The following is a 57,541-nucleotide window of genomic DNA, read 5'->3' on the forward strand; positions in this document are numbered from 1 at the left end:
CACTCTTTATTAATGACCTGCCTTCTGTCTTAACAAATTCTCGAATACTTATGTATGCGGATGATGTTAAGCTCTGTGTCCAGTATAAGGACATCTCATTTCACTCTCGCTTGCAATCTGATCTCAATAGCTTTCAGTCCTGGTGTTGCGCAAATATGTTACACCTTAATGCCTCGAAGTGCAAAGTAATGACTTTTCATCGCTCCAGCCCCTTACTGGCACCTTACACCCTCTGCGGTAGTTCTCTTGAGAGAATTACATTAGTTGATGATCTTGGTGTTAAACTAGACCCCAAGTTAAAGTTTTCTGAACACATTTCTACCATGGTAAATAAAGCCATGGGTGTGCTTGGGTTTTATAAAGAGGTGGTCAAAGGAATTTGATGACCCCTATATAACGAAGACTCTCTATATCTCGCTTGTTCGTCCGATTTTTAGAATACGGCTCATGTGTATGGTGCCCTCAGTACAACATACATCAGGACCGTATTGAATCAGTACAGAAAAACTTCTTATTATTTTCCCTACGGGGCCTCAACTGGGATGCAACTGTGAGACTGCCATCCTACCGTAGTAGACTTCTTTTTTAATAAATCTTCCATCCTTAGTTAGTCGTAGAAAAATGCTTTGTGTAATTTTTATGCACAACTTGATCAAGGGGGATGTAGACAGCCCTGACTTGTTGAGCCGCGTAAACTTTACGATTCCCATTAGACCCACTAGAAACTATATTCCTTTGTTCCTTCCAATGTGTAGATCGAATTATGCCTTGCACGAGCCCTTTAGAGTGTTATGCTCGGATTATAATTCTCTCTATCACATTATATCCTCGACTCACTCCCTTCCTCTTCTTAAATCTCTTATACTAGCCTACCTCTCCCGTAGTTAATTTAATTTTTGACTTTGATAATTTTGCTTGCTTAGCTATAGTTGCTCTAGTTTAGTTGTGTTTAGTTCTAATTTTCCTCGAATATTAGCCTAACATCTATCTTTCCTGCATGCTCGCGACCGGTTCGGTTAATCGCGCCGCGCGTCATGCGGCAGCGCCCCTCGGTCGGTTGGGCGGGAGGAGGGCTGCGGTCTGCTGGGTTCCGCGCGTAACAGGCTTTGGCTTGGTGTCGCACGGGCCACTTGATGGTGCAGTCATTGCATATCAACGTCCAGACAAGAAGACTATCCCAATTGTCTGTGCAGACCTTGGAGTGAGCCAGGGCGGTTAGAACCCCTTGAATGGTGCTCTGAAGGTCTTTCAAGGCACGACTGGTCTCGGAACCCACACGAGGCAGCAATAAAAGGATATTTATTTGGGTGGTCACCATGAGTCGATTATTTTCATATCGGCTACGGAGGGCTGACCATGCTGCCTCGAAACCGTCGTTGGTGAGTGGGGACTTTTCGACTGTGGCTTTCGGATCGCCACGGGTCTTAGTGGAGAGGTGGTACAGCTTCTCCACTGGAGATAGCCTCGGATTGTTGATATATATCGCAGTGAATAAGTCCCGGAACGTAGGCCAGCGGACGGAATCCCCTGTGAAAACTTCAATATCACAGGGGGACAGCCGCCGCACGGGAGGACGGACTTCTGGGCGGTCAATCTGGGCAATGAGGTCCGCTACGCACCGCTCGTAGCCCTCATAGCATTCGCCGTGCTTCCAAGGTAGTCAGCCTATTGACGGCTGCCACAAACTTGGCCCGTGCGGAGGTGACGGTCGACTGTGCCATTGGAAGTGTGGGACGAGAACTGATTTCCAACTTCGGGTGTTGAGGCGAAAGCACCTTTTGCGTGATCGGCGAAGGAAACAGCACCGATTTGGTCGTCCCCGCAGTAGCACTCGTGGAGGCCCTTGGAGTATCTGAGATCGGCGTTGATGGCACGGATGAGCTGGATGGCCTTGAACTACGAGGCGAAGACACCGACAAAAACTTTTTATCGTCTTCCCCACCTGTTGACATACTAGAACGCCAAATGAGGAATGTGCGGATGAGGCAGGTATGGACACCACACCAGAGGGAGAAAAGAAAACAAGGAATTGTTTTCCTGTAGCGCACGAGAAAACTATCGGACGATATTTCTCAAGAAAAAGGATATTTTCTTATTGGCAGTGGATGGGGACGATTTTTGAGCAAAAAGGAAGTGTTCGGGAGAACTATCGGATGATATGACGCAAGAAAAAAGGATATTTTTCTTATTCCCAGCGGTTTTGGCGCACAAAAAAATCACAATCGGGATCCGCACTAGACTACGATATGTTTAAATATCGATACTGGAATGGATTTAGACGTAGTGGGCGATGGACAAGGTGATTTGCGAAAAAATATTAACCACTCGGATGGATACGAGGCCCGTGAGCGATATTTTTATTTTTGCCACCACTAGGTCTTTTTGGTTTGTCACCTCTAGTTTTTGGCAATTTGGAATTTGGCTCGGGAAAATGCAAAAAATGCTGCGGAATTGAGCTGTGCCTCTTGTTGGATTAATTTATCCCGGATGTGGGGGACATTCTCTTGGCTGTGGGTCACTTCACGTGCGCCTGGAATGCTTAAAATCTCGGTAATTGCGAAATTTGCATAAGCAGCGGAGCGCTGGTACCGCGTATCGGACTAACGCGTTGGTGCCTACATATACCAAGTGTGGTATGTAGATGTGGAGTAATCGGTATTTTTCGGTATTTTTTCACCGGGATTAATGATGTTTATTATTTATGAGAAGTATTGAGTGAAAATAAGATTGTAAGAATATACAAAATTCTATTACTAGTGTTCGTTCGGCAAACAACTCGTTTTTGAGTTCAAAATTTTCAGTAACTTTTTTATAATATTCCACACAAAACTGAAGTACCTGGTGAATGCGGACTCATCTCTGCGACCAACCAATTTCGCAGTAGCGATGAAATATCAAAAAAAAAAATAAGAATACATAAAATAATAAATACAATAAACAACGCCAATAAATTACTTCGGATGAGTGTTTTATTGGGGGCGGGGTATGTGTGTGCGAATCAGGCACAACATATGCACATGCATATATACATACGTGTCGGACGCCGGTATTGTGGCTGTGTAGCGGATAATTGCTAATATCTAACGGAAAGTGTTAGTGAGGTCGGACAATATGTGCATATGGATAAGTGGACACTCGGACGTGAATAGTGCGGAACGCCAATCGCGGAAGGAATCGATTGGCGGCACAATATGAGCGTACTTATCTGCAGTTCTCTCTGGAATCCACCGATGCTTGCTGGGACAATCTCGATTCAGCAAGAATCCGGCTCGAAGGACCAATGTTTGTAGGAGGGCGGCTTCCTTCGCTGCAGATAAGCCCTCGGTCCCGAAATGAATAGGCGACACAGTAGGGGTGTATAATATACAGGCGGTTTATTGAGCGCACTCGATCGGCGCGGGCGTTGGATTGTTTGGTAGGAAATTGTATGTGTGTATGTAGAAAGGTAATGAACGTACATATGTATGTAGAATGCGTGTCGCGTGTACCGGAATGTACGGGGGTGGGTGGCTACCCGCCAGCTCGCGAGCGCCAGCAAAGAAGGAGAGGGCGAGAGCGTAGGGAGTGAGAGCGCGAGCGAAGTCCGGCTGTTAACAACAGCCCGCTGCTAACTCGCTGCTGCTATTTTTAACAAATATATCTTCCCAGTCTCTTGACTGGGTCGAGGTTTCCTGGCTCCCGACGAGTTGTCTTAAGTGGAGGGGTGCGATGACTTCTTGGAGTTGTTGTTTATCTAAAATACGCTGGAGCACGTATATACATATAATAATATAAATAAATTATACATACGTAGCCCCTTTTTCTATCTGTCTGAATTGCAGTCTTTACTTCTAGCAAAGATGCACAAGACTGAAGGAGACTTACAAGAAGGAGTTTCCAACGAAATCAAGATTAATATAATGGGATATAACTAAATAAATATACCTTAATAATTACAGGAGCCTCATTAGGCTGTATGTAATGACTTATCATTTAACATTTAAATTTTTTCTACATACGTCATTTACATATAATTCTACATCCACATCAATTCTCACGCCAACACGCACTTTTATATCGCCTCCCTCCCCTAGAGCCGCACACTGCTCGAAGCAGAGTGTGGAATGAGAGAATGTGCAAACAATTTAAAAAAAAGCTGCGGACGGGGTGGGCGCAGCCACTGCAAATTAATTTCTTCATTCTGGCCATAATAATGATCCAATCTGATCCATATTCTGTTATCTAAAAAAAATGTTGAAATACACTGGTATCAGTGTGAGCATACAGCAATCTGGAGGAAAAATTTTGGTGGGTCTAGCTTTATAGTCTCTGACAACTAGCCGACAAACAAGACGGACACACGAACAGACGCACAGACGGACAGACAGACATACAGATATATGTAGATAGACTTGGCTATTAATGGTGATGGAATTTATGGGTCGGAAACGTTCTGTGCACCACATACATCCACTTTTGTGCACAAATACAATAAACAATATAAATAGGGATTTACATACTCTTCGAGTACCGGGTATAATAAAAAATACAGAATTCGACAAAAATCACCAGGTGACATACATACAAAAATTCAGCTGGTGGTATTCAGCAACATTTCACAACGTTTCTAATGGTTTAAATTAGAATGATGCCAAGATTTGGAGGCTTCATAACGGATTTGAAGTTACGCGTTTTATAATAATTAATAATTATTAAAATATTAGTTGTCTGTTTTCAGGAAAACGGGAAAGTAAAACGCTTCCAGGAAACTGTATATTTTATTAATTGGACAGTAGCTTCTGCGCCGGGCCCCCCCAGCTGCCTTCAAACCTTATCATCAAATTAGTAACCACGAAAATAGGGATCCCAGAGTACAAAGTTTGAGAAACTAAACAATACTCCAAAATGAAAGTACACTACTTTTCTACCTTCCTTTCGACAAATGCTACTAGGGAAGCTGTCTGGTAGTAAGACATCAGCAGTTGCATTTTCAGCTGCAAAACGGAGACAATAAACCATAAAACTGGCCGAAAATGACAACAAGATAAAACAAATAGGATGGGACCGCCCCTGGCGAGCCATGACCTTTGGTCATGGGCCTCTAATTTGTAAAACTTGCCTACCCAACGGGCAGTCCAGAGTTAAGATGGAAGCAAAAGGGCATTCCATAAATTTTCCATGACATTTAAGATTTTGCAGTCGATGTTTTTTTATGCTGGACATTGTGTTAAAATTTCTAAAGAGCGTTGGTTGCTCTCAGTTTCTACATCTGGAAAACGCATGGAATGGATTCGAAATGTGCCCTGATCATTACACATTGTTCTCCTGCTTTGTCAATGTCTTGTGTTTCCGGAGATCGTTTTCTTTTAACATACTCATGTAGGGTAAAAATCTAAGGAATCCATCTGATATTATGATGATAGTTCTTGAAGAGTAAATACATACTATCTCGCTCTCACACTCTGCCTCGAACATGTGCAGCTCAGGTGGGCGAGCTAAAAGGGCGTGTTGGAGTGAGAAGTGATTTACATAGATTAGAGGTAAAAAAAATGTTAAATTCGAAAAAACATAAGGTAAATGCAATGCCTTGGTACTGGTACGAATCACTGTAATGCACGAGTACGTGAGCGGCAGCGCCGAGACAGACCCTTTTCCTATGAAAATTGATAAGACTGTGCCGAGCCCTGATGTCCATACTTTTGACTTTTGACATACTTTTTATACCCGGCACTCGAAGAGTCCGTCTGCCCGAGCGCCTTGATTTCATAGACTATTACGGCTAGAGCCACCAAATTTTTCCTCCAGACTGCCGTATGCTCACACTGATACAAGTGTATTTAAAAAATTGGTAGGGAATAAAAATATCTATCAGATCACTGAATTGGGCTTAGATTGCGTGCAGCAGCTGATTTTCTTTTTTGCACGTTCTCTCATTATGCGGGATCCATTCGAATCCAGTTAGTGTATGCTTATTGATGTTTTGTTGTTGTGGAGCTGCTATGGTATTATTTCACTAGCGTTTCCTCTTTTAGCTTTGTTTACTTTTACCCTTTGGACTGCCCTACACACCAAGTCCGCAGACCTCCTCATTGATTAAATAGACTGAACAAACCGCACTATGTTCGGGTAGTTGTATTTCTTGTTTTAATATTTCGGTTTCTTTTAGCTTTTCGCCTGACGCCTGTAAATCCCTTCACGATGCAATAAATTACGCGAAAATATAATTTTAGCAGCACCATCCCCAGTAGCCACAACGCGGAAAGTTTTCTCTGGCGTTCACGAAATATGTCCAGTTCTTCAGCTCTACGCCCCTCATGACCAGGTCGCCGAAATCAAGTGCTAAGCTCCCCACAACGCAATCAATTGATTTCTTAAATGTTGCACCGCATCCCAACCCAAGACTTCTCCTGGTTCTGCTCCCATTCAATATTTCAGAACTACCTTTCCTTTTTTGTACCTTGGGTTCATTTTGTCTCTCTTTGTCCTCTTTCCTGTGGCATTTTAAGAAATTGAGTTGTTGTTGTGGTCTTTATTGAAATGTTTGTGGTTACTTTTCTGATAGTTGCTTTTATTTCGAAATAAAAGTTCCACATAACACTAACTGTCAATTATGATGTTGTGTGGATTCTACTTGTTCGGAGCAGCAGCAAATACATAATTATTAAGATCAGCTCGCCTTGCTTATATTTGTCCTCTCTTTAAAAATCTCTTATACTAGTTTGCTATTGTCGCGCTCATCGCTCCCTCTTACAGTGCATAGAAGCGCACGCATATGTGTGCACCCTTCGTACTGCTTATATTGCAGTGCTTTGACCTTTTCTTTGTCCCAGTCTGAAATATTGTCGATCGCCGCGCATCGCCGAAGCAGTCCTAATTATTTTCTATGTCCAACGCGAACCCATTATATTAATCGAGCTCTAAATTATTGTAGAGTAAAGTGTATTGTAAACACACCGAATCGCAGTTCACGGCCACGCCCCCTTCCAATTGTATAAAATCGTCGAATAATAAACAGAAATATTAAAAACTAAATACGGAGAATAATTGTCGTAAATGTGGAGTCAGAGTTGCCGAAAAAGCTCGAAAAAGCTTCCAACACTACTTTTGGTTTAAATATCCACTAGTAACAAACGTAACAATCTATTTCCAATTGAATCGGCATTTATTCGTTACACTGAGAGACTGAGAAAAGCGTGTGAGAGAGCTCACATGTCGTGTTGAAAAATTAGCCGTAGTGGAAACAAAAAAGAAGCGAAAGTAACAAAATAAAATCAAGCCAACAGAGATAGAGAGAAATCTAAAAATTTGAGGTAAAAAACCAGCCAACTATACTGACAACTAAAAAATCGTTATATTCTCCGAGGTTTCAGAACATGAAAGACATGAAGCAAAATTACCAAAATTAGAAACAAGACAAAAGTAAAACGAGATGTGACGTGTGAGACGCTTCTTACGAGTCACAACTTTTATACCCGGTACTCAGTACTACATCTGTACCTTAGCGGTTTTTTGTCAAATTTTACATTTTTTCTTCATCAGTCATCTACAACACTTCTCACGCCAACACGCTCCTTTAGCTCGCCCCCCTTTCCTAGAGCCACACACTGCAGAGTCCCGGCAGAGGCAGAGGATCGCGAGAGGAAGAGGCCACACACTGCAGAAGCAGAGTATGAATGAGAGAATGTGATAAAAACAACTAAAGCTACTGGATGGGGCGGGTTTAGCCACTGCAAATTAATTTCTTCATTCTGGCTATAATAATAATCCAATCTAAGCGCAATTCCGTGATCTGTCTGTCCATCCATCTTGATGAGCGCCTAGATCTCAGTGACTAAAAGAGCTAGAGAAACCAAATTTTGTGTAAAGACTGCTGTGATATCGTATCGAAAACGAACAAAAGTCAAATTTATACCCTAACTCTTTGAATAATATCTGGTTTTTTTTTTACCTCACAAAACCCAAATATGTAATTAAATTGTACAAAAAATATAAATTTGTAGTTAAAATTGGACAAAGAATAAATTTATTCTTTTCATGCTTTTTGAAAAGAAATTACCGCAGAAACAGACGGCCAGACAGAAAACAAACCGCTTTTATGAAGTATTAATGAAAATGTTTTTATACTTCCGGCACCCAGAACAATAAGAGGAGGAAGAAGAAACTACTTGAGACAAATTTGTGCCATGACATCCTTGGTTTCCCTTAGACCTGCTCTCTTCCAATATCGAGTTCACTAAGGACAGGACGCTGAAAGAAAAAGCATTAAGAGACGGTTGATATCCTTAGATGATAGACATGGCCATTCCCTACGGAACTGCGTTTTTAGTTTTATCTTATTTTCAAAATTGTGGATACAACAGAATTTGGAATTTGGAAACAAGCTTGATTCAGTGTGATATCACATGAGTCTTCACATAAAATTTGGTGGCCCAGCTCTTAAAGTATCTTAGAACGAGGCATCAAACAAGAGCCAAGTTAAGGTTACATGAACCAAGGTGCTGCCAAACAACTCTATTTAATGATTAGGATAACCAAGCCAGAGATAAATCCTTCACTGTGGTTAACACCCACTAAACAAAGTTGAGTTCGCCTATTAGCCATCTACTTTGGAGCTGTAAAAGAGTTAAAAGGCCCCGGAGCTAAAAGGGAGAATATAAACGAGAAGGGAAGTGTGAGACGCTTCTTACGCGTCACAACTTTTATACCCGGCACTCAGTACTACATCTGCAACTTAGCGGTTATTTGTCAAATTTTAAATTTTTTCTTCATCTATCATCTACATCAACAACACTACTCACGCCAACACGCTCCTTTATCTCGCCACCCTCCCCTAGAGACACACTTTGCATAGTCAGGGCAGAGTCACGGCCATAAACTGCACGAAGCAGAGTGTGCTGCTATAAGCTGCGGGACGGGGTGGGTTTGGCCACTGAAAATTTCTTCATTGTTTTCTGTTATCTTCAAAATTGTAGACTTGGGAGGTTTTCGCCCTTTTGCGGGGCTCATTTTTGAAATACACTGGTTTCAGTGTGAGCATACAGCAGTCTGGTGCCAAAATTTGGTGGCTCTAGCTCTTATAGTCTCTGAGAACTAGCCGACAAACAAGACGGACGGACAGACGGACAGACGGACAGACAGACAGACAGACATAGACTCGGCTATTGATGCTGATCAAGAATATATATACTTTATGGGGTCGGAAACGTTTCCTTCTGTGCGTTACATACAACCATTATTCGCACAAATACAATATACCCTATTAACTCTTCGAGTACCGGGTATAAAAACATGATTGGTTGTTTAATAGGTAAGTGGCACGGCTTCCTTTATCGGGAATTTCGCCAACTAATGTTTTCGAGGCTTGAAATGTTTCCAGTACGAAACTTGCAAAATTTCAATAGAATCATATTTAGAAAGAATAAGAAAGAAAAGATATGATTTTCAAAAAAAATTCTAGAATAGGTCTTTCATGGATGAGGCTACTAAAACCATAATAAATAGTTTTATACCTCTCAGTTAATTTCTTTTTAGCTGTAATATTTACCATTCGCCAAAAGAATGCCAAAAGAATTTTTGCTCTGTGGTTTCACTGCAACAGTAAAACTGTACTTGCCTCTAATTAAAACGCATGACGCTTCCATCTCTTACAAACGCATAGCTAATGAGAGCTTAAAATGTGTAGCTCTATCATATATTAAAGGTATACAAAAAACAGAGTTTTCATCGGAAGCTTCCCAATTAAAATTTGAAAAAACCACTAAGGTACAGATGTCCTACTGAGTACCGGGCATAAAAGTTTTGTCGCGTCCCTTCTCGTTTTTCTAAGGTTCTAAGGTTTCTACGATTTAATTTTTCTTCGACTTTTCCTGAGTTTTTAAAGTTAAAGTTTCGTAAAAAATACCCCACAAAAATCAACATTTTTGCATTTCAAAGCTTAATATTTTTTAAACGGTAAGCTAAAACCATAAACAGTTTGGGTGTACATTATAGATGCATTTAACGGCTTTATAGAATGGCTAAGATCACCACAACCAGATGTAAGATACTTAAGTTATGTATGTGAAAAAAAGGAGCGCTACCTCACAAAAAACCATTACAAAATATTAAAACTTTAAAAGTTCTTAAAAAAAAAAGTTCTGCCATAGAAAATAAAACCATAACTCTTTACAGTTTGTCTGTTTGGTTCGAACTCCGCAAAAAAAGTACTTTTTTACTTTGTTGAGTTCTTGCTTGGTTCATATTTTTCATATGAGTTTCAAGGCGTATTTCATATTTCAGGAATCCATGTATATGTACATAAATATGCAGCCTCTTTCAAACCAACGTGTACACATCTCTGGGAGAGCTCAAAACGGAGAATCATTCACAGCCAGCGGAGCACACAATTTCTTACAACTTCCACTTCATATAATCTAATAAACACAAATTCATTTTCGCAATTTTTTTTTAAACGAAAACAGTGGTCTTTTTGTGTGGTTGGGATAGGAATAGGGAGGGTCTCAGGATATAATTACGACTTTTGCTGATTTCTTACAGTACAAATTTCGTAAGAAATGTCACAAATAAATAATAATCATTTTTGAATTTGAAAGCTTCCAGTCGGTATACTAAAACCACAAAGTATTTGGGGATACATACATTATCGATACTTTATAGATGTAATATTTCAGTTATCTGAAAAAAAGAAGCCCTACTTCTGAAAAAAGCGTTCAGAAAATACCAGATTTGAAAATTTCTTTAAAGAAAAGAAAAAACGAGAAGAGAAGTGTGAGACGCTTCAAAATTTTTATACCCGATACTCAGTACATCTGTGCCATGTAGTGGTTTTTTTCAAATTTTATATTTTGAGTTTTAAATTTTTTCCACATGTCATCTACATCTAACTCTAGATCTACATCACTTGTCACACCAATACGCTCTTTTAGCTAGAGAGCTAAAGCTTAGCTCCCCTACAGCAAAACACTGCAGAGCCAGGGCAGAGGCAGAGACTTGTCAAAGGCAGAGGCCACAAACTGCGCGAAGCAGAATGAGAGAATGTGTAAAAAACAAATATAAGCTGCGGGACGGGGTGGGTTTAGCCACTGCAAATTAATTTCTTCATTGTGGCCATAATAATACTCCAATGGCGTTTTTAGTTTTCTTTTATCTTCAAAAATGTAGATTTGGGAGATTTTCGCCCTTTTGCGGGTGAGGAAGGGGGCGTGGCTCATTTTTGAAATACATTTGTAACAGTGTGAGCATACAGAAGTCTGGATTCAAAATTTGGTGGCTCTAGCTTTTATAGTCTCCGAGATCCAGGCGCTCAACAAGACGGACGGACAGAGGGACGGACGGACAGACAGACATGGCTCAATCGACTCGGCTATTGATGCTGATCAAGAATATATATCCTTTATGGGGTCGGAAACGTTTCCTTCTGTGCGTTACATACATTCACTTTGTGCACAAATACAATATACCCTATTTAGTCTTCGAGTACCGGGTATAATAAAAATAATAATCCAATCTAATCCCGATTCTTCTATCTGATAGGTATGGTCACTCCATACGAAATTGCATTTTTAGAATTCTCTTATCTTAAAAATTTTGGATACCGCAGATTCTCGCTCTTTGTGGTGGCGGATCAGTTTGATATCACAGCAGTCTGGAGGACAAATTTGGTGGCTCTAGCTTTATATTCTCTGACAACTAGCCGACACACAAGACGGAGAGACGGACGGACGCACAGTCGAACAGACGGACAGACAGGCAGACAGATATAGATAGACTCCGGCTACTGATGCTGATCCAGAATATATATACTTTATGGGGTCGGAAACGTTTCCTTCTATGTGTTACATACATTCACTTTTGTGCACATATGTATACAATATCAGTTTACTCTTCGAGTACCGGGTATAAAAAAATTATCATCAAACCATATCTTATTGCGATTTCTTTCAGAAAAAGTTAGTCTGGATCGAAGCGGCAAAATCGTGTCGAGTAGTGTTATTTTGTAACCTCTCTTACTCCATTTAGATGGTTTCTGTTTGTAGCTGATACATTTGGTAGATCCTAAAAAAATAAAAACGAAGAGAAGATGCAGAACATGGAGACCCCAAGTGTGTCGGTTTGCTTGTCCTTGTTTGTGGAGCTCCCTGCTGCCTAGATAAATATGTCAAGCTAAATCATGTGCGTATTCGTTCTCCCTCAGTGCACTAGAAAATCAGTGTGCAGCATCCACAGCAACCGTTATTCAGCGAAAAACTAAGACCGCAACACTTTTATATGAATTGGCTAGAAGTTAAATCTTACTTCAATATTCTCTGGTATTTATTGCGAACATCAATTCCGTGAATTCTGTGCAGATAAAATGAATTCGGCTTAGAGTGACATACTCAAAAAATGCTTTCAAGGTCACGTCTTCTGGAATGATCAATTCTCAAAACAAAGTCCACGACAAAAACTGTCAGCCGACAATTGGCTATTCCGCTGCTATCCTTGAGTCTATCACAAATAAAAACCAAATCCATGCAAATCCCAGGCCAGCAGATAAAATATGATATGCCGACGGGAAAATTTAATGGCCTTCCTTAGTAAGCTTTAATTATCAAGTGAAGAAGGTGGGTATCAAAAGGTCGGCGAAAAATGGTCGTGAATCGTAATAGACTTGTTCTCCCTCCTTCTCATTCTTCTTTCCTACACTTATTTTTAAATAAAAAGCTGCAAGTTTTGGACGTCGAAGAAGTGTGAGACGCTTCTTACGCGTCACAACTTTTATAATAATTAAAATAAATTTAATTAATTTCTTCATTCTGGCTATAATAATGATCCTATCTGATTCCAATTCGGTGATCTGATAGATACGGAAAAGCGTTTTTAGTTTGCTTTTATCTTCAAAATTGTAGCTTTGGGACGTTTTCGCCCTTTTTCGGGGTCGGGGCTAATTATTACAATACACTGGTTTCAGTGTGCGAAAACAGCAGGAGGCATTTGGTGGCTCTAGCTTTTATAGTCTCTGAAAAGTAGCCGACAAACAAGACGGACAGACGGACAGACAAACATGGCTCTATCGACTCGGCTATTGATGCTGATCAAGAATGTGTATACTTTATGGGAGTGGTGTCCCCGACCACGCAACCTTTCATATCATTTCATATGTAGCTTCCATGTTTTATTTACCACGTTGTAGTCGAATTGTGTGTTGCGTGCTTGGGGATCTTTCCCCATGCATGTTCTGTTTTTGAATATGAGGACGAAAAATTGTTTGTTTGTGTTTTTATGGCTTCTTTGGGATTTACTCAATTCTCAATTGTTCAATGTAGAACAGATGTCAGAGTAAGGCACAAATGTTAAATTTCGTGATTTAAACTGTTTTAAAACTGTGATTTATCAGCATTGTGAATCTAACATGTTAGAATTCTAGGAATTGAAGACTCAAACTAATACATTCTGATAGAGAATGCCCTATCGTAAAGTTTTGTTTGTTAGTTTATCCTTTTGGGAATCGGATTATTTAGTCGTTGCTGGAAGCAGAGTTTCAGGAGACATTCTGGTGCATATATACTAAGGCAGTAAGAATTTTGTATTGAGCGGACTACGCCTTAAATATTTGCGTGAGACCAGCTGTGGACAGAGTATCATGTATCAAGGGCCCAGGCATCATGATCGATATCCTTTTGGTTTTGTGTTACACGAGTCGCTCAATCCGAATCGGAGCCTCTTCCTCTCAATGTGCAGTTCCTTCTGCGCTGGCTCATCACTAATGAGGCTATCAAATGGCCGCTGTCACATGTGTAACAATTTCCAGTAAAACATTTAAAATTTTTATTTTTGCCAACTTACGCTTTGCGCTCCTTGTACCTGGAATTCGCATTCACTTGTGCTTCACACATTTATGGATTATGAATATGCCTTTGAAAAATCTTACAGTTTGTGCTCTTACAGCACATTTAAAGGTGTTGAGAGATTTAAGGTAGTTTATATTGTGGTAATAGTCTTAGCTGCGCCGTTCAAAAAAAAAATCAAAAAATCGAATAGCAAAGCGAACCCTCGCGGTAAATGTTTCATTTTAAGACCATTTAAGAAATGTACTCAGGAAATAATTGAATTGGATTGGACAATTGTTACGAAAAAAAGGAATCCATTTAGCACACCAATTCATTAATTTAAATCTAACAATTTACGAATAATTTGATTGAATTTGAATTTTGACTGTTTGACGTTAGCAGGTTAGACATATCGGCCATTGGACAAACATCAAGAATACGAACCCAAAAGAACAACTGGGAACATTGTTGGGCGCCTATATTTTAATGCCCTGCACTCAGTCACTACATACATACATATGTATGTGACCTAATGGTTTTTTTGTTTTTGTCGAATCTGACATTTATTGGATATATTTACATTTTTTGCTACTTTCATCTACTCATCTAACAGAGCACAAACATTAACAAATAGCCGGCATATCTGAGGTTGCATTAATTCCACTCAATAATTTGAGAGAGTGAGAAATGAGCAGGTAGTGAATGCGAAACCGAGATACTTGAATAAAGACACTAAAGGTACTTGAAAGAAAACACCATTATAAGGAAAATAGGATTTCTAATTTGAACTGTTGTTGCAGTGTGTTATTTTTGAGATTTTTAAACATCCAAAGAGTGAATGATATTTCGAAATTTCTTTGCACTTACATGCATTTGGCATATGTTGAAATATTGGGATGCGTATATTGTAGGAGTGCTCAGTCTAGAGTGTTGGTTATGTTTCTGTATTCTGTAATTTCTGTCTCTTAGAGATTTCGTTAAAGAAGGAGGTAAATTTGACTCTGAAAAGGGAAAAGCAAATTTGGATGTGCTTATACTAGCTGTCATATCTGCCAGAGTCCTCAATGTTCAAGCAGCTAATTCCAAAGCCAATTTGAAGAAATCAAACAATTTTGACTTGACAGCACTCCCAAAGGACTCCGACCTGGAGCTAAAGTGGATGAGCCATCTCTTGTGTGAATTTGATGCATGAAATAACAAACTAAAAGGGGGTAGAAAATAGAAAGTTTATAAATAAAAGATATATAAGCTGATTTTGGTTAAACTCTTACATATTTATGTACATACATACATATGTACATACATATACATACATATGTACATGAGAAGCTCTTACAGGTTATGTCGTAGGATGCAGTAGGATTTTTCATGCGACATAACCATACCCCTTTCATCACCCCAATTCAAATTGCATCCGACTTTGGAATATCTCTAATACTGCTGGATGGGGTGTGGGTAACTACTGCAAATTAATCTCTTTATTCTGGCTATAATAATGATCCAATCCAATTCAGTTATCTGATAGATATGATCATTCCCCACGGAATTGCGTTTTTAGTTTTCTCATTTCTTAAAAAATGTAAATACAGCAGATTTTTTCCTGATCAAGAATATAAATACTTTATGGGGTCGGAAACGTTTCCTTCTGTGCGTTGCATTTACTTTTGTGAACAAACACAATATACTTACCCTATTTACTCTTCGAGTACCGGGTATAAAAAGTTGACCAACAAACAAGCCAAAAAAATTGCTTTATTCTTTAGTAATCTATGATGCTAAATTATTGGCCCATATGAAAAGCAGGAGAAAAGTTTGAACAAAGGGAATCGGCCTTACCTCGCATCTCAGAGAGAGGATAAATGGTAGGGATGCTGTACGTGGATGAGCGATATGTGGGTGCGACTCCGAATCCCGACAATGACTCGGTAAATGTTGTACAGCTAAGCAGCGTCCAAGCTGCTTAAGAGGTCCAACACCAACAACAACGACAACTTATGTCCGCTGACATGCAAAATAGGGTGAGTGAGTGACAGGACAAAGCGAGTCGGGTGTTGTACCAAGTGGGGTTATCATTTCCTTCCTCTTTGCACCCTTCATCCTTTTTTTCCTTTTCACGTTGCTTCCGTGCGGACAAACAAGCAAACGACTGTTTTTGCCGCCTCTTTTGTTCTTATGCCTTGTCCACCCTCTAAACAGTCTTGTTAAATGCCATGACAATTGCCATAATTGTCCGCTGTCAAATGGCATTAACCTTTTTCGCTGCAGTTGGTCTTTGCCTTTGCTTTCACGCTCAATTTTCTGGGCGTAGGTGTGAACATTTCTGTACTGGAAAATGGAAAAAAAAAATCAGTTTAGGCTTAGTGGTACCATCGATTTTTGCTGTTAAACTAGGCTATACGAAGGAAAAAAAGATACAGGAAATATAGAAATGACTGTTGCAGATACAAAATTAAGAGAAACTCAGGTTAAAAATATGAAATGCTGACCAAAAAAAAGGTGTTACGTTAATTTCCATCTACCTTAAACTAAATTAGACACCCCAGTCAGTGCCGTTCATTTATCAACAGCTAGCATATCTCCTAAACAAATCTTCTCCCATCTCGTTTCGAATTCGTGTACGTGGCCATCTTGTTTGCACTTCGTGCTTTTGCATTTAAATTGCGTTTATTCAAATAGAACCAAAGTCTCCATACATATTTATACCCGGTAATCGAAGAGTAAAAGGGTATATTGTATTTGTGGAGAATAACGGATGTTTGTAACCCACAGAATGAAACGTTTCCGACCCCATAAAGCATATACATACATATATTCTTGATCAGCATCAATAGCCGAATTGATTGAGCCATGTCTGTCTGTCCCTCCGGCTAGTGCTCAGAGACTATAAGAGCTAGAGGCACCAAATTTTGCATCCAGACTTCTGTATGCGCACACTGTTACAAGTGTATTTAAAAAATGAGCCACGCCCCCTTCCGCCTCCACAAAAGGCGAACATCTCCCACAGCCACAATTTTGAAGATAAAAGAAAACTAAAAACGCCATTCCGTAGGGAAGGACTACATCTATCAGATCGCCGAATTCCGGGGGGATCCGATTGGATTATTATTATAGCCAGAATGAAGAAATTAATTTGCAGTGACTGCGCCCTCCCCGTCCCGCAGCATTTTGTTTTGTTTTTTTGCACATTCTCTTATCTACAATCTGCTTCGCGCAGTGTGCGGCTTTAGGGGAGGAGTGCGAGCTAATAGAGCGTGTTGGCGTGAGAAGTAATGTAGATTTAGAAGACAGATGCAGAAAAAAATGGAGAATTTGAAGAAAATAACAGTATAGTTGTCCTACTGAGTATCGGGTATAAAAGTTGTGACGCGTAAGAAGAGTCTCACACGTCCCTTCTCGTTTCAATTATTTTATGCTGATTTGCATAAGCAAATCCATTGTGTAGGTGGACAAGGGAACTTTCACAAAATGTGATTATGCAAAAATTCAGTCTTTCCATTGACTTATTGAGTTCGCAGGGATCCAAAACTTTTAGCTGCCCATACTCATAAAAATGCAGGGCAGTGGTTTCTCTTATGACGACTCTTGAATGTCACACGTGAGAAAGGACGTTACGACTGATCTGTTTTTCTCGGTCTCGCAGACATGTCACAACATTTACAAAGACCTCTGTGCTTAAATTGACAATGATTGTTCGGAGTTAAAAAAGCGTGTTGGCGTGAGAAGTTTAAAATTTGAAAAAACTACTGCTGAGTACCGGGTATAACCGGGTACCGGGTAGTTGTGATCGTACGAAGAGTCTCACTCGTTAATGTAAGAAGACGCACATCTTTAATAATAAATAGTTTTTTATCCATAAACTGAATAAAGATGGAATATTAATGGGTTCCATCAATGGTTTCTAAACGAATATTTAGCTTATGTTTTCTCAGACCTGTATTCAGTATCAATGTCTATCCAGCATTAATGTTACTTAAATTGCTATAATAAACCTTCGCTTTACCTAGTTTATATGAAAAATTTGGTTTCAGGACATTGAACTAAGAGTGTAATATATTGTTTCATTGGGTATTGGTAAAATAATTGTGCACCAAAATATTTTTATCCCCCTGCTCTTTAATATTATGGAACCACACACATATACATATGTACATATGTTCACCTATGTTTACGGGTTTGATGGGTTTAAAAGTTTACTTATACGAATAGACAATGTCGCACCCATTTTTAAAGAAAACTAGAATAGCACTAAAGCCTTTTCAGATAATAAAATAATTTAGTTAACGAAAAACTGAAACATGCCCATTCCATGTGATTGGTATTTCCTTAGGCTGCACAACTCAAGACGTCGCGATGCGTCGGCATTGTGTCTTTTCTTTGTGGATATTTCTTGTACCCACGTTTTGAAAGGGAATCTCCCTTTTGTTATGTCACTTGAGAGAAAAGGTGAACGTGAGCATAGCCACAGGTGTATACGTGACAATTTTTCTCAAATATATGAGTGTTTTAAAATTTGTACGGTCTTTGTATAATTTTGTGTATTTTGCGTCTGTTTTTTGTGGTTGGTCAAAACGAGGTCACGAGGCAGAGACTATACCAGATAATTGCACTGCCGTCTGGACTTATGTAAATTATAGCTTAAATTAAAAGAAAGTTCGTTTTAAATATATTTGACGCTTTTACCCATTTTTCCAACCGTCTGACTTCTCATGAATTTTTAAGCACATTTTTTAGATTTATCCAAAAAAGTACCACAGAAACAGCAAGAAGCAGGGGCAAGAAGTTCTGGAATCATAATAAAGGCTAGTTTGTGTGTTTCATTTTTATACCCTGAAAGAAAGCTATATGAGCTTATACAAAGTCCAGTATGTTCGTATATGGCCTTCAATTCTCAAAAATACGTTAATGGCAAAAATAACTTAATTTTTTTCTTTAGCTGTTTTAAGAACAAAAGTACCAGTAACTTAAGATTCTTCTTTCGTTAGACAAACTAGCCTTTCTTATGATTCCAGAATGATTCAGCTCCTGCTCCTTTCTGTTTCTAAGGTACTATTTTGTATAAATCTGAAAAGTGGTCTTTAAAATATATGAGAAGTCAGGCTGCTGGAAAAATGGGTAAAAGCGTCAGCTACTTTTAAACAAACTTTATTAATTACACATTAAGTACATATTTACACACAAGGCAAACACGAAGCAAATCATTTAGCATATCATATAGACTGAACGATCTTTAGGGTATTAAGTGTTTTGCAACCCGACACATTGTTTTCTTTTCTTGCTGCTAGGTAACTCCTTCAAATATTAATATTTTTATACATATGTACATATGTAAGCACCCAGCAAGCAACGATTAAGTAGTAGAGGCGTTTTTTCGGAAAATTGAAATGGGAAAAGCTGCGCAAATTCCCATATGAAAAATTTAAAAATGAAATTGAATTTTCTTGTTGGAGTGGAGTACGTCAAAGTCGAGTCAGCTCAGACGAGGCTATGCTCAAAAATAAATAAGTGACTAAGACTAAGACAAAAAGCGAAAAGGGTATATCTCAAAACTCTTAACCTGAGCTTATCCAAATATATTTGAGTAATAGGTAAGAGGTAGGTGCAGTCTTTGTCGAGTCGATATAGCCATGCCTGTCTGTCCGTCCGTCTTGTTTGACGGCCGTTTTCAAATACCATAAGAGCCAGGCTCACCAAATTTGGTGTAAACACTCATGTGATATGTGATATAACCAAGTTAGTTTCAAAAATTGTCCATGCCTCTTCCGCCCCCACAAAGGACGAAAATCTGGTACAGATCTGGTAAGGTACAGATGTAGTACTGAGTACCGGGTATAAAAGCTGTGACGCGTACGAAGCTTTACACACATTCCTACTCGTTTAATGTAAATATATTGAAATAAACATGAGAACTAAAAAAATAATAAGCAAAACCATTTGAGATAGCCCATTCAGTTAGAAACTCGAATTGTGTACATCGAATTTGTAGGTGTATATGGACAATATATTATATAGTATGTACATACATATGTATGTACATATGTGAGGATGACTTAAATACCGAGAAAATACTAGTTCTTTAATCAGAATTTGGGATGGAGTGCAATGAAACGGGGAGGTTCATGCCGAAACGTAGCACAGTGGGGCCTAGTGTGAAGGAATTTCATAAATTTAATTCAATTAATCGGACTTTCTCAAGGTTTCCTTTTTTAAAGATCTGGAAAATTCCATATCAGAGGCGAGGTCCTAGTGTGCGTCGGCACACTTTTGGCTCGCCTCTAATGGACTTTGATACGGTGGTAAAAGGGAAAACCTGCACCATTAGGCTAAGGGTATGCCAATCCGGCTTTGACCTAAATTAGCACTAACATTTTTAATATTTGGGCCTTTTCATTTCCTCTCTTGAAACCACCCAAAAAACGTACAACCAAAACTTTTTCCCATTAGTAGTCAAATTTCGAGCGGCGATAAGAAACCCATAACAATTGCATGTCCTTGCTGTCGCTTGCATGTTGAGAACACGTAACGTAGCCGGGTGCTATTCTAGTTTAACTCTTAGAGCAACTTCCGTTTTCTGATTCGGATTTGTAGTCAATGCAGACGGTATGCAAGTTGGCAAGCTAGAATATATGATGATAGCCTCCACCAGCAGATCGTGTAAAATCATTGCAATGTGGTACTTTTTCACTTGGACGACGATGATTTATGATAATTACATTGTATGTCTTAATAATAGACAGATAACAAACCGTCAAGGAAACCGTTCTGCTCGACAAAACCGAACTTTTTATACCCGGTACTCGAAGAGTAAATAGGGTATATTGTATTTTTGCGAATAACGGTTGTATGTAACGCACAGAAGGAAACGTTTCCGACCCCATAAAGTATATATATTCTTGATCAGCATCAATAGCCGAGTCTATGTCTGTCTGTCTGTCCGTCTGTCCGTCCGTCTTGTTGAGCGCCTGGATCTCAGAGACCATAAAAGCTAGAGCCACCAAATTTTGCATCCATACTTCTGTGTGCTCACACTGTTACAAGTGTATTTCAAAAAAGAGCCACGCCCCCTTCCGCCTCCGCAAAAGGGCGAAAACCTCCCAAATCTACAATTTTGAAGATAAAAGAAAAATAAAAACGCCATTCCGTAGGGAATGACCATATCTAAGATCACCAAATTGGGATTCGATTGTATCATTATTATAGCCACAATGAAGAAATTAATTTTCAGTGGCCAAACCCACCCCGTCCCGCAGCATTCACACTCTGCTTAAGCGCTGTTTATGGCCTCTGCCCCTGACACAGCTCTGCCTCTGCCTCTGCCGTGACTCTGCAGTGTGTGTCTATAGGGGAGGGTGGCGAGCTAAAGGAGCGTGTTGGCGTGAGCAGTGTTGTTGATGTAGATGACAGATGAAGAAAAAATGTAAAATTTGACAAATAACCGCTAAAGTGCAGATGTAGGACTGAGTGCCGGGTATAAAAGTTGTGACGCGTAAGAAGCGTCTCACACGTCCCTTCTCGTTTTCATCTAGATATAACACCTCATTAGCTTTTACTCGCGGTTTTAGAGTTTTTCATCAAGGTGGCTCTACCGATTAGCTCTCCCTACAATTTTTGTTTGCATATTAAGAGGGTTTGCGAATTGGATGTAAACTATTTCTTATTTCCATGTAACCACTCATTAGCTATTTAATAGCGGTTTTAGTGGTTTTTATCGAGTTTCCTTTACGTGAGATATCCGTTTTTGACATAATATAATATTCGTCTTTGTGTACAAGTATTTTGTATTAATTTTTATTTAAATTGTTAAATTGGTTTATTGTTGTGGGAAAACTTCCAGCAAGGTGCTGGAATGGATGCTTTAAACGGAATGTCGAAGAAGATAACTAAAATGTGCATATGGACATGTTAATTTTTCGTTAACATCTGTTAAATGAGCAAATATAATTCGGCGCAGGCTCAAATATAACCATGAGTCAAATGGTATGTGTTGTGACTCAGGAAAGTGCAACTAACTAGAACCCAATGGGTGGACCAGCTTGAAAGGTATCCTTAAGTCGCAGTGGGAGACGGAATCACGAGGAACTTATGTATGCTGAAAATTGCACGAGACACGTGCCAGCGGCTAAATGGGAGGTTGGAGTGGAGTAGAAGGCCAAACGTGTTTACAGCCATTTTTCGGGGAAGTGGTGGACGTGGCCTTTCTATTGTTTCGTACACTTCGGAGTTATCTATATATATAAAAGAAAGTCGTATTTGTTACAACACTTATAACTCGAGAACGGCTGGACCGATTGCCATGGTTTTTGATTTGTTGGATTTGTTTCCGTCCCGAGTACCAGAATACATCTTAAAAACGAGAAGGGATGTGTGAGACGCTGTGAGTCATATATAGTTAGATGTCATGATAGTACTTTCGTTAAATTATATTATTATCATTAAATAACTATCCATGCATCATAACCTTATTTTTGGTATGGAAAAATCACATAGACGCAAAGGAAAAATTTTGCTTTCCTAAACCTGACTATTATCTTTCGTTAGATCCCTCTTCAGATGCGAATTGCTTATGCACTAATATAATACCAATTTATTTATAGTTTCATCTGAATCTGTCCTGGCATACTCCACTATCGGTCATTATTAAGCAACAGTTTTTGTTTGAAGCGTTTATCGATTTATTTAAGTGTTAACCAGCTAGACGGCAAGTTGTTGATATTCCTCGACTAGATTTACATAGATATATTACCATCAAACCCACACTGCCCAGACACAGACGTGTCAACATATACACAAGCCTAGGCTCTTGCTACCCACCCAAGCCCTGCATACTCGTATTTATTGATTGACATCACATGGTTATTTTTTTGTTGCACCACCCACTTCAGCCTTGGTAGGTCCAGGGGATAAAAACCCATTCCCGCTAACAACACGCTTCAACGCGCTCTACATTGATTTTGCTTCGCGTGCATGTTATTTATTACTGTTTATCCAGCTGTTTTACTAAAAGAAAAATCAGCACAGCCCACTTTATGCATGGGAAACTAATTATGTGAAATCCATTTTCACGAATAATTCGTCTTAATTTACGAATATTAAATAGTTATTATATTTTAAATCAGCGTTTGTGTGAAAGAATTAATTACCTTATTAACTAATATGTATAACTCAGAAGAGGACCATAAGCGCTTTCTTTGATGGTTAATTCGTAGAGTAACTAGGCTAGGCCTATAAAAACCTATTTCGAACATTAAGTTTACAAAGAGAAAATTAATTGAAATTTATAATGACATTTCCCTTGACATTAATTAAGAAAACAAAACCAGCACCCAACCCTGTTTTACAAGAGACCATTAGGTCTGAGGCATTCTAAGCTCTCAATTAAAATAATTCCAACACACCTGCGCCGTCCCTCGACGCAATGCTGTATTTAGCGGCGACAAAACAACGAAAAAGTTCTATACAAAAGAGAACAAAGTTCCAGCACTAACCGTAGTACTTTACACATACTGTATCTGTATGGCGGGAAAATGCAGAGCTCGACTGGTATTTCACATACAGTCCTCATACATAAACGAGGATTGACGTGTGAGAAGCTTCTTACTCGTCAACACGTCACCACCACCCGGTACTCAGTAGTACATCTGTACCTTGGTGTTTTTTTCACGTTTTACATATTTTCTACACCTACCATATATGTACATCTACATCACTTCTCAAGCCAACATGATCTTTTATCTCGCCCCTAGAGCCGCACACTGCACGAAGCAGAGTATGAAATGAGAGCTGCAAATTTATTTCTTCGTTCAGGCTATAATAATAATTCAATCTGATCCCAATCCGGTAATCTAAAAGATGTGGTCCTTCCCTACAGAATAATATTTTTAGTTATCTTTTATCATCGAAATTTTGGACACAGCAGAATTTCGCACTTCGCTGTGTCGAAAGGGGGCGGACCGAAATTTTGAAATACACTTGTGACAGTGTAAGCATACATCAATCTGGATGCAAAATGTTGTGCCTCTAGCTGTTATAGTCTCTAAGATAGTCTCCAGGCGCTCAAAAAGACGGACGTACAGACATGGCTATATCGACTCGGCTATTGATGCTGATCAAGAATATATATACTTAATGGGGTCGGAAACGTTTCCTTCCCTGCGTTAATTAAATCCACGTTTCCCCACAAACAGATACATATGTATGTACATACATACATATGAAAACCTATTTTCGAATTGACTTCAGGAAGACGTTTGAATCTGGGTGTACCATGTATAAAAGCAGTGACGAGTTTGAACGTTCACAACGTTTATCCTCGTTTTTTAATTGCATTGTATTATTTCTTACTATTCCCGAGCCGTTCAATCAAACACAATGTACCTATTTACGCTCGAGTACCTGGTATAAAAAGTTAATTTAAATTTAAATATCAAAAACGTTTATTAAAGGCCTTGGCTTAGAAGTACTGCATTATATCTTTACCCGGTACTCGACTTGTTGCTGAAACCGGAGAAAATGACTTTAGTTGAAAATAAAATGTTTGAGAGAATCGAAAACAACACTGGCGTTTGACAGCCCAGTAAAATCCCACTTCCTTGTACAACAATACCTAATTCGAGATTTTCCGAGCTTCGGTCGCTTGTATTGACATAAAGGGTGGATTAAAATAAAGCTCAAATCTGACTCAATTGTGTGTTTAAATTTGGGCTTAAAAGACTCAGTACTTTTCGAATGCATATACATATGTATAAGTTAACACTCCCCACCAACGGCAGGGTATCGGCAATGTTCTTACTTTGTAAGAATGCTGATACAGCGCTGGAGTGGACGAGCATCGAGTTGAACTGGCATCATATTTCGTCCGTTGCATAAACATCCGCCGAGAACGTCTGCACGTGGAGCTGACGCAGCGGTATCGGAGAACGCTGGCGTACCAATTTATAATTCATACTTTTGTATTTTAGTTTTACACTCATATTCAACTGAGCCTGCAGTGCCGGCAATAAAATATCTGAACATTAAATTCGTCTCTCACTTCCGTTGGCCGAAACCTCGGTATCTTAGAGAAACTTTATAATTGGCGCCCAACGGGGTTAAAAATTAAAAACCAAAACTAAAACAGTTCGTTGAAGTGCATTCGTCGCTGTCGCGCTGTTTCGATTCATTAAAAAAAAAAGTTGAGGAAATTCTGTCTCAAAGAATTCGAATTTTTTTACATGTGCCGGAGAACGTGACACGAAAGAGATAAAAAGTTAAACATTCAATAAATCAAAAAAAAGAGGAAAAGAAGCTGAAGGGCACCCCTCGCTGCCACCAACAAGATGTATAAGGAAAGAATAGGCTGGAGGGCCACCATCGCCTCAAAAGAAAACAATTTAAATACAACAAACCGACGCTTACCGTGGACCAGCGCTCAACCGGTTGAAAATATTAATTAATTTTATTTAAACAACGCAGCAGCCAGAAGAAAAACGAGAAGGGACGTATGAGACGCTTCTTACGCGTCACAACTTTTATACCCGGCACTCAGTGCTACATCTGCAACTTAGCGGTTATTTGTCAAATTTTACATTTTTTCTTCATCTATCATCTACATTAACAACACTACTCACGCCAACACGCTCCTTTAGCTCGCCACCCTCCCCTAGAGACACACTTTGCAGAGTCAGGGCAGAGTCGCGGCAGAGGCAGTGGCAGAGACGTGTCAGGGGCAGAGGCCATAAACTGCGCGAAGCAGAGTGTGAATGAGAGAATGTGCAAAAAACGAATATAAGCTGCGGGACGGGGTGGGTTTGGCCTCTGCAAATTAATTTCTTCATTGTGGCTATAATAATGATCCAATCGTATCCCAATTGGGTGATCTGATAGATATGGTCATTCCCTACGGAATGGCGTTTTTAGTTTTCTTTTATCTTCCAAATTTGGGAGTTTTTCGCCATTTTGCGGGGGCGGAAGGGGGCGGGGCTCATTTTTGAAATACACTGGCTTCAGTGTGAGCAGACAGTAGTCTGTTGCCAAAATTTGGTGGCTCTAGCTCTTATAGTCTCTGAGAACTAGCCGACAAACAAGACGGACAGACGGACAGACAGACATGGCTCTATCGACTCGTCTGTTGATGCTGATCAAGAATATATATACTTTATGGGGTCGGAAACGTTTCCTTCTGTACGTTACATACAACCGTTATTCGCCCCAATACAATATACCCTATTTACTCTTCGAGTACCGGGTATAATAAAAAAATATATAAGATACAAATTGCGGAGCCGCTAAATAGTTCCTTTCCCACAAAATCCCAAACAGTAAGAAGTTAAAAAACAAATAAAAAAACAAAAAAGACACAAAAGTGCATTTGCTTTCCTTTTTAAACATTATTATGAGAGCCACTCAGTTCTCTCTTGGCCCACTATATTTGTGTTAGGGACTGCAGTGTTGTTGTTTCATAGGGCGGTGCTAAACGTAGCAGTTCGCATCTTACGAATAACGAAGAAAGAGATTACGATAGTGACAAAGCTTAAGTCCTTGAGGTCTGCGCTCATCCAGCCTATGCGATTTCTCTTCCAAAGCCCTGGAATAGTTTGGTTCTAGCCAACGCAAAGCGCAGAGCCCGGCACCTGAACCCATGGACGTGGACCCTTCCTCGTCAAAGTTCAGACAGCCAACGGCCTACCAAAATCCGAAATAACAATTTCGCATAAAAAAAAACGCGTCAATGCGCACCGCTGGGAATTGGAGGCAAAGATTGGAACATATTGCCACGGGTAACCAACAAGACCAGGGTAGCTACAGTGAGGCCGCTGCAGAGGCAGTCGCCGAAATAGATGCGAGGAGATCGATTACGAGAGTGACTCGATCAATTTTTTAGGGGAAGGTCCCTACTGACATTCCTTTGGCGGAAAGTAGCGTTAACATGAAGTTATTAATTGACACGGGAGCGTCGAGGAATTACATCAAGCCACTCGCAAGCCTTCGGGGCGTCATTCCGGTTGAAACACCGTTCCCGGTGCATTCGGTCAACGGAACGAAAAAAATCACCAAAAAGTGTCTTCTTTCGATATTCGGCACAAAAACCCCCGTTTTTATACCCGGTACTCGAAGAGTAAATAGGGTATATTGTATTTGTGGGGAATAACGGTTGTATGTAACGTACAGAAGGAAACGTTTCCGACCCCATAAAGTATATATATTCTTGATCAGCATCAATGGACGAGTGGAAAGAGCCATGTTTTCTGTCTGTCCGTCCGTCCGTCCGTCTGTCCGTCCGTCCGTCTTGTTGAGCGCCTGGATCTCAGAGACCATAAAAGCTAGAGCCACCAAATTTTGCATCCAGACTTCTGTATTCTCACACTGTTACAAGTGTATTTCAAAAATGAGCCCCGCCCCCGCAAAAGGTCGAAAACCTCCCAAATCTACGATCTAAAATTCCGTAGGGAATGGCCATATCTATCAGATCACCAAATTGGGATCCGATTGGACCATTATTATGGTCACAATGAAGAAATTAATTAGCAGAGGCAAAACCCACCCCGTCCCGCACCTTATATTTGTTTTTTGCTTATTCTCTCATTCACACTCTGCTTCTGACACGTCTCTGCCTCTGCCTCTGCCTCTGCCGCGTCTCTGCCGCGTCTCTGCCCTGACTCTGCAGTGTGTGGCTCTAGGGGAGGGTGGCGAGCTAAAGGAGCGTGGTGTTGGCGTGAGAAGTGTTGTAGATGTATATGACTGATGAAGACAAAATTTGGAAAATAACCGCTTAGGTGCAGATGTAGTACTGAGTGCCGGGTATAAAAGTTGTGACGCGTAAGAAGCGTCTCACACGCCCCTTCTCGTTCGTACTAAAATCCTTATCAACCTTCGACGTCATAATCGGTCTCGACCTGATAGGGGCAACATTGTGCTTGAAAGATGGAACACTCAGATTCGGTAACACGACTGAGGCCATCAAATTCCACAGGTGCCGTCAACCATAAAAGCGTAGTAGACGTCTACGCACCACCAGAAATAAAAGAGAAAATTATGCAGATGTTGAATAGAAGGAGTGCGGCTTTTGCCGACCCTAACGGGACACTACCTTACAACACTTCGGTCGTTGCCATCATTCGCACGGTGGTCAACGAACCCATATACTCCAAGCTATACCCTTACCCTATGGGGGTAGCCAATTTTGTTGAATCCGAGGTCAGGAACCTCCTGGGTGGTGGACAATAAAGGCACTGATGAGCAGGGCAACAGGAAGAAACGTCTAGTAATGGACTTTCGGAAACTGAACGAGAAGACAGTGGCCGATAAATACCCCATGCCGAGCATCTCAATGATCTTAGCCAACCTGGGTCGCCCAAATATTTCACCACACTCGACCTAAAATATGGTTACCATCAAATAACTTTGGCGGAGTGAGACCTAGAAAAAACCTCCGTGCAAGGGGGAAAGTACGAATTTTGCCGACTGCCCTTAGGTCTTCGGAATGCGGGAAGCATTTTACAGAGGGCAATCGATGATGTTTTGCGCGAACAAATCGGCAAAACATGCTACGTCTACGTCGATGACGTAATTGTTTTTTCCAAAACCCAAGACGACCATGTGAGACATGTTGTTTGGGTACTTAAAAGCCTATACGAGGCAAACATGAGAATAGCTCAAGAGAAGTCGCAATTTTTTAAAGAAAGCGTCGAGTACCTCTGATTTTTTGTGACAAGTAATGGCACAAAGACAGACCCAGAGAAGGTAAAGGCTATCCAGCATTACGCGGAGCCAAATACAGTTTTTGCACTTAGGTCATTTTTGGGCCTTGCAAGCTACTACCGCTGCTTCATAAAAGACTTTGCTGCTATTGCAAAGCCTCTCTCAGATATTCTGAAAGGTGAAAACGGTTCGGTAAGCAAATACAGATCAAAGAAAATCTTGATTGACCTTAACGAGGCTCAGCGCCATTCGTTCCAAAAGCTCAAGAACATCCTTGCATCAGAAGATGTCATGTTGATGTATCCTGACTTTAAAAAACCCGTTGACTTAACTACGGACGCTTCAGCCTATGGCAGAGGAGCAGTCCTTTCCCAAAATGGGAAACCAATCACGATGATATCCCAAGCTCTAAAAGACATGGAAGTAAACTACTCGACTAACGAGTGTGGGCCCTAGCCATACTTCGGCACTACCTCTATGGGGTAAGGGACATAAACATTTTTACAGACCACCAGCCGCTTACATTTGCGGTGTCTGAAAGCAATCCCAACGCTAAAAGGGGCCAAGCTTTTCTATAAGCCAGGGAAAGAAAATCACGTTGCTGACGCACTGTCTCGACAAAATGTCAATGCCTTGGAAAGCGCCCCACAGTCGGACGCAGCGACGGTTCATAGCGAGGTATCGCTTTCCTATACTATACAAACGACGGATAAACCCGTCAATTGTTTTAGAAACCAGATAGTTCTAGAGGAAGCCCAATTCCCTCTAAAGCAAGTCTTTATTCTCTTCGGGGAAAAGACTCGGCATATCGTCCACTTTACAGACAAAGCCGCCGATAGTAAAGCCGCAGGTCGTAAATGCGATCCATTGCGATTTCCCAACGCTAGCATGCGTTCAGCATGAGTTGGTAAGAGCCTTTCCGTCGACAAGATTTTGGCATTGCAAGAATCTTGTCGCAGACGTATTTGATGATAATGAAAGAAAAGAAATCATCATAGAGCCGCTCAGGAAAATGTAATACAGGTTTTGACCGTTTACTATTTTTCCAAAATGACTAAACTGGCAAGAGAGGTAGTCATGAACTGTAAGATTTGCTCCCGAGCAAAGTATGACAGACACCCTTGGAAACAGGAACTAGGCACGACGCCAATTCCGTCATGTACGGGAGAAATGCTGCATGTTGATATATTCTCAACCGATAGGAAGTACTTCCTGACATGCGTGGACAAGTTCTCGAAATTTTCCATCACGCAGCCAATAGCCTCCCGCACCATTGCGGACATAAAAGCTCCGCTGTCACAGCTTATGAATGTATTCCCTAATACAAAGCAGATCTATTGTGACAATGAGCCCTCTCTTAATTCTGAGACGATTAGGTCTCTTTTACAAAATAACTTCGGAGTCTACATCGCTAACGCGCCACCACTCCACAGTACATCGAACGGCCAGGTGGAAAGGTTCCACAGTACTTTGGTGGAAATTGCCAGGTGGCTCAAAATGGCTAAGGGCATCACCGACACCGTCGATCTATTCCTGCAGGCAACTGTAGAGTACAACAGGTCAATACATTCGGTCACCAATAAAAGGCCAGTAGACAGTTTTCACTCTGCTGTAGCAGGTGCCTACAGGGAAATACAGAATAAGGTTCAAAAAGCTCAGATTATTCAAAATAACCGAGTTAACCAGACACGACAAAACAGAGTTTTTAGGGTTGGATAAAAGGTGTTTTGGTAAAATCTAACAGACGCCTCGGGAACAAGTTGACTCCGCTATACGTGGAAGAAGCTGTAGAGGCGGACTTGGGGACAGCAGTCCTGATTAGAGGGAGGGTGGTCCATAAGGAGAACCTTAGATAGTTTTACCGGTTAGATTTAAGAAAGATAATGGTGGTGGTACTTATAAAATTCCTTAAGTTCCATATATTTTATATTACAAATTACAATAGTTGCGGCACGCATCACTGACTACTCGCACTACCACTATATTCCCATCACAGATGGGACTGTACTGGTGTGGGAGGAACTAAATTACATTAGGCACATCACAAACCTGACAGAATACGGACGCATTGCTGACGAGACCGCTAAAATGACAGACCTTTTCCCAAGATCACACATGAGGCTACTTTTAGAAGTTGACTCAAACCATGTCAAAGACATGCTAACGAACATTGGGATCCACCATAGGATAGCAAGAAGTCTAGACTTCCTAGGGACGGCCCTCAAGGTAGTGGCCGGTGCACCGGACGCCTCAGACTTGGAGAATATTAGGATTACGGAAGCGCAGCTAGTCCAATCGAATAATAGACAGATTACCATAAACACGAAGATCCAGGGCCAACTAAACACTCTTACAGATACTGTGAATAAGATTCTCAGCAAAGAAAAAAGGGAACACATCAACACTGCCCACTTGTACGAAACACTATTGGCCAGAAATATAATTCTTATCACAGAATTAGGTAATTTAATGCTCACAATCACCTTGGCCAAAGCCAACTTGGTAAGCCTTTCTCTACTTGACCATGCTGACATAGAAACCATCCTTACTAAACAATTCACAGGAGTCATAATTTCAAACCTATTAGAAGGTCTGACAATCAAATAATATTATCCATTTTATTATTGGGTACCCTAGAGTAATTTTAGCTTGTAAGAAAGTCACGCTATTCCCGGTTGAGCACAACGGTACCATACTTCAACTTAAGGACAACGTCGTGGCTTAGTGCGGAAGCCAGGTGTGGGCTGTTACGGGCGGCACCATCACTACTATCACCACGTTCTGCAGGAGGGAATCGGAGGGCTCCTGCGCGCAAGGGCTACACTCCGGAGGCACTGCGCATTGTCACTCTCAACCCAGCCACCTGGAGCCCATCACCCTCGTGGACGATAGGGTCATCATCATCAACAACAGACCTGCCTTGATCAGTTGTGACTCCGATACGTTGGTTGAAACCTCCGGAACGCAACCTCGGCATCATCCTCTATCTCAGATCCCCACTCAAGAGGAAAAGGGAGTTGGTACAGGTCAACGCGATGATAGAGAACTTGAGCGGTTCGAGGGCGACCACTCTTGTAGAGGGGGAGTAGTTAACACTCCCCACCAACGGCAGGGTATCGGCAATGTTCTTACTTTGTAAGAATGCTGATACAGCGCTGGTGTGGACGGGCATCGAGTTGAACTGGCATCATATTTCGTCCGTTGTATAAACATCCGCCGAGAACGTCTGCACGTGGAGCTGACGCGGCGGAATCGGAGAACGCCGGCGGGCAGCGCTGCTTCATACTTTTGTATTTTAGTTTTACACTCATATTCAACCGAGCCTGTAGTGCCGGCAATAAAATATCTGAACATTAAATTTGTCTCTCACTTCCGTTGGCCGAAGCCAAGTTATCTTAGAGAAACTTTATAATTTATATATGATGAAGAAACAACCACAACATTTTTATAAATGATTGAAAAATGCATTTTCTGAAGTTCAGCTCTTTTGCCCTTAGTTCAGCGCTTCTCGCTTGGTCCATGTGAGAAATATGCCACTTTAATGATCCTACGTTGCGCTTTGAGTGGTCTCTATGCAAAGCATTTCTCTGCACTTCACTCTCTTATCTAGTTGTTGAAGGTGCAGTGGTGTGGATTAAATAAGACCCGCCGAAGGGCCGACAAGAGCTGGGTAGCTGTTGCAGGGAACGAGTGTGTTGCAATACAGCGCCAGAGAGCCTGATTCTTGCTATGTATGTCCTTGCAATTCAACACACTCACCAATTGTAAGAAGTTCTAGGCAAAAGCATAAGTGCGAACGTGCCGCCAAACTCATTTAAAGGATTACATTCAGCACACTGCTAGGTGTGGATGAAAATGTGCATAATAAACAAGATTAAATCCAGTGGAAAGCATTGCGACAAGGAGCAAAAAAGAGAGTAGGCATGGTAAGCATTTTGTACATATACCCTTGAATTATACCAAAATGTATCAGTAATAATATTCTTTGATAATGAATATTTCTTTCGACCGAAAATATTTGTCGTTTTTATACCCGGTACTCGAAGAGTAAATAGGGTCGCCCCCTTCCGCCTCCGCAAAAGGGCGAAAACATCCCAAATCTTGAAGATAGCAGAAAAATAAAACAGCCATTCCGTAGGGAATGACCATATCTATCAGATCACCAAATTGGGAAACGATTGGATCATTATTATAGCCACAATGATGAAATTAATTAGCAGTGGCTAAACCCACCCCGTCCCGCAGCTTATATTTGTTTTTTGCACATTCTCTCGTTCACACTCTGCTTCGCGCAGTGGCCGCCGGCCGCTGGCTCTGCCTCTGCCGTGAGTCTGCAGTGTGTGGGTCTAGGGAAGGGGGGCGAGCTAAAGGAGCGTGCTGGTGTGAGAAGTGTTGTAGATGTAGATGACAGATGAAGAAAATATATAAATTTTGACAAATAACCGCTAATGTACAGATGTAGTACTGCGTGCCGGGTATAAAAGTTGTGACGCGTAAGAAGCGTCTCACACGTCCCTTCTCGTTAAGCATGAAATTAATTATCGAATTGACTTCAGGAAGACGTTTGAATCTGGGTGTGCCATGTATGAAATCAACGACGAGTTTGAATGCGTCTCACAGCGTTTATCCTCGTTTCTGAGTTGCATTGTATTATTTCTTCCTATTCCCGAGCCGTTCAATCAACGGATATCCAATATCCAACTGGTGACCAGCTGGGCACTGTTAATTTCCTTGAAAACTATCTAAGCGCCATTTTTATCATTTTAATGAAACAAATCAACTACAAGATGAGAACAAATTTTTGAAATTAATATTAAAAAGTAAGCAAGTGATTCGCACTGCACTTATCGAAAAAAGATGTGTGTGTTTGCCTAGGACAGTTATTTCGTTAGCATTAACCGTAAATTATAATTTTATATTTGATGGGCTGACAATTTTTAATAAAAACCTTAGTCAAAACCACAATAAACCCACCTCTCTGGTTTTCTTAGAAGATCTGGGGCTTATCATAAGAATTTATATGCTAATAACATAATTATCAACTGTTCACCCTCTTAGGAGGGAACTTGTTCTGTATACGCCGTTGCTTCTTCATTTTTGCTTCTAACGCCTTTTTAGCCCTCGACGTTGGCTGTTTTTCTGTTCTTCTCAGCCTTTTGGGTTTTGCTTTTCGCGTGGCATGCCGTCTCATTTTAATTTTTGCTTGCTCAGCAGAGGCAGAATCGGTCAAATTTATTCAAAGCCACGAACTAGGTACTAGCCATTTTCGCTATTGTTGAGGGTTGTGGTCTTAAGCAGTGAAATTATATTTTATGTTTTTAGGTTTGTACTGGAACGTCTGTCAACTACTGCTGCAACTTGTAACCGCCATAGTCGTTATGGAGTTCATATTCTGTATATGATATAATTTTCCACCTTATAATGATAGTCTAACTGTAACATTTTAGTTCTTTTTTTTATTATTCGAGTGGACACATAATTTAATCAATAAAAACTGTTTCTGATCCGCTTAGACATAACATATACTAAACAGTACAAATACAATAGTCTTTGGTAATTGTGTTTCTGATTACACAAATACAAATTAAATTATTTGAATGATCTTTTCAAAAATTCATTTTTACCCTCCCAAAACAAAGGTGTCATAGAGATTTCTTATGCGATTAGTAAACATTATAGTAAACATTATATTGGCATGCGCCGCCTTTTTTTGGTGGCAGTTGTCCACTCAAAGTAATTAGGCGAGTTATTTCATAAGTTGCCAAGTATTCTAATTATGTATTTTTTAATAGCAATAACAATTTTTTATTTTTTTGTTTGGACAAGGAAAATTAGAGCTAAACACAACTAAACTAGAGCAACTGGAGCTAAGCAAGCAAAATTACCAAAATCAGAAACAAGACAAAACTAAAATGAAACTAACTACGGGAGAGGTTGGCTAGTATAAGAGATTTAAGAAGAGGAAGGGAGTTAGTCGAGGATTTAATGTGATAGAGGGAATGATAATCCGAGCATAAAACCCTAAAGGGTTCGTGTAAGGCATAATTCGATCTACATAGTGCAAGGAACAAAGGAATACAATTTCTAGTAGGTCTAATGGGAATCTTAAAGTTTATGCGGCTCGACAAGTCAGGGCTGTCTACATCCCCCTTGATCAAGTTATGCATAAAAATTACACCAAGCATTTTTCTACGACTAAATAAGTATGGACGGTTTATTAGAAGTAGTCTACTACGGTATGATGGCAGTCTCACAGTTGCATCCCAGTTGAGGCCACGCAGGGCCAAAAGTAAAAAGTTGTTCTGCACTGATTCAATACGGTCCTGATATATGTTGTACTGAGGGCACCATACACATGAGCCATATTCTAAAATCAGACGAACATGAGAGACATAGAGAGTCTTCGTTATATGTATAAGGGTCATCAAATTCATTTGACCACCTCTTTATAAACCCAAGCATGGCTTTATTTTCCATTGTAGAAATGTGTTCAGAAAACCTTAACTTGGGGTCTGGTTTAACAACAAGATCATCAACCAAGATCATCTCTCAAGAGAACTACCGCAGAGGGTGTAAGGAGCCACTAATGGGGTGGAGTGATGAAAAGTCATTACTTTGCATTTCGAGACATTAAGGTGTAACATATTTGCACAACACCATGACTGAAAGTTATTGAGATCTGATTGCAAGCGAGAGTGAAATGAAATGTCCTTATACTGGACGCCGAGCTTAACATCATCCGTACTCAAGAATTTGTTAATACAGAAGGCAGTTCATTAATAAAGAGTGTGAAAAGTAAGGGGACTAAATGGCTACCCTGTGGTACTCCAGAAGTAACCATAACAGGTAAAGATAAGGAGTTTTGGAAAAGGACTCTTTGAGACCTAGAACACAGCTGAGCTGGAGATATAAGTGATTTGCAGAGATGTTGGAAGTGCGGAGTTACAATTTTCTAGAACATTTTAGGAATAGCGGCTAACTTAGATTTACCTCCATAGTTTTTAGCGTCAGACTTGCATCCTTTCTAATGGAGAGGAATTATTAAGGATTCCTTCCAGATGGGGGGAAAGCTAGAAGAATGGATGGATAGAGTGAATAGTTTAAGCAAAGGTCCGCACAGATTCTCGGCACAGTACCTGAGTACACAGCCGGAAACTCCGTCAGGGCCCGGTGAATATACCGGCTTAACTAATTGTAGTTCATGAAGTAAGGAGCTTTTATTAAAGAAAGGGCAGAAAATGCCATTCGACCTTGGTAAACTACATGGATACACATGACCTGGGTATCTTTCCTGGGAATAAGTTGTTTGAAAAAATTGTGCAAAAAGATCAGCCTGATCATTGTTTGCCGACGTATTGAAAAATGATAGCGAGGATGGATGTGCGGACGTTCTACGCTGACGCTGAGGCAAAATTTTGCGCAAATACCATTGCCGGCAAAGAATGACATAAACCAAGGAGATTAGGGCGTGAGAGGGAGATAGACACGTAAACGGATACGTGCTGCGTGAGGCAGGAACTGCCACGAAGGGCGAAGGTTCTTTTCAAGTGTTCACTCCCACCACCTCCTAACCATTCTGAAAAAGTTTCGCTACTGTAAGAAGTTGTTGTGAATAAGTTGGGGAAAATGGGGCGATGCATTTGCTGCTAACGCTACTCAGCTCATTAATTTGAAGGCAGAAAAGCGGAAGCGCATCCGGTTTTCGGGATTCCACGAACGGAGACAGCGTCACGGCCATGTCGCGGATTTTATTTTCGTTTCATAATTTATTTATATTATTATACCCGTTACTCGAAGAGTAAATAGGGTATATTGTTTTTGTGGCGAAAAACGGATGTATGTAACGCACAGAAGGAAACGTTTCCGACCCCATAAAGTATATGTATATATTCTTGATCAGCATCAATAGCCGAGTGGATAGAGCCATGTCTGTCTGTCCGTCTGTCCGTCCGTCTTGTTGCGCGCCTGGATCTCAGAGACTATAAAAGCTAGAGCCGCAAAATGTTGCATCCAGACTTCTGTATGCTCACACTATTACAAGTGTATTCTATTGACAAATAACCGCTAAAGCGCAGATGTAGTACTGAGTGCCGGGTATAAAAGTTGTGACGCGTAAGAAGCGTCTCACACGTCCCTTCTCTTTTTTTATATTTTGTACATTTCCACATTCACTCTTTGCTTTGTGTGGTGTGGGGCTCTAGGGGAGGGGGGCGAGACTATAAGAGCTAGAGCCACCAAATTTTGAATCCAGACTGCTGTATGCTCACACTGAAACCAGTGTATTTAAAAAATTAGCCACGCCCCCTTCCGCCCCCGCAAAAGGGCGAAAACCTCCCAAATCTACAATTTGGCTCTGCCAATCTGCCTCTGACACGTGTCTGCCTCGGCCGCGTCTCTGCCCTTACTCTTTAGTGTGTGGCTCTAGGGGAGGGTGGCGAGCTAAAGGAGCGTGTTGGCGTGAGTAGTGTTGTTAAGGTGGATGACAGATGAAGAAAAAATGTGAAATTTGACAAATAACCGATAAAGTGCAGATGTAGTACTGAGTGCCGGGTATAAAAGTTGTGACGCGTAAGAAGCGTCTCACACGTCCCTTCTCGTTTTTTTTAAATTCGCTCCCATAGAAGGGAGACGAAACGATTTTTTAAGGATAAACCGAGGAAATCCCAAAAATGTTGTTGATTAGATTCCACTCAATCCCACCTTAACGAGAAGGGACGTGTGAGACGCTTCTTACGCGTCACAACTTTTATACCCGGCACTCAGTACTACATCCGCAACTTAGCGGTTATTTGTCAAATTTTACATGTTTTCTTCATCTGTCATCTCGATCAACAACACTACTCACGCCAACACGCTCCTTTAGCTCGCCACCCTCCCCTATAGAAACACACTGCAGAGTCGCGGCAGAGGCAGAGGCAGAGACGTGTCAGGGACAGAGGCCATAAACTGCGCGAAGCAGAGTGTGCTGTTATAAGCTGCGGGACGGGGTGGGTTTGGCCACTGAAAAGTATTTTCTTCATTGTGGCTATAATAATGATCCAATTGGATCCCAATTTGGTGATCTGATAGATATGGTCATTCCCTACGGAATAGTTTTCTGCTATCTTCAAAATTGTAGATTTGGGAGGTTTTCGCCCTTTTGCGGAGGCGGAAGGGGGCGTGGCTAATTTTTGAAATACACTGGTTTCAGTGTAAGCATACATCAGTCTGGTGCCAAAATTTGGTGGCTGTAGCTCTTATAGTCTCTGAGAACTAGCCGACAAACAAGACGGACAGACAGACATGGCTCAATCGACTCGGCTATTGATGCTGATCAAGAATATATATACTTTATGGGGTCGGAAACGTTTCCTTCTGTGCGTTACATACAACCGTTATTCGCACAAATACAATATACCCTATTTACTCTTCGAGTACCGGGTATAAAAACATTCATAAAAGCCCATTCTGCGTCATCAAATAGCCAGAAGGCGCATCTGTTATGCGGGTTTTTTTCGTCTAAACTGCAAACTAAAGTAAAGTAACTTCTTCCATGAACCAACCCCGATATACTACGCACATACAAAGTTATACCACATACAAATAAACAAACACGGCTGACATGTTGACATGTTAAAGAGCATGTATGTACATATGTAAGTGAAGTGTGCAAGAAGCTCGAATAAACGAGTAAGATGGTCGAGGAAGAAGAGTCTACTTTAGATGAAGTCTATTTTCTTTGCCTTCCATATATAGCATGATTAATGGTTTACTTTCAGCTAGTTGGTAAAATAGTTTGAAGTTTTATATTTTTTTCAAGCTTGTTGAACTAGTTGAGGTGTCAGTTATTTTTACTATATGGGCTTTAATGTTGGTGTCTTATGTTGGTGTAGTTGAAATGTATCAAATTATATGTATAGATAGTTATACCTACATACATATATTGACAACCTCACGGACTCAAATAGTTGTCTTCGAGCTGCCGACACAATATAAGTGTTTAAAACTTGACAACGAGCTGTGTATTTATTGACAAAAGTGTCAGGGTAAAGCGGTTTGGTGGGGATGAAATTCATCTATGCAATTTTTACAGCTCGTTTACGTACATTTGTATAACCAAGAGTCACACTTTTTTTTTTTGTTATTTAATCGCTACCGCGAAATTGGAGTGAGTCTGCATTGACCAGGTACTTCAGTTTATGTTGGGGAAATATTAGAAAAAAAAGGTCATTTCAATTTTTAACTCAAAAAGAGTTGTTTGCCGAACGAACACCAAAAATATTATGCTGCACAACTTTTCATGATACATAATGTATGTACATGCTTTTGCAAAACGGGGCTGACAATTTTTTCAAAAAGTTTTTATGATTCAGTCAATTTGATTCGACCTTTATCGGAATCCCTTGTTACAAATTTAAGTCGTGGTGGCTTACTATTGTTCTTTAAATAAATGAAGTGTTTGTGAAACTATGTCGAGTGATCCGGGCCGTGCTAAAGGATGGGGGTGTGTTCTTCAATCAATCATATTAGATAGGACAAGTCATGTAATGTATTGGAAATGTTCATGGAGATTCAAATGGGAATATGCATTTAGTAACGGACTCAAAAATCACGTTTACCATTTAAATTATGGGCGGTCTCTATACTTATACCGCACACACTCTCTTAAACATACAGTTTAGAGCAACTTAAACTTACATATGTTTAATCACAAAGTAAGTCAAAAGTTAATTGACGATATGTGACTCCACCTGGGGCTCTACTCAAAGTGCACTGTACTTCTTCGCAGAAGTTTACGCAGAGGCCTCGCGAGGCTCGGAAAGTTCTTAATGCGTTTATCTAGTGACTTTGGTGCAAAAGTCCTTATTATCATTATCGGGCCTCTATTGCACTTTCCTAAAGCAATTACAAGTTTGCCGAAACTAGTTGCTTGAAAACTACGTACGTATGTTTTCCTGATGTTTTATAAAATACCTATCGGAGGTGGAACACACATTCTTCATAATTCGACCTTTGAAAAATAAGGGACTTCTATCGAATGCTCATTTGCAGCAGGTGCGGAAATCGAAGAGACTGTAAGTATACTCTTTTAAAGATAAAAGAGAGTTTAAGTATACTCTTTTAAAAATAAAAGAGAGTGCAAGTATACTCTTTTAATGATAAAATGTAGTTTAAGTATGCTATTTTAAAGATAAAAGAGAGTTAACTATTCTCTTTGAAAGAGACATTTTGCGATTGCGCATTAGATGTTTTGACCTACTCAAGGGGAAGAGAAAATGGTGAGGGAGATAAATTATTCAACAACTGCCCTATAAATTTAAATAATATGATATATCATTATTTTGAAAGCGTTGTATTCAAGATATGACTAGTTGAACGGAAGATTTGAACGATTGAGCTAGTAAAATCGAATATTTAGTATATTTATATACTGTATAACATTACGGAAACTATTTTTACTTAGAAACTGTAGTGGATAAATGTAAATCATTAAAAAAACTAATCTAACAGCAGATTTCCCAGTATATCTATGTATTTATTAATTTATCCTAGACCTACGCTATACCATGCTTTCAAAACCTCTCTCTCTCGATTCTGTATCAAGAGGGCAGGCTATTGCTCTCTCGCATTTCAGAGAGAATGTAGCCGAGAGAGACTTCACCCTCAACACATGAATCTCCCTCAAAACCAGAAAAGTAGGAAAAATGTGGATGAAAACACTTTTGAGTGTGGATTTTTGTTCAATCGTTCTCGGGCCGAGGAAAAGGAAAGAACAGAATTCTGAGTTCAGAAAATTTCGTTGATTTCCCACAAAATGTTTACGAGCGGTAATTTCGCATCAAAGAAAACATTATTAAACTGCATTTAAACCAATGCCCACCACTTATAAGTGTATTATTAGACAACGAACCACATTCGCGAGCGGAAGCCCAGAACTTTGAAATATCCATGTCTAAACATATATAGTCAAACGATTTATTTAAGTGCCGTGTCGTGTGTGAACTGTGTACGTGTGCCTAACCCAAAACCAAAGCGAAACTTCTCGAACACCCAACACAGAAACCAAAATGAAAAGCACAACGGATTACCCTAGTTTAGACCCAACAACAGCGGCAGGAGCCAGCGAGGAGCTGTACGCGAGGTTTATCTCCGCCCCGGCGAGCAGCATGAGTACCGAAGCTATTGCTGAGCACATGCAACAGAATCAAATCACCTTCGAGATACCCAGCGCCCACGATATGCGGCACATCGACGCCCTCAACTCGTTCAACGCCTTGCTCCAGCGGATTGGCAATGCCGCCGTCTCGTACGACGCCGCACCACCGTTTGGATGGACGCATAAAGGCAGCATCAGCACCGAACAGCTCTCCAAGTCGGTGGTGCTGGACTTGGCCGATCTTCGGGACCGGGGCGAGGATAGCGGCGATCTGGCGGGTTGGTGGAATCACATCTTCGGCGACGCCGATATGCTCGTGCTTATCAACTATCTGTGGATCGGAGTGATCAGCTCCCTGGTGGTGCTATCCATTGTTTTAATCCTTTTCAGCTGCTACTTCTATCGAAAGTTTCGCACATGGAAGAAATGCAGTAAGTTCAGAAGCTATACACCACATATTCCACTGTCCCATCAGTCTCTCTTTACACGACGCCATGGTCTTTTTTCAAAAAGTTTCACAAAACGTTAGTTTATGCCAATTATTCAGCGCGCTAAACAATATAAAATGCAGAGAATGGTCCTAGTCACAGGACCAACCAGATGGACTCCTCCGCTGCCCGACCCCTTATTACATGTGCTTTCAGTCAGGGTTCTGTTATAATTTTAGATACACACGTTTATTATTCCACAAAATTGATGTGGTGCATATTTATAACGAGAGCAAGCCACCAATAAAATTGTATGCCCAAGATAAGTTGTTGTCTTGTCATATGCCTATAAAAGAGGAATAATGAGCGTTGAAGATGCAAAAGCAATATTTTATTGAAAGGAAGAGGGAACATCAGTTCTTTATCAAAAAAGCGAATACTAACACATGAAACATAGTGATTATTTCGGTGTAGTTAGAGGTGCGACTCGAAGTTGGAACAAAAGAATACTAACACATAAAGCATAATGATTATTTCGGTGTAGTTATAGAATAGAATTTGGAATAAAACAAAAAATAAAAAACAAGAGTGGTAAAAAAAAACCCAAATAACAAATTTTATCTATTGAGTAAGACTTTCCTGAATGTGTCACACTAATACCATACTAATACCAACATCAATCAACTAAGGCCACTAAAGCTAGATTACTACAGGTTTATAAGAGTGTACATATGTACATACATATGTAAGTACAAATGCTTAGGCACTCTACACATCATTACTTAGACATACCCGTATCTACCTACCAAACAACATCAACATCTACCAAGCAACAGAACCAAACCTAACCGAACTCAGCTAACAAGTTTCCAACTGAAGTGTCAAACTTTTTGCAGACCAATTTAGCCCAATGATTTATTTATGCGAGGAAAAAAGAGAAGAGCTAGGGGGACTTTGACTGTCCAGAGCTATCTTCATTTCTAATTCTATTTCTGGCCTGGTTCCGCCTCTTGGCGGACATGGACCTGTATTGGTCATGTCTCTTGGCATTAAAGCATGGCCAACTCACTGTCAAACTGTCAATTTTGTGCTAACGAGCCTTAAAAAGTTGTAATTCCGGTTACGACACGCGACTGAGCGTTGGAGGTGCGTTGGATGGGGATACGTAAAATATCAATTTGAGCGATATTTGTTTTAGCGCTGTTGGGCGCCAAAAACTGCCATTTTGTTTCATTATTTTATTTTTTTTTATCCCCTTCCATTAGGCACTGGGGCACTAAAAACAATATCCATACATATTTGAATGTACATTAACATATACATGTATGCCTGTATATAGAGTAGCCTAGTATATTCAGGTAGTACTTGTCATTTATAATTAAGCGACTGTTCCTAAGCTTATCTCCTTTCAGACTTGTGTACGCTTAAAGCGCACTAAGTTTCGTCTCACAGTGTTTACCTTATAAATAATTAACGAACCCTGAGCTTAAGAGTAGCTCTGGCCCAGTTACGAAGTGTAAGTCTTAAACTTTATTTATTAAACTGTCACCCACTGACGAGGATCCAGGTATCCAGACTGCTAAAATGTAACAAGCATTTGTGGCACACACACAAATAGGACACATTTTCCGGTCACCCAGCATATAATTTCATCAGCTGCGGCTTGATACGATGGATTTCAATTCATGCAAACATTTTTTTGCATCGAAAATGACAAGAACTGGATACTGTGCAAAATGCAAAAAGCGGAGTTAAACCTAAATCCAACAGACGTGCTAATTTGTTAATGCCGCGGCAAACACTGCAAAGTTTCGCCTCTTCTCTCCTTCTCTCACCATTCAGGTTTCTTTAGGTTTCTTTCTGGCCAACTGCAATGCTTAAAAGAGCACGAGACGCGCGGGATGGTGTATACACTTGCATAAAACATGAAGCCTGCAGAATTTGGATGTGTGTTCCACGCCTCTTGTCCAACCCTGTGTGTCCATCATTGTAAAATATGCAAAAAGAAATAACGTCAGGAGAGTGTCCCCATACAGTTGGTCCATGAGGTTGGTCCGAAATCCAGTTCAGGACAAAAACTCATATATGTATGCTATACAGTTTCAACAATGAATCAACAACTGCTGCCACTGCTACTGTAACTACTCACTGGTAATTCTCCAGAGCTGCCTTTAATGGTGTAATGCGCAAATTTTATCAGCAGGCTTAAACCTAGTAACTACAGACCCTGAGACATTTTGAGACATTCAGACAACCAAAAAAAGAGAGTTATAAAAACAATAACAGCCTGGAGGGGCAAAACTAAAAAAATTTAAATCTTAATCTAAAAATCACTCATTTATGTCTGTATGGAAGTGAGATTGTGATAATCAAAAGCATAACTTCAAATGAAATTAACCACTTACGATACATACATACATATATTCAACGAGAAGGGACGTGTGAGACGCTTCTTACGCGTTACAACTTTTATACCCGGCACTCAGTACTACATCTGCACTTCAGCGGTTATTTGTCAATTTTTTTTTCTTCATCTGTCATCTACATCAACAACACCACTCACGCCAACACGCTCCTTTAGCTCGCCACCCTCCCCTAGAGACACGCACTGCAGAGTCATGGCAGAGTCGCGGCAGAGACACGGCAGAGGCAGAGACGTGTCAGGGGCAGAGGCCATAAACAGCGCGAAGCAGAGTGTGAATGCTGCGGGACGGGGTGGGTTTAGCCACTGCAAATTAATTTCTTTATTGTGGCTATAATAATGATCTAATTGGATCCCAATTTGGTGATCTGATAGATATGGTCATTCCCTACGGAATGGCGTTTTAAGGTTTCTTTTATCTTTAAAATTTTAGATTTGGGAGGTTTTCGCCCTTTTGCGGGGGCGGAAAGGGGCGGTGCTCATTTTTGAAATACAGTTGTAACAGTGTGAGCATACAGAAATATGGATGCAAAATTTGGTGGCTCTAGCTTTTATAGTCTCTGAGATCCAGGCGCTCAACAAGACGGACGGACGGACAGACAGACATGGCTCTATCGACTCGGCTATTAATGCTATTAAGAATATATATACTTTATGGGGTCGGAAACGTTTCCTTCTGTGCGTTACATACAACCGTTATTCCCCACAAATACAATATACCCTATTTACTCTTCGAGTACCGGGTATAAAAATAAATATGTGTGTATGTACTATGTAAGTACGTAAGTGCTAAAATTTAAATTTTAAATATGATTTTTGGCAAGTTTCTCAAACTTAATTTTATTTCGCTTAATTGTTAAATACAAACGACGCACACGCACTCATGTGCATCACCCGTTTGGGCTTATAAAAATTAAATGATTTCTGTTGCATGCTTTCCGGGCCGAACGCCGAGCTTTTATTTTATTGCAGTCTGTGTATTTTATTTCATTCCATTGTGCCACGCGCGCACTTCCGTCATACCCGGTACTCGAAGAGTAAATAGGGTATATTGTTTTTATGCAAAAAGTATGTAACGCACAGAAGGAAAAATCTCCGACCCCATAAAGTATATATATTCTTGATCAGCATCAATAGCCGAGTCGATTGAGCCATGGCTCCGTCCGTCCGTCCGTCTTGTTGAGCGCCTGTATCTCAGAGACCATAAAAGCTAGAGCCACCAAATTTTGCATCCATCCTTCTGTGTGCTCACACTGTTACAAGTGTATTTCAAAAACGAGAAGGGACGTGTGAGACGCTTCTTACGCGTCACAACTTTTATACCCGGCACTCAGTACTACATCTGTACATTAGCGGTTATTTGTCAAATTTTAAATTTTTTCTTCATCTGTCATCTACATCTACAACACTTCTCACACCAACACGCTCCTTTAACTCGCCCCCCTTCCATCGACCCACACACTGCAGACTCACGGCAGAGGCAGAGCCAGCGGCAGAGGCAGAGCCAGCGGCAGACGGCCAGTGTGCTTATAAGTATAAGCTGCGGGACGGGGTGGGTTTGGCCACTGAAAATTAATTTCTTCATTGTGGCTATAATAATGATCCAATTGGATCCCAATTTGGTGATCTGATAGATATGGTCATTCCCTACGGAATGGCGTTTTTAGTTTTCTGCTATCTTCAAACTTTTAGATTTGGGAGGTTTTCGCCCTTTTGCGGAGGCGGAAGGGGGCGTGGCTCTTTTTTGAAATACACTTGTAACAGTGTGAGCACACAGAAATATGGATGCAAAATTTGGTGGCTCTAGCTTTTATGGTCTCTGAGATCCAGGCGCTCAACAAGACGGACGGACAGACGGACAGACGGACGGACAGACAGACATGGCTCAATCGACTCGGCTATTGATGCTGATCAAGAATATATATACTTTATGGGGTCGGAGACGTTTCCTTCTGTGCGTTACATACATTCACTTTGTGCACAAATACAATATACCCTATTTACTCTTCGAGTACCGGGTATAATGAGCCACGCCCCCTTCCGCCTCCGCAAAAGTGCGAAAACCTCCCAAATCTACAATTTTGAAGATAGCAGAAAACTAAAACAGCCATTCCGTAGGGAATGACCATATCTATCAGAATTAGTTAGCAGTGGCCAAACCCACCCCATTCCGCAGCTTATATTTTTTTTTTGCACATTCTTTCATTCACACTCTGCTTCGCGCAGTGGCCGCAGACTGGCCGCCGGCTGCTGGCTCTGCCTCTGCCGTGAGTCTGCAGTGTGTGGGTCTAGGGAAGGGGGGCGAGTTAAAGGAGCGTGCTGGTGTGAGAAGTGTTGTAGATGTAGATGACAGATGAAGAAAAAATATAAATTTTGAGAAATAACCGCTAATGTACAGATGTAGTACTGAGTGCCTGGTATAAAAGTTGTGACGCGTAAGAAGCGTCTCACACATCCCTTCTCGTTTTTTCTGTGGCTGTCAGTCTGTTCTTATGGAACTTTGGCTGTCCGGCATCCTCGCAGGCATTTCCGGTCAGCACAAACTTTTTTTTTCCATGGCCTCTTTTTTTGTTTTTTCTCATTCCTTTCAACATGTATTTGATGATCAAGCGTATGCGCCTTTGCGCTAAATTCAATTTAACGTCAGTCCTATAAAAAGTGTCCTTTGACATGTATAAACAGTGTAATGAAACCTGATTGAGCCATAGAACCTTTTCAAGACCCAAACAAAATCAACTTTCTACCGACAAACTCAACTAACGAATTCCTCTTCTTATGCTCTGGCCATTGCAGATAAAGATATACGTACACAGATCCATTCCGCCAACGATTCCTATTCTTTACACGGAGCAGGGTCTCACCTAGACAGCTGTGATGCTAGTCGCCTGCTCCTCCATCAGTCGCAACAGCCATCTGCTGCTAACAGCAATGAAGCTTCGTTTTACCAAATCGAGTCCCCACCCTGCTATACAATTGCCACCGGGTTACCCAGCTACGATGAGGCTCTGCATCACCAGCCTCATCACTTTGCCTACGGCATGAAGTTTGTGTACCCCTGCCTGGCAGCTGTGCATCATCATCATCACCATCATCCACGCTCCACCTGCACACCCATTAGGGAGAAGACCGAACTGAAGCAGCAGCAACTGAATAAGCTGCAAAAGTGCAAACTGTCAGCAGCAGCTGCCACGGAGGAGGACAAACCCTGCATCTCCATATCCGCGTCCGAAACGGCCATGCCTGCTGTTCGCATTAACATTCAGGATGAGGAGCAGTCTGAGCCGGAGCACAGGGATCTGGCTGTGGTGGCAGCACAAAGTTTACTGCCAGCGGCTACTGCTGGCGATGAGTGCGCCACATTGGTTGTTGTTGTTGCCTCGTGATTGCCCAGATAGTAGGCAGAGGAAGAGAACCGAATCGAGTCAACGACTCGAGTCGTGGAGGGATCAGGAATAGCAGCAAAATGCTTAGTCACTTGTAAGCAGGAGGAGCATCAGTCGTCTCATGCTAATGATGTTTCCAACTTAGAGACATATAGCCTTATTAAATAATTATTAACCAAAATTCAATGTTTGCTATCTATACTCATATAGACCCTCTCACAACATTGCCACAGTACCCCCTCAAAAGTATTTGTTATATTATTGTATTATGCAAGACTGAGTATAATTTATTTTATATATTACTGTATATTCTATTGAACCTAGTTGTATGACCATTAAACTTGACTGTGAAGAGCGAAAATATACAACACCTAATCGTAAAAACTTCGTGCTAACATAATTATAATTTTTTTTAAATTTCTTTGGGAGGTATTCAGCTCTGAAGTTGTCAGTCTAAAATTTTTCAAACAATCGTTGATCCGAAAATTGCATTAACTAGCCTCGATTTTTTGTAATTCATGTTATACTTGGTCTGAGCAATTTTCCGATGACATTCGGGTACTTATGGACGGACGGGATAAGGTAAGAAGGAATAAAGTGAATCTGGGTGGAGTGCTGGTGGAGAAACGTGCAATGATGAATGGTTTGTCCTCCCAATGGAAATCAACCAATCATATTAAACGAGGAGGCGCCTTCAAACGCGCCACTACTTTTATACCCGGAACTCAGTCAGTATATTGAGCATATGTACATATGTATGTAATACATACATACATACATCATATGCGAACTTTTGATTTTTTGTGTTATTTTAAATGATGTATGTACATATTTTAAATTTTGTTTCTACATCTAATCACTTCTCACACCAACAAGCTCGCGCTCCTCCGACAGAGCCTCACGAGGCCTAAGCTGAGTTGAGGCCATATGCAACTGAATGCGAATAGAAGAATATTTATTGTGGTATTTCGACCGCAAATCTAAAATACCCATTTAACTCGAATATAACCCTTCGAGTACCAGGTATAAAAATTAGAGTCATTACATAGAGAAAAGTCAAATGCTAACTGAAAAGTAGACACAAAAATGATACCAGACAATTACATGCGTATGCAAATGGAACAAGAAATATACACAAACAAATCACTTTATTTACAATTTCTGGGAAGCTTTCCATTTTAATGGCACATCCCAGACGCATGCAAAAAAAAAAATAACAACGGCAACCAAAAACACCAATAAAATAAATTGATGTTTTCCTGTGCGCATAGAGAAATGTGTATAGAATTTAAGAATGCTTTTGCATCTCTAAGTATTGGAAGTGAAAGGGATTCCGACGAACTTGAGTTGCGGATATCAGACAGCTTCACTATGTTAGGTTAGGTTACAGCGGCCGTCACCTCTACATGAGCCTGACAGACGTACATAGTTCGGCATCCTACCTCCTACGGCCTACATCCTTCGGTGGTACCGCAGGAGGATCCTTTCTATTTCCTAACACCTATCTCATCCTGATGCAAATATGAAGTTTGCTGTCTTTCTGGGACAGATTGTAGATATTTCCGAAATATCAGTAAAAAAAAGGGCTCGCCCAAGTGTTTTATCAGCGTTCTGCTGAGAACCGAGCAGGAGCAGAACAGGTGTTCCACTGTTTGTTCCTCTTGCTCGTCTCAACAGCTGCGGCTGAAATCATTGTACGGGGCACCCAGCCTGTTCGCATGGTCGCCTATTAGCCAGTGTCCGCTAAGGGAGCGTATGGCCACGCTGCACCACTTTCTGCTAAGCTTGCACAGCTCAGCGGTGCGCTATCTACCATTTGCCAACTACTGTCGGTTAGTCTCCTGAATCGCTCCTTTATAATGAGTTTACATCTAGACAATGGCATACAAATGCGCTCCTTGTCTTGAAGAGGGGAGACTGTAGTTCCATGTCTAGCCAACTCATATGCTGCGCAGTGGCCCTTGATGTCCTTGTGACCCGGACAAATATCAGGCTAGTAATAAATTCGCTAGGCCATCTCATGTAGAATTCTGCGGCATTTTGCTTCATTTTTTTTTGCTCCAGACCACACTGCAGTGGTCTGGAAGCCTAAAGAAGTATCTTATATTATGTCGTTCCGAGTAGATGCCTCCTCCGACTTTATTGTCCAGCTTAGAGATGGACGTCTGTAAAGATTTGTATGGCTCATTGAGGACCAAATGGTCCCTCGAGCCAACTGTCCCTGTGAGGGATAATTGTTTTAAATGGAGTATCTAAATGCTCCTTTGGAAGTAGTCCGTTTTTGTGGGGACATCATTATTACTGTTTAGTATGGACGAAGGACCCATCTGCTGTGGATTTCATTGGCCCGAATCTCTTTAACGGATTGCTGCCATATCAGCATGCTCCTTGCCAGCAAGGTCAAGTCTCAGGAGGCATAGAACGGCGTTTAAAGCCTCATTTGGTGTCGTACCGAGAGCCCTGCTGATGCATAGGGCAGCAGTTCGCTGTACTTTGACCACAGCTGAATTAACGGACAAAGAAAACATTGATGGAACATTAAATATTCCATTACATTTCTCAGAATGGACAGATGCATATTTATGATAAAAATAAACTGAGAGAGTGAGTGGGAGGAATAAATACCAATATGCGCCAAGATTTCTTTTATCTTCAAAATTGTGGAAACAGCATTTTGGAAATAAACTCGTATCAGTGTGATATCTCAGCAGTCTGGAGGCGAATTTCGGTGTCTCTAGTTTATATAGTCTCTGAGAACTAACCGACAAACAAGACGGATAGAAGGACAGACAGAAATGACTATATCGACTCAGCTTTTTATACTGATCAAGAATATATATTCTTTCTGTGGCCGGAAATGTTTCCATCTGTGCGTTACATACATCCAATTTCAAGCACAAATACAACATACCCGACTTACTCTTCGAGTACCGGGTATAATAATAGATTCAGTATATAATTTTTTCGACTTTTCCTGAGTCAGCATCGTTTTTGCAGACGGTAGGCTAAAATCACAAAGTGCTTGGTTAAAATTTTTTGCTGCATTAATTGTCTTTTCAAAGGTGCAAAGTACTTTACAATTAGATGTTAGATAATTAGGCTTTGTAAAAAAATGAATAGCTACCTCTGAGAGAACATAATAAAAAAATACCAGTTTTTTAAAACTTAAAAAAAAACGAGAAGGGACGTGTGAGACGCATCTTACGCGTCACAACTGTTATACCCGGTACTCAGTCAAAGTACATGTGTCAATGAGAGAATGTGATAAAAACAACAAAAGCGGGACAGGGTGGGTTTAGCCACTGCAAATTAATTTCTTCATTGTGGCTATAATGATGATTCAATCGGATCCCAATTCGGTGATAGATATGGTCATTCCCTACGAAATGGCGTTTGTAGTTTTCTTTTATCTTCAAAATTGTAGCTTTCAGTGTGAGCATACAGCGGTCTGGATTCAATTTGGTGGCTCTAGCTTGTATAGTCTCTGAGAACTAGCCGACAAACAAGACGGACAGATAGACATGGCAATATCGACTCGGCAATGGGTGCTGATCAAGAATATATATTCATTATGGGGTGCCAGCCCCATGGGTCTGTGCCCCCTTCTGTGCGTTACAGACATCCATTTTGTGCACAAATACAATATACCCTATTTACTCTTCGCGTACCGGGTATAAAAGTGGTTGGATCCTTGAGTAAACAAAGTTCGCTTTTGTTGAGTAGAGTTATATTATAGTGCATTGTGTTTTTTGATTCTGGCCGCATGGGTGAATGTGAATTTAAACGGGTGATTGGGGAGAGCGAAAAAAGCTAATATATAACTAAGAAAAGCTGAGATTAACTTGTTTATTTGGTTTAATTCATCAAGTCAATGATTAATGCAACTGTAAATTAAAATGTTCGTTAAATTTATGATGGCAGTGAAACTTAGCTGGTTATTACCTGAGATTTCAAAGTTAATTCCAGGACTAAGTGCTTAAGAAGAAATAAAGCTTTATAGGCTATGGCATGCAGCCAGTCCTACGCATAAGCAATATTTTATTAGCACTCATACCCATTTGTTAAGGTGAATGGGGCTGTAATACCGTATTGTTGAATAGAAGCAAAGGGGACCATCGATGCTAGTTCACTCAAATTGGGAATTCACGTTGCTGACTTAAGAGGGGATCATAGGTAGAACTTTCCTTATCGACTTCGAGCGACTTATGTCTTCTTTCCCTTTCGTAGGAATTATTTCGTGTCGTATTGGGGTAGCTGCCGGGATCTTTTCCTGACTCCTCTTTACTTCCAAATGGACAGTCAGTTAATAGTTGCTCTCTTTTGGATTCATTATTCAATTAATTACAGTGTTTTTTTATTTTAAGTTACTTTTTAAAGTTGGAAGAATTAAAATATGTGAATGTATGTACATGTCTGACACTGACCCACACTATCTTTTAATGGTTCTGTGCGCCTTTTCTTTTCTTCACTGGTGTCACTATAACATGATTAATGATCATGATTGGATAGACCAGCAGGAGCTTTAAGAGCTACTTCGACATTATTTCTGCCTCTAAGCTTATTGCGAGAATGCCGCTCAACACAATCATCATCGGAATCATCACTCTTTGGTAAATTTTGGTAGCCACCCCGACCATAACTTGTTTTGTTCAGGTACATGTCTTTATTTTGTATATTTTGTTTTCTTAAAGAAGAGGTATCCTGTGGAGTGGAGTCTCTATTTTTTTTTATGCTTGGGGATAATGTCCCCCACCAGAAACTTTCGAGAGTCTTTCGACTCTACCCCAATTTTTGTCCACATGTCCACACTCAATCGAGCTTCTTTTTGAATCTCTACCTAAATCCATATTTCTGTTTCCTCCTCCTTTGTTGTTCGAGTTCCTGTATCTTCCTCTATGTCTTGGCTGCACAGTTACACCCGCCAATTGCTCCGACCGATTTTCTCGATCTCGATGCCAAGCGGTATCGTCACCCCTACCTCTGGCACTGCCGGAACCTTTTTTCCGAGATCTGTCTTTGTCTCTATCTTGATATTCCCAACTTTGATCAGTGGAATCTTTATTTGAGTGATCTTTATTATCGTGTCTAGATTGATAAGTCTTATAAACTACGAAATATCATTTAATAGGAGTTTTTCTTAAGAGACATTTTAAAACTTACCTTTATCATAAAAGTGGTCGTCACCATTGTAAACATTTAAGTTAAAGTGTCTTACTGAAATTTCAGAAATTGGAATAATTAAGCTGCTGGCTATGTATTTATCTGGGGTTATGGGCCTATGGTGGATTTGATTGTAGAATGTCAACCAGTAAATTATGAGAAAGTCATGGAATAGTATCAAAGATCCAAGAATAAAATCATTTAAACGCATTTCGGCAAAACGGTTTCCATGAATAGTCTGAGCATGGTACATAACAAACTAGCAGACTCTTATTTAGTAAAGCACAGGAGCTACAGGTGATCAACTTACAACTAGTATTGTGATGGTAATGGACAACTCCACAACTAAGAAGCTATATGGGAGTGTTCTCCATATTATCAGCAGGAACATTAGGAAGAAGACGGCGACAATCAGAAAGATGAATGCAAATATAAACAAAACTGCTATATCCAGAGTGAGATCCATCTATTGCGATTGGTATCAGCTTAGAAAAAAGTGACCAACTAAAGACCTCTAGACCTCTTACTTTCTTAGGAAGAATTGCTCCTATAACAAGGAATAACCCAATCAGAAGAACGCACAGAAAAAAGAAGGACAGCATTTCCGCCCACCAACTGCGAGTGATCAAAGTAAAAAAGGAGACGATCTGAAGCTCCACCTGAGATGGAAGGAAAGAGGGAGCCCTGCCATTAAATATCACAACCACTTACGATTAAAAATGCCATAAAGTAGTTCAAGCACATCGTAAAACGAAGCTTCTCAACGAAAATAAACATCATAAAGGCGCAAACGGACAGGGCAAAAGTCGCAAAACTGATGTAATAAAGGTCCTGGAATATCCAGCGCAACTCTTTTCTGTGGAAAATAGTATGAAATCGATAGAGATCATGATTTGCTCTTACAAAAGGCAAAAAATTGTCCACTGGCTAAGGGCCAAAGAAAACCAGACGCATAGCAGGAGATATGTCTTCAAAGCAAACTTCCGTCGAGACTTCCGATAGCTGCGCAGATCACTCGAGGCAAACATAGCTATTTATCCCTGCGGCAGAAGTTGTTTCAGTCTGGGCCTGCGTATGTTTGTCTAAGCACGTCTGCGAATTTGTCCAAATGTACATAAAAAAAAAATGAATTTTAAGCAAACATATGAAAACAATTGAAACCAAAATGGAGATATTATTAAATATTATAAATACATAGTCAAAGCCAACATGATACTGACTCAACTCAGCTCAAATAAAGGAACTTTAAATTTAATTGATATTTTTCCTATTACCACTGATTCACAGGTCAATGAAAATATTGTACATGTACATTTAATTATATGAAAATGTATCGCCATCCTCTCCATAGCTATGTACATTCAATGCACTTACTCTTATGAGAGTTTTTGCTACTATTTGTGATCGCATTTATGGTCTCTCGATGAGTACCAATACCATCGCCGACTGTTCAATACCAGGCTTCAGCATAGCCTACGCCTATGCTTACTTTCAGATGAGCCATTCGAATCGCAGGATCATTATCAGCTATAATAAGTTCCGTTATAGAAAACATACTTTATATTCACCTTCATATATTAATTTTCATCTCCGAAATCAGCAAAGTCCTGACGAACAGATTATTTTTTCTACTCTCCGTGACCCAAGAGCTTTCTTCGGGAGTGAAGTTGGCATAGTTGATTTACCAATAAAAAGTCAACGTGTAGCCAATTCTTGAAACACTATCAATGAGGAAAGCAGAGCGCCGCGGTTGCTTATTTGGGCATAGCGATCGGCCTTGATGGTCTGAGCATCAAGCATAAAAAACTAAAAATTATTTGGTCAGTATAAGGAAATAAACTAGACTGGGAGAATAACTCACGGAGAACACAAGGATAGAAAGGCTGATTTCAAAAAGTGGAAAGGCGTATAGCAGCACTTTCGTTAAATGGAGATGCAATATTAAGAAATGCAGTGATACAAACAATAGAATGAAGGTCAGTATGAAAAGGTAGGACACGTGCGCGGTGAGATCCATCTGTAAGGGAATGACAATCAATTATAGTATCGGAGTTACTATATACATACATACATACATACATACCTGCTTACAATATGGTTGAAAATTGTAATGTGCTGCACTTGCGCGACCAGCACAAAACGAAAAACAGTAAAATGGCCAGGACAAAGGTAATAAAGCAAATTATTTCACTGTCGCAGAAACTCCTACATTCATTATCTCTGAAAGCAAAATTTGGTGATGGAATTAGACAAACACTAACACCAAACAAACCACTGCCTACTGCAGTATGGCTAGCATCAGAAAAGCCACAAAAATGTATATGTGCAAACTTGATGCGCTGACTTTAGCTTACGCCCATAACTGGCAATTGAAAATCTTTTTTTCGTCACAGTGCCAAGACCTTACGAAAGGTGAATTTAATGTATGTTGTCATATAATACCATCAAGTAAGGGACGTGTAAGACGCTTCTTACGCGTCACAACTATTATACCCGGTACTCAGTGCTATATCTGTACCGGTTTTTATACCCGGTACTCGAAGAGTAAATAGGGTATATTGTATTTTTGCGAATAACGGTTGTATGTAACGCACAGAAGGAAACGTTTCCGACCCCATAAAGTATATATATTCTTGATCAGCATCAATAGCCGAGTCGATTGAGCCATGTCTGTCTGTCCGTCCGTCCGTCTGTCCGTCTTGTTTGTCGGCTAGTTCTCAGAGACTATAAGAGATAGAGCCACCAAATTTTGGCACCAGACTGCTGTATGCTCACACTGAAACCAGTGTATTTCAAAAATGAGCCCCGCAAAAGGGCGAAAACCTCCCAAATCTACAATTTTGAAGATAACATAAAACTTAAAACGCCATTCCGTAGGGAATGACCATATCTATCAGATCGCCAAATTTGGATCCGATTGGATTATTATAGCCACAATGAAGAATAATTTTCTCTCTGCCCCTGACACGTCTCTGCCGCTGCCTCTGCCGCGACTCTGCCCTGACTCTGCAGTGTGTTGCTCTAGGGGAGGGTGGCGAGCTAAAGGAGCGTGTTGGCGTGAGTAGTGTTGTTGATGTAGATGACAGATGAAGAAAAAATTTAAAATTTGACAAATAACCGCTAAAGCGCAGATGTAGTACTGAGTGCCGGGTATAAAAGTTGTGACGCGTAAGAAGCGTCTCACACGTCCCTTCTCGTTTCTTTTAAGTTTGTTGTTGTTTAGGTTAGCTAAGTGCAGATGGACTCTAAGGTTTCGAAATGATGCATTGTCAACACTTAATAATAAGACCAGTCTCAGATTCAAAAGTAGCTGGAAAAAGTAAGATAAAACAAAAATATCGCAGAATCTTGGACTTACGCCGACACATTAGTTAAAGCACACGCGGACCACACGAAGTCTATAAAAAAACATATGTATGTAGACTGCTGATAAGTTCTTTATGGACCAGAGGCCGTAGATAAAACATTCAAGAAAAGGACAAATCATATGTCGTGGCATCATTAAACACAATTGACAAGAAATTATAGCACTAATGCCGGGAAGATATACTTTTACTTTTCGTTAGCTGCTTCGTCAACGAAATCATGGCGCTAGCTGATAAGCTGCCTCGAGCAAATAAAATGAGCTGGTCGGTCACTGTAAGTCAGCTTCGCTGACCTGGCACTCTAGTGACAGTCCCACAATCAGACCAGAGACTGGCTCCTTCGTCCAGCGACTCTATCAATTTTACGACTTCCTCTTGCATTGAGTCTGAGGCTGAGTGTAAGGGATCTTTTTATCTGTGGACCACCAACTAGCTGCAATTAGTTTTATTTTCCAATTCGTAGATTTGTGGCTCGCATTAGTATCTTTGTCTGAGTTAATTAATATTTATGGCTAAAACCTGTTGTTCCTCGATTCTTTCTTTATGTTCTCTCCAGTTAAAATATGAAAATACTGGTGGTCTTTGGTGTGGTTTTTTCTTCATTATTTTATCTGCTTGACACTACAAGTTTTCATTTTGGCCATAATAATGATCCAATCTGATCTCAATTCAGTGATCTGATAGATATGGTGGTCATTCCCTAGGGAATGGCATTTTTACTTTTCTCTTATCTTTAAAAATGTGGTCGTGGGCGGAAGGAGCGGAGTGAAAACAATACAGACAGGCATGCTGAATAAAGATATATGTACTTTATAGGGTCGGAAACGTTTCCTTCTGAGCGTTACGCACATTGCTAAAACCATAAATAAATTATAGCCTATTTACGCTTCGAGTACCGGGTAAAAAAAAACCCAAAAAGGATATGCTTAGAAAAAAGTTTTGTATGTCTAAACTGTCTATGCAATTCTCTATGAGATGCGTATTTTCATTGTATCCAAAGCGTTCAAACTTTTTTCATCTTATGTCACCTCTTTCCGGCTGAGGAACCTCTCGCGATGGTTATAATTAAAATGGTTGAGCGCTGCTTCCTGGATTATCAAACAATTTATATGTTCTAGATCTAATATTTGTGATCTAAGGCAATCCAGACCATAATGTACTTAAGACTACCTACACTCTCATCTGTAACCTTAGGATAAGAGAAATGTAAGATGGAAATTTGAGCAATTTGTTTCCATGAAAGAACCTGAGCAACTACAGCCCTGTTCCTTTTCTTTATTATACAATACGAAGCCAACGGACACTAAAAGGTATCTAGTTTCTCAAATGTAGCCTTTGTTGTTGTAAATTTGTGGTTTTCCTTATTTTCAAGGAATTGGTTGTAAGGTGAAGTGAAGAAACCATCCCAGTCAAACTTTACCATATAACGGCAAGCTTGGAACAATTCAGGTGGTTGTCGGTGAGGGCACACTCGTACAGAGAAATTTCTTAACCTGAATTATTTATTTTAAATAGTTTACCTGTGTCTAAAAAAAAAAATAAAAAGTAGATTCGCTTTTGAAGGCGACTCACAACGTTCCTCCTCGCATTAAGTGGAAAGTAGACATCAGGTTGCTGAAAAATGGCAAGGCCACATACTTATGTACATATGTAGCTATGCTTTAATCCATTTCACATTTCGCTTAATTCAAGAGCCCGGGCTCTTCTTCACTTGCTCTTTTATTAGATGCAGTGTCCTTGTAAATCGCTTAATTGGATTTTCTATACAACGCAATGATACCCAAACTAAATCCACTGGAAAGGAAAATATTATAAATTAAGAAAATAAAGTTAAAATTCAAAACATTTTTTATGACAAAATTATAAGAGCCAAATGTCCCGGACGAGGGAGGAGCTCGAAACAGGTGATGAGGTGCATCTGGCCACAGCCAGATAAATTACGTTAACACCTTTTACATCATATGTAAATAACACAACGTGCCCATTGCGGGTTTTCTGATAAGCAGAAATCGAAGCGAGTACACGTAGATTCGTTTTTTTCACAAGTAATAGAATTGTGCATACAAGACATGATTGTTGTTTTTTTTTTCAGATACAAGATTATTTGTTGTTGTTTTGTACATACATATGTACATATGTATGTATGTACATATGTACTACTAATTCCCATTTACCTATGGTTTAATT

The 57,541-nt window shown here is 40.3% G+C and overlaps 2 protein-coding genes across 5 annotated transcripts; one reads left to right on the forward strand and one right to left on the reverse strand.

Moving 5' to 3' along the window:
• The first annotated feature begins 22,551 nt into the window (after window positions 1-22,551).
• Window positions 22,552-47,195, forward strand: LOC117893781 (protein commissureless 1). Of its 4 annotated transcripts, none has more exons than XM_034800523.1 (3): window positions 22,552-22,556; window positions 40,539-41,027; window positions 46,240-47,191. In XM_034800523.1, the coding sequence occupies exons 2-3, from the start codon at window positions 40,607-40,609 to the stop codon at window positions 46,827-46,829; spliced, it is 1,011 nt and encodes a 336-aa protein (XP_034656414.1). In that variant the 5' UTR covers window positions 22,552-22,556; window positions 40,539-40,606; the 3' UTR covers window positions 46,830-47,191. The 4 variants fall into 4 exon arrangements, with proteins under 4 accessions (XP_034656414.1, XP_034656415.1, XP_034656412.1 ...); XM_034800522.1 differs by lacking the exon at window positions 22,552-22,556 and adding an exon at window positions 39,762-40,446 and having other exon boundaries at window positions 40,534-41,027; XM_034800524.1 differs by lacking the exons at window positions 22,552-22,556; window positions 40,539-41,027 and adding an exon at window positions 37,932-39,514 and having other exon boundaries at window positions 46,240-47,195.
• A 3,977-nt stretch (window positions 47,196-51,172) lies between these two features.
• On the reverse strand, window positions 51,173-53,141 carry LOC117893747. The gene is made up of 6 exons (XM_034800483.1): window positions 52,893-53,141; window positions 52,701-52,845; window positions 52,517-52,648; window positions 52,300-52,455; window positions 51,990-52,248; window positions 51,173-51,936 (listed from the first exon to the last, which is right to left on the reverse strand). Exons 1-6 carry the CDS (start codon window positions 53,015-53,017, stop codon window positions 51,557-51,559), a joined length of 1,197 nt encoding a protein of 398 aa, XP_034656374.1. The 5' UTR covers window positions 53,018-53,141; the 3' UTR covers window positions 51,173-51,556.
• Window positions 53,142-57,541: the final 4,400 nt, after the last annotated feature.

The sequence above is a fragment of the Drosophila subobscura genome, chromosome J (genome assembly GCF_008121235.1).
Source record: "Drosophila subobscura isolate 14011-0131.10 chromosome J, UCBerk_Dsub_1.0, whole genome shotgun sequence".
Classification (NCBI taxonomy): Eukaryota; Metazoa; Arthropoda; class Insecta; order Diptera; family Drosophilidae; genus Drosophila; species Drosophila subobscura.

Bases quoted from the DNA above. Each gene is read 5' to 3' on its own strand.
- LOC117893781 (XM_034800521.1), top strand. From the start codon at position 40,508: ATGAAAAGCACAACGGATTACCCTAGTTTAGACCCAACAACAGCGGCA. The intron at 41,028-46,239 runs GTAAGTTCAGAA...TGGCCATTGCAG, and splicing joins TCGCACATGGAAGAAATGCA to ATAAAGATATACGTACACAG.
- LOC117893747 (XM_034800483.1), bottom strand. From the start codon at position 53,017: ATGTTTGCCTCGAGTGATCTGCGCAGCTATCGGAAGTCTCGACGGAAG. The intron at 52,649-52,700 runs GTAAGTGGTTGT...CTTCCATCTCAG, and splicing joins ACTTTATGGCATTTTTAATC to GTGGAGCTTCAGATCGTCTC. The intron at 52,456-52,516 runs GTAAGAGGTCTA...CAATCGCAATAG, and splicing joins GAGCAATTCTTCCTAAGAAA to ATGGATCTCACTCTGGATAT.